General features: G+C 35.9%; 3 protein-coding genes across 4 annotated transcripts in view; 1 reads left to right on the forward strand and 2 right to left on the reverse strand.

Moving 5' to 3' along the window:
* LOC125658184 (demethylmenaquinone methyltransferase-like) overlaps positions 1-4,849 on the forward strand; it is a 7,337-nt gene extending 2,488 nt beyond the window's left edge. The window contains exons 2-4 of the mRNA XM_048889348.2: positions 3,221-3,355; positions 3,848-4,075; positions 4,178-4,849. Of these exons, the coding sequence (XP_048745305.2) occupies positions 3,239-3,355; positions 3,848-4,075; positions 4,178-4,672 (840 nt within the window). The 5' untranslated portion in view covers positions 3,221-3,238 and the 3' untranslated portion in view covers positions 4,673-4,849. The remainder of the gene's footprint in view (positions 1-3,220; positions 3,356-3,847; positions 4,076-4,177) is intronic.
* Positions 4,850-23,174: 18,325 nt separating this feature from the next.
* On the reverse strand, positions 23,175-27,431 carry LOC125658675 (demethylmenaquinone methyltransferase-like). Its single transcript, XM_048890010.2, has 4 exons — positions 27,346-27,431; positions 24,204-24,375; positions 23,783-24,010; positions 23,175-23,701 (listed from the first exon to the last, which is right to left on the reverse strand). The coding sequence occupies exons 2-4, from the start codon at positions 24,318-24,320 to the stop codon at positions 23,210-23,212; spliced, it is 837 nt and encodes a 278-aa protein (XP_048745967.2). The 5' UTR covers positions 24,321-24,375; positions 27,346-27,431; the 3' UTR covers positions 23,175-23,209.
* Positions 27,432-32,928: 5,497 nt separating this feature from the next.
* On the reverse strand, positions 32,929-59,562 carry LOC125658219 (protein FAM193A-like). Of its 2 annotated transcripts, XM_048889383.2 has the most exons (20): positions 59,234-59,562; positions 55,267-55,432; positions 55,110-55,147; positions 54,935-55,015; positions 54,640-54,755; positions 54,196-54,357; positions 51,736-51,946; positions 50,519-50,643; positions 48,662-48,809; positions 48,431-48,546; positions 48,138-48,233; positions 44,260-44,490; positions 43,547-43,994; positions 41,482-42,714; positions 41,192-41,263; positions 41,002-41,073; positions 38,807-40,288; positions 38,330-38,396; positions 38,162-38,246; positions 32,929-34,174 (listed from the first exon to the last, which is right to left on the reverse strand). In XM_048889383.2, exons 1-20 carry the CDS (start codon positions 59,393-59,395, stop codon positions 34,072-34,074), a joined length of 5,214 nt encoding a protein of 1,737 aa, XP_048745340.2. In that variant the 5' UTR covers positions 59,396-59,562; the 3' UTR covers positions 32,929-34,071. The 2 variants fall into 2 exon arrangements, with proteins under 2 accessions (XP_048745340.2, XP_048745341.2); XM_048889384.2 differs by lacking the exon at positions 41,002-41,073.
* Between the last annotated feature and the right edge of the window lie 1,386 nt (positions 59,563-60,948).

Raw genomic sequence — 60,948 nt, forward strand, 5'->3', positions numbered from 1 at the left:
GAATATTGAGATACTATATGACCAAGTTGATCAGGACATTACTATATGGAAAGGAAATCACACCGAATATTTATTCCAGTTGGAGTCACCCAGCCTATCTTGATAAAAGTTAAAGAGAACCCGTTGTCTGCGATTCTCAAAACAGACTTTCTTTCTAACTAGAAGTTATCTCATATACACTTAATGAAGGAACCCTCCAACAAGACCAAGAAACTCAAGAAAAAAATAAATTTCGGGGTATTGGAAATCTCAGCAGCTAGGATAGAATTAAATAGATGTATCAAATCAATGTATAATTTATTTTGTAGTCATTAACATTCATCTATTTTGAAAATCAGAAATTTGCGACATGATTTAAGAGTAAACTTTTCGAACTTAAAACCACTGCAGTTTATTGCTATGTCTACGAACAATTATCACATGTAAATCTGTTACAACTCACTTTACATGTACATCAACTCGCTTTAGATGTAACATAAAATTTGAACCGAATATATGAGTTATCTTATTTCAAAACCTTGAAAACGATTACATAAGGTGTATGACCTTAGTTGACAAAAGTGGGTCTCAACCTAGATAATATTTATAAAATGACATGATTCAGGTCACAAGTAATAGAAGATAAACGTTATTATTTTTCACAAGGTATGCAGCAGCATGTTACAACAGACAGTTACGTCTTACATAACTGCAGGTTTTTCACCATTTCCAGTGTTCAATTCTAATTAGCTATGTATCGCCTGTACTTATTTTGTGCTCAACTTTCTTCTTATTTACGAATCTCATATCCTTTTCCTTTGTATATATGAATATGTGTAATACTCTAATGATGTAATTTCTGTATTGTTCATGCAATCTCCCATGGGATGAAATAAAGAAAGAATGAATGACTGTCTAATTACATACAATTACATACACTGATCGAAACCCATAATCATATGACTATAGATTCAATTTCCGTTTATATTGTTATCAGATCTCTCTTTTTATTATAAATATTGTAAAACTATTCAATGATCTATGGTACATGTCGCGTTTAAAATTTAAAGCCACGCAGGATTAGTGCGGTACACGCATACACAGACCGGTGACAATAACCTAGTGGTAAGGGCGTTCGCCTCGCACCCGGGAGGATCGAGTTCTATTTTAGACACCGGCGCCACGCCAAACCTAAAACGGTTGATATAGTTATTGAATGTTCTTTCGCCCAGCAAAGACATCAGAAGTGAAATATACGGGTCCTTCAGATATGACCTTAAAACCTGTACCCACACTCACTAATGCGGCCCTGAGCACCATGTCCAAGGTCAAAATTTGTGGACTTCACCTCAAGCTGGTGACGTCTCATCATGAATGAAAACAAATCTCGATTAGGTCGTAAAAACAGCATACAAAAATAAAATAGAAGGTATATGTGAGTGTGACTCACATTGCAAGTGTAAACACAGTAAATTTTGTACTTGACAGTAATATTTGAATTTCATGACCGGTCGACAGGGGATGCTTACTCCTTCTATGCACCTGATGTGGGATCAGGTGCATAGAAGGAGTAAGCATCCAGGTATATCCAGGGCCTCTCTATTTTTATTCCTTATAGGAAGATTCATTCATTCGAAAAAGAATTAATTGTTAATGCTATTACTTTGAATCATTGATGGAAAAGTGAGGATAACGAAGTGTGAACAATCTCATAAATCCTATAAAGAAGAACAAGAAGGGAATACGGATCCATGGACACACCAGAGGTTAGATCAGGTGCCTAAGAGAGAGGGCTAAGCATGTCCCGGTGGCCTGTCTCACCCGCCGCGAATTTATAACTTGATCGGGTAAATGGACTTGTCCTTCATCAAAATCAGTTTGTAGAGAATGACCTAACCATTCGTATGAAAGCATTTGAACTAATGATAGGTTGTACATTATAACGACCATAGAATTTCCAAACAGTTTACTTTAAACGAGACTATTGAAATCCTTGTGTGTATCTCAATTCAAACAGTCCTCATGTGATCATGCTCTCGTTTATTGAATCAAATGCTAAAATTGTGGAAATTATTGTTAACATTGTGGAGTTGGTGATTGAAGAGCTGGTGTCATCTCATTGATCATACAATTGAGTTGTTGGTGTGCTGATACCATCTATGTTCCATGAAATATGCAAATATGAAGTTGATTATGAAAGACTCTGTGGTGTATTTCATTTATATTTCACTGCGATGGGATATATCGAATCGAGATATGAATGAAAAGTATTACTTTTAATAGATGAAACGTCGTCGACATATGTAAGTTGAAGATTATAGCAAGAACTTTTTCTTCTCGTTTAGAAGCTTTTAAATAAATTTTGCCTCATAGGAATATAAAAACAGACCTCCGAGTATAGGAGCACATTTTGTCCAATTGGAATTTCAACAGACTGTTGGAAGACCTAATCACCAAACACTACGTAGATATTTGCAATGAGGAACTCCAGCATCTTCTTAATATCAACTTCAGAGTGGAGTTTAACAAAGTAATTTTTTGATAATTGATCACAAGATATTCCCTTTGTTCCATTTCTATTGAAGAAGCAGCTGTTTGTGATGTTATAAAGCCTATTTTGTAAGTTATCGTAAGAATTAGTCTTGGAAACTTTTGAAACGTCATGCGTTTTGAAGCTGTTGATGAAGGAAAAGTTTTTAAAATCTACTAAAATGTCTGTGGAATTTTTCGTTTAGAGTCCCGTGGGGATTCGGGTTAGAATAGGTCCTCAGTACCCCTTGTGTGTTGTAAGAGGACACTAAATGGGGCGGTCCATCGGATGAGACCGCAAAAACCGAGGTCCTGTGTCACAGCAGGTATGGCACGATAAAGATCCCTCCCTGCTGAAAGGCCATAAGCACCGAGAATAGGCCTGAATTTTGCAGCCCTTCACCGACAATGGTGATGTCTCCAAATGAGTGAAAAATTCTCGAGTGGGACGTTAAACAATATACCATCAATAAATATATCACATTTGATTTACACGACTTCTTTGGCATATTACGTCTGAAATTTATCCGTCACAGCAATTCATATTTTTGTGAGGAGCAAAAACAACCCAACTTAGCGTTCGGATCATATTCTTTACCGTTGTTAAATGTAGGATAAAATCTTGTTACTTTGCCCGAAGACTTCAGATCTGGAAACATCACCATGGAAATGGATGTGTATGAAGAATTTGATGTAATTTTTCTCTTCATAGGTTTAAAAAACCGACATAATGAGCAAAATAACGAATTACAACGAAGTTTCAAAATCCTACGACACCACAAGAGGGGCAACGGATGCCTTTGTAGTAAAGAGTATGATGGAGAACTTTACAGGGAAGACTGTCAAGGTAATACATTGATAACTTCATCAAGCTAAATATTTGTTACAATGCAATCTATCACATTTTCCAATAATCTAATAGGAGTTTTAAGTTGTTATGATATGGTGCATATCTGTTTTCATCAATCGTAGTATCTTGGTGATGAAAGCGTTCGCTTTTTAACCGGAAGGTTGTGAGTTTAAGCTCCCCTCGTGACATGGCCACGTCAAACCGAAGACGTAAGAGGGTTAGTAATTTGTGCTTCCCCAAACGCTGACAATTCAGAATTCTTTCGGATATCCGTGTCACACGAGAGGCGTTGACATGTTAAAGAACCCTCACTGCTCCTTCTCTGAGCGCTAAACTTATGGTACCTCACCTACAATTGGTGAAGTTTCAAGAAGAGTAACAATATCTCGATGAGACGTAAAAACAAAGAAAAAGCCAAAACCCAAATCAATTTGATTTACATCAAATGATGTCAAATGAATTTCTTCATTTATAACTTTTTTAAATTAGGAAATGGATATAATCGACATCGGTTGTGGAACAGGGAACTACGCAGACTATTTTCTCCAGTTTGAACCACGAAGCCTGACCTTGATGGATGCCAGCGAGGGAATGCTCGCCAAGGCAAAAGCAAAACTGCCGTCTGACCATTCGAAAACTAGACTGTCATTCAAAAAAGTAGTTCTGCCTGATATGCCATATGAAGATAATCTTTTCGATGCTGCGATGATAAATATGGTATGTGTGTGGTTGTCGCTTCATGGTCTTTGATGTGTAAAAAATTCAAATACAGAAAACTTGAAATAAGTAAATGCACCAAATAATAAATATCCTTTGCAGGTCTTGCATCATTTGGAAGAAAATCCTGATGGGAAATCTTTTCCATGTCTCTCCAAGACTTTGAAGGAGGTCTATCGTATCCTTAAACCAGGAGGGGTTTTGACCATTACTTGCCTGACACCAGAGACATTGGAAGCCATCTGGTATTCGCATCTCGTGCCGGAAAACACACAGCGGTGGATGAAAAGATTGGCTAGTCACAGGCAAATAAAAACGTATTTAGAGGAGTCTGGTCTTTCACTGAAATCAGCTTTCACAACATTGATGCCCTCACATGTCCCAGAACTTCGCAATCCGGAGGACGTAATAAGTGAATCATATAGAAAAAATTTATCGTTTTGGGGAACCTGTACGAAGTCGGAAAATGAAGACATGATTCAAAACGTAACTAGAATGAAGAATGAAGGAACTCTTCAAGAATTCTATGAAACTCACAATAAAACCGATGCTTTTGGGATTTTGGAGATTTTAGCCGCTAGAAAAGAAATGAAATGAACATACAAAGACAATGAATATTCAATTCTCTCAGACATTTTTTTACTTTTAAGAAACAGAAACCCATGTCATGAATGAACATAACGCACTCCGAAATATAATCCCTGTATCTGTGGGAACGAAAAACACGTGTAAATTTATTACATCCAACTTTAAAATAATTCTGAGTGAAAAGTATCCAGTTTGATTTTGTTTTTTACACTCTGAAAAGAATATCACTCTAGTTCCGGGTCTGTTTTATCACTCCTATCCAGTGGTTGGAGATGTGAAGAAAAAGTCAGAAAATGGTTGATTGATTGTTTTGCTGTTTTCCGCCACACTCAACAATTTTTCAGTTATCTGGTGGCGCCCAGTTTTTAATTGGTGGAAGAGAGAACCCAGATACAATGTACCTGGGGAGAGACCACCGACCTTCCGAAAGTAAACTGGGAAACTGTCTCACTTACCGGCGCGAGCGGGATTCGAACCCGATTGATTCTGAATAATACGCAAGTACTCTCGAAGCCGTTTGATCAAGCTCTGTGAATGAAAGCATACGAAAGTTGACCTATCACACGATTGAAAATTACTTCCTGTATAGAATGGCAGGTAAATGAATTACAACATGGCTATAAAAGCAAAAATGCAGTATAACCAATTTCAAAACATATCTTTTAAAACTTTATTGAGAATTACTGGTAGTTTTCTTACAATAGGGATGGGTGCAGAAAAAGGGGGTATTGCGACTGAAGTTTGTATCTTTTCCGTCTAGAAAGAGGAAGAGGTTGGATACTGTTTTGTCTAATATGTTCAATCAATCAAGAGGGCGAACGGTGCAACCCCCTCTAACACCGCCACTGAGAGTCATTATGCTTCACAGATTTTGTCTGTGAAATAAAAAATGAACATAAATTGGGGTTAATTCAAACTTACAAATTTTGAATATGATATTTCAGAAGATTTCGTGGCATCATCGTAGCTTCCGAAACGGAATACATGTTGGAATGCTTGGGTCTACTCTTTCCAAAGATATTGCAAGTATTCAGTTTGATGGTGACAGATTTATCAATGAAAGGTGACGATAACGAACAGTGATCAATCTCAGAACTCCTATAAGTATATATAAGCAATATAAAATGGAGAGTAGGGCAAATACGGACCCCTGGATATACCAGAGATGGGATCAGGTGCCTAGGAGGAGTAAGCATCCCCTGTAGACTGGTCACACCCGCCGTGAGCCCTATATCTTGATGAAGTAAACGGAGTTATCTGCAGTCAAAATCAGTGTGCCAAGAACGGCTTAACAATCGGTATGAAACACGTCAGACAGCATTTGACCCAATGCGAGGTTGTATTGGCAAACCAGATCATTATAACGACCATAGAATTTGAGAAATCCTGATTTTAAACGAGACTGTTGAAACCCCTGCACCTACAATGTGATCTACACGTATTTATCTGCTTCGCTGTGAATACTGATTTCCCATGTACAGTACAACAAAACGTACACGCAGAAGTGGAAAAGGGTCATCTTGTGTATTTTGGAACGGAGATAATGGATTTCTCTTGCATGTTGAATACCCTTCAGTCATTTATAGCTAAGAACCTTAAAAACTAACCCGCATGAGATAAGAATAATAACTTTTTATAAAATCAGCTTTCCGACTTTGTATCAAATTAAAAAACAAAACAAAAACACCAAAGACACTATACCATTCGTATGCAATATTCAAGAATGAAAAAAAAATGCAGAATGTTACATGTACATGCCAAAATTCATATCATATGTCACATCAGCCAGATTAAGTCAAAGTAATTCATTATATATCCAGAGAGCAAAGACACAATATTTTAGAAGATCTTTTACAATTTACGGTTCAAAGTTATGGAATAATATGCCAGAATTTTAAAAATATTACCCAACATTGGAAACTTTTAAATCCGCTTATCTAGAATTTTTTTTTTCATTCGGGAAATTAAAACCATATAGATTTGTTTTTGATTATTTTCAGTTTTATTTTTATTTGTTTATGTATTTATTTTGTTTTATTTTCAGTTTTAAATATGTAAATAGCATACATGTATGTATACAACATACCTTCATATACTATTTTATATTGTATCTGTATAATACTGCTGTCTGTATATATGTTTTCAGGACCACAATGTAAACTAGTTTTAAACTAATTGTGCTATCCTGTTTAAATAAAGGACATTATTATTATTATTATTATTATTATAGCCCTCGGGCCCTACATCAACCCTTGGGCTGATATGGGCCCACTCAAGCTGATCAATATGGCATAAGATTTAAATTTTACCGTTTAATATTACCCATGTACATGTACATGCAAATGTTTAATGGAAAAAGGCGTATATAAATATCTAAATGTGAAAATTTATAATTATTGTTATCAAACGAAAATTAAACAAAAGAAATTAAACAAAAGAAAACCCGTGTAGTTCTACGAAGTTTTAAACTTCAGAACATTAACAATAATAATAATAGAATTTACATTCCTTACAAATCAACTGATTTATTGTAAATAACAGACAAATATTATAAATCAGAAGTGGTCTAGAGGGAGAGAGAGAGTTACGAGGAGGGGTTTGCAAAGCAATCCCATTCGGTTGAACATTTTAAACAGAAGTGGTCGTCTTTCTTTAATTCGTTTATTTTACAAACTTGGGTCGCACCCAATTTTCTGGATCCGCGCCTGTAAGTAAATGCGTACTATGTAATATTTTTTGACTGGACATCCTTTATCACATACCTTTTGGTTTGATGAAGCAACTGAATAAAATTATGCATATTCGTAACAAACAGCTCGTGATCAGAATAGATCGGACAGAATATGCAGTCTCCCTCTCTCTGAAACAGAACATTATTAACTGATTCTTAAAGCAAAACTGAAAATGACACTTTCTAAGAACTGAATGGTATTTAACAAAACTGGAAATGTGGGCAGGAATGTTTTTCAAAATTTGAGGATTCAGTCATTCTGAATCATGTGTTAAGAGATATGGAAACAAAAATTCATTTCAAAATTAAGGATTATCTGCCTCATGTATAGCTCTGATCCTTGGACGAATTTGGCTCCAGTTTTTTGGCACTCTGGTTTTCCTTTTAGCTCTTACAAGTTTATTGTTATTTCGAATTTCGACTTGAGCATCACTTAAGAGACATTATTTATCGAACTGCGCATCTGGTGCCTCAAAATTGGTACCGTATAAGTTTTACATGTGAAAGATTTGTACATCATGGGTTCTTTTAATACAGTCTCATCTACTGTAACTCGAAAAGGATCTAAAACACAAAACACCAATACAGTTTTAAAAATGTTGAAATTTGTAGATCGGCTTTCCAAAACTTCTTTTGTTGGGAAAATGTCTCTCTAAAATATTTTAAAGCATTATTCTGCAAATGCAGTGATGTCAAGACTTGGAAATCTCGGAAGAAAACCACATTTTAACGACATACAGCTAACACAGCCTTCCACTGCCCACGGAAACAGGGAAGACAAGCCTCCAATTTCCCCACCATGCCAATCTAGAACCTACCAAGAAAGCAATCCATGGCCAGTACAAGTCAGCATGCGGAACAGACAATGTTAGAAAAATCGAGTACTACACATTCACTAACATTCGAAACTCGTATTGTTCACATATCAAAATTGTGGTCCATGTTTAGATGTGTGTCATAGACGTAAACTAATGAGGAAGAGGTTACTAAAAGCAGAAGAAAAGAAATTAGAGGTTCGCAGCTTACTTTTGTTGTATTGTAAATTTTTGAGGGAAGTGTATTTTTAATTTCTACATGGAAGGATAATTAGGAAATTAAAAGAAATATTGGGGGTCAAAGTGCTTGTTATTGAGCTATAGTGCTTTAAACTTGACCTTTTTGCACTTGAAATTTACAATTATTAAGATTTATTCATTGCATAAAACAGATACATGCAAGGTGAAGATAACGAACAGTGATCAATCTCATAACTCCTATAAGCAATACAAAATAGATAGTTGGGCATACACGGACCCCTGGACACACCAGAGGTGGGATCAGGTGCCTAGGAGGAGTAAGCATCCCCTGTACAAAATCAATTTTCCTAACAATTCAGGTATAAAAAAAGTTTAATGCTAGTATATTGGAAATGAATAATGACCTTTTTGCACGTGATATACGGGACAATTCATGATATAGAATTTTAGAGTTTAAAAGAACATATGAAGAGTAATGTCAATTTCAAAATTTGCACATAACGTACAAAGTCTTTTCTTAAAATTTACGATGGAACTTGAAAACGTAGGTGTTATAGATCAAATTTATTGAATTATTGGCTAGAATTTCGGGTAAATTAATTTAGACTTTATTAAGAATTGGTAATCTGTTCGGAAAAATACATCATCCAAATTAATAAATTATTATTAACATTTGAATTAGTTCCAAGTCTCAACTACTTCTATCATACATTATCAATCTGAATTGTAGCGCTGAAGTTTGGACTTACAAGTTTTTATGTCAAAATAGAAACACAAAATTTCTAGCTCTATTCGCTATATTTTTTACTTCCAAAGGAAGAAAATTCCAGTTTAAAATGGCATGATAATAAAAATTTAAACTATTGTAGTCCCTAACCCTGGGAACATGATAATTGAAATTGGAGGCCCCCTAGTAGCATTGTCATTTTTGTCAAATTTCTCATGTAAATAATTTGGTGCAAGACCATGGTTGATGTTAAAGACATGATTGAGTCTTTGTTTAATACGTTCTGCTACACAGATTGTGTTTATTATCACAATTTATACTAGTTCTGGGGTTCAGATTTAAAATTAATCTTATTCTTTTGTTTTGAAGAACTTGTAGCTTTTTCTTCAAGGATTTAGATAAACTTTCATACCATGCAGAAGATCAATAGTCAAAGTAGCACTGAATAAGTGCAGAAGATAAAGTTAATCTTGACCTTTTATTCAACCATTTTCCATTTCTATAAAGAAACTTAAGTCTGGAGTTGACCTTGGACACAATCTCATCCACAATGATATGACATTTTAAAAATTTATCAATTGTTATTCCCAGACATTTGACGAACTCACTAGATTTAATAACATGACCGTGACATTTAACCTCAAATTGACCTTCATTTTTTAGTTTGCGACTAGAGCCAAAAAGAATAGACTGTTTTTCCAAGATGGAGAGATAACTTGTTATCTATAAGCCACTCGGAACATCTAACACTTTACGAAGTTTATCAGAGATCGCATTTGGGTCTCTGTGTGAGTACAAAATTGCACTGTTATCTGTATATAGGATAAACTTACAGTCTGCATCTATACTGATACACATATCGTTTACGTAACATAAAAACAATAAAGGACCCAATATGCTCCCTTGAGGTACACCACAAGTAATAACCTCTGTCTTTGAAAGAACACCTCCACATCCTACCACCTGAGACCTGCTGGTTAAATAAGGTTTAAACCATTGGTTGTCTATTCCCATAATTTCTAATTTATTACTTAAAATTTCATGGTCCACCGTGTCAAAGGCTTTTTGTAGGTCTAACATAACCATTCCTGTAAACAATCCCTTAGAGTTGTTGTCCCTTATATGATCTAATAGATGAATTAAACATGTATCAGTTGGAAATTTACTTCGAAACCCGGACTGAAGCTCATATAACATGTTATTACTATGTAAAAAATTCTTAAGTTGACAATAAACACTCTTCTCCAATATCTTTGACACCACACTTAAGATACTGACTGGTCTATAGTTTCCCACTTGTAATGGACTACCCTTTTTGAATAAGGGCTTGACCCTAGCCTGCTTCATACTCTCTGGTACTCTTCCAGAACTAATTGATTGATTGATGATTAAAGTTATAGGTGTTTTTAGTAAGATAAGAAAGTCAGAAAGAAAAAGAAACGACATGACCACAATAGCTTTGAAATTTAATGTGTAAAACCTACTTCCGGTTACGGACGTGCTGTTGACTGGCATGGAAAGGGAGTTTTTCTTTCTTTAAAACTATACAAACACATATTGATGACATGCACTCTGACAATATCATATGATGATATTTAAATTTGGTCTTCAACCCAGCTTTAGACTGGTACTCTTATAACAATATAGATATTTCTGCTATTAGACGTAATAGAGACGTATGGTTATACAGACTCATATAGAGAGCTACAAGGAAATCGGAATACATATTAGTGGAGGGAAATGCTCACTTAAACAAAGAATATACTTTTTACAATCTGGATCTTTGATGCCTAGCTTAGATACGTGTAAAATTGCGTCTAGCACACATCAGATCACTCTGCAATATCTCCGTCAATAACTGTCAATAAAAAAGGAAGATGCTATGCAAATTTAACAAATCCCTATTTTATGATAATAAATATTTATAAAGTATTAGAAACAAAATCGCACAGGTTAAAAAAATGCAGTTCCGGTTTACAACATGGCAAATTTTCACAAAATATCAGATAAAATCGTTTTCTTGAAAATCAATGACAAATTATTTCTAGAAACTTTGTTTAGAATAAAAGGTAAAAAGTATTTCGTATTCTTCATACATCAAATGCTAAAAAGGCAAAGAAGAGGAGTCATTGAGAGAAGAAAAAGTATTGAGCAAAATGTATCTGAAAGGTTTGTAGAAGAGTTATGTAATAAAAAAAATACAATAACTTAGAAAGACTCGCCTACAATGAAGTTATATTAGTTGTAGATCAAAATGGGAGGGGGGGGGGGACACCGGAAAAACCATCTAGCTATTTCTTCTTAACTTGAATCAATAAATTTTACAAGTAACTCCAGCAGACCTAGTCCCTGGGATTTAAGGCCTGAGTCCCAGATATTTTAGTTCAGACGACCAAAAACTGTGTCAAAAAGGGCGACTATCGTTGTAGACATCAGTTGCCAAAATCGTGGCTAATCCGACTTCAAAGGATAAGCAGAAGTATTCATTAGATTAAACCAGCCAATCTTTGCAATCAAAAATATTCTGTTCCAATTTCCATGACCTAAAAGTAAAGAAATGTTCGACACAAAAAAAATTACTAAAAAAATAATTCACACAAAGTTGATTTCAATTGTTTTTCATTCATTGTGAATACCGAGACCCAGAATATAGAGGCATCTGAAATGAAATATATAAAAAGTTTATCATCGCAGTGTCAAAAGGATTATTACCATGCAAGGTGAAGACAACGAACAGTGATCAATCTCATAACTCCTACAAGCAATACAAAATAGATAGCTGGGCAAACACGGACCCCTGGACACACCAGAGGTGGGATCAGATGCCTAGGAGGAGTAAGCATCCCCTGTTGACCGGTCACACCCGCCGTGAGCCCCATATCCTGATCAGGTAAACGGAGTTATCCGCAGTCAAAATCAGTGTGCCAAGAACGGTTTAACAATCGGTATGAAACACGTCAGATAGCATTTGACCCAATGCGAGGTTGTATTGACGAACTAGATCGTTATAACGACCATAGAATTTGTGAAATGCTGACTTCAATCGAGATTGTTGAAATCCCTGTACCATCAACTTGTTTGTCAGTAGCTTACCTCGATTTAAAAACTGACTATACCCAGAACAAGCTCTTGCATATCGAATCAGTTGAGATATATAAACACTATATGCAGGTGATAATGGAATATTGCTACATAAATGTGGGAAGTTGACGATGGAGAAGCTGAAATCATCCCGTTTGTCATACAGTTGAGTTGTTAGTTTGCCGTTAATGTCTACTTTCAATAAAATATCTAAGTATGAAGCAGAAGTGGACGACTCTGTGGTGTCCTTTATTTCGAGCTTATACATGTATAACGGGCTAAACTACTTGTTGCAATGACAGCCTGGTTTTGGGAAGGGTACACACTATTTTTCTTTCGCCTTGGTGAGTATGCCCTTACTAGAGTCTTTGAAGGACAGACTTCTTGGTTCAAACTGGACGAAATAATTTCCTCTTCCACAACCGCTGTCGATTATATCCAATTTCTAATTTCAAAAAATAATAAAAACCATTGATTCACAAATTTCTACTCCAGAAACAAAATAAATACATGACGTTCGCTGACTCATTTGAAAAATTACTGTTCCAGGTGATGAAAGAAATGTGTGTTTGATTGAAATATTTAAATTTGTCTGCACCCGATGCGTTGTCTCCTTGATATTTTCCCCTGCAAAGTTCTCCATCATACTTTGTATAATATGAACTTCAATCGCCTCTCTTGTGTCGAAGGATTTTGTTATAATTATTTATCTTGTTGATTATGACATGATTTATTTACATTTAATGTTTATCAATAGTAGCAGTTGGGAAATATACTTTACATTGTATGTGCAAAAGAAATCCTTTTTTTTTTAAATACAAACTTCAATCTGTATACGTTTTGTTTCACATCATCACATCATTCAAGTCGAAATTAAAGACTTTAGAAATGTGTTTCACAACCACCATTTGTCCTTTCACACAATGCAGAAGTGTAGATAAGAACAGTGATCAATCCCATCAATCTAAATAGAATAATAAAACTAAGAATAGGGCAAAGACAGATCCCCAAAGTTGGGATCAAGTGCTTAGGAGGAGTTAGTTTCCCCTCATCACCGTCACGCCCGCTATGAGCTCTGTATCTTTATCAGGTAAACGGAGTAATTCGTAGTCAAAATCAGCATTTAAAGAACGGCCAAACAATTTCTATGAAACACGTCAGACAGCATTTGACGTAAGAACAGATCGTAATTGTAAATTTAAAAATCATCATAATGAACATACAATTTGTGAAATGAGACTTTTGAACCCTCTTTAAAATAAATTTTTGTCAGGAACCTATCTTGCTTTAAAACTTGATCATATGTTGAACATGAATCGAATCAGTAAGACCGAAACATAAACACACAGGCAAGCTACTGACAAACAAGTTGATAATAATAATAATAATTGGTTTTATATAGCGCCTTATCCAGCGTATGCTGCTCAAAGCGCTTTACAATAATCAATGTACATTATTACCCCGGCAGACCTTATTTCAATCTAGAACTTTCTCAGCCACATAGGAAGCATACAGTGCAAGCTGCCATTACAAGCGCTAGAGCACTAACATTCTAATAATATCTTTCACTGTCTATAGCCAGGTACCCCTTTTTGCACTTGGATGGAGTGAGGAAATTCATGTAAAGTGCCTTTCCCAAGGACACAACGTCAGCCCTGCCACGGCCAGGACTCGAACCCACGACCTTTCGGTCGAGAGTCTGACGGCCTAACCACTAGGCCATCGACGCCACGTTGATGGTACAGGGTTTTCAACAGTCTCGATTGAAGTCAGCATTTCGCAAATTCTATGGTCGCTATAACGATCTAATTCGTCAATACAACCTATCATTGGGTCAAATGCTGTCTGACGTGTTTCAAACCGATTGTTAGGCCGTTCTAGGCACACTAATTTTGACTGCGGATAACTCCGTTTACCTGATCAGGATATAGGGCTCACGGCAGGTTTGACCGGTCGACAGGGGATACTTACTCCTCCTAGGCACCTGATCCCAACCCTTGTGTGTCCAGGGACCTTTCTTGAGAGATAGTTTAAATGGACTCTGCGTTTGAATCTCTCTCTCTCTCTCTCTCTCTCTCTCTCTCTCTCTCATCCCATACACTCGTACAGTGTTGTATACGCAAATTATCAATGCACAAGCAATTTATGTACCTAAATGATTTCCTGATTTATAAATCTGCAATACTCTGACCAGTAAATCATACGGTATAAGGATTCATGTACAATACAGGGTAAATATTCTACTCTGATACTTCCCCTGATTGAAGATAGCTAATTGGCACGGGCTAAGTGTGTCGCAGTCTGTACAATGGACAATGTGTAACTCACGATGCGTTGATAGAAATACAACAACAGCGTAAATCCTTGTTAAAAGTTCGTGTTTATATTTCATTCAAATAGAATAAATTGAAATGCCCAAAGTTATGGACTTTAGGCTTGATATTTATCAAATGTAAAGCTGTAAACTATATTTCAAAGCTTCTTTGGTGCAACACGATGACGAAATAACTCCAACTATAACTAAAACTCAAACGTCTGTACACTTCAAACCCACTGGACAATATGAAAAAATCCAACCCTGGTCTAAAGTCACATGACTATAAGAGGCGCCAAATGCTCACCAAACTTTTGGCGGGAAAATACTAATTACATCAAATTGGAAATTAAATAAAATCAAAGCTGCTTGCCATTGTTTTGGCATAAGTTTCTAGTAGAACTTTATTATACAATCTTATCAATTGCAAATTCAATTCTTTTTAATCATAAAACTTAAAAGTTATTTACAAAATTTTCACACGGCTACATTCTCCCCCTCTCCATGAAATGATGTCCCATCATTTAATGATACTATGTACAATGTTTTCAATCAATGAAGGAGATGTAGATTTTAAAATATTGGAGCAAAACAAATTTGCTAACAACTGTGCTCTCTCTTGTCTGTTCTCAACCTCCTGTGTTTGAGACATAACATAAGCGTCATGCCACTTTGGTTTCTTCCTTGTTCTTGACGAACGTCTAACCTCCTCTACAGAGTCATCTTCTACTAGCTCCTCCTCAGCTTGAACTTCAGCATGATCATGCGCTTCATGGATTTCCAATGGCTGTGGTGCCATAGTCGTATCCTTCTCTTTATCAGTGTGTCCTCTTTCAATTTGTATTGTGACAAATTGTTCTTCATCTTCACTATCTGATTCCTTTCTTTGTTCGTCCTGTTTCTCCTCTATCCGCGGATTTCTTTCTCCAAGGCCTTTTCTCTCTGCTGGTTTAGGCCTAAATGTCGTGCCAATAGGAATAATAAGATTCCTATGAATAGTTTTCTCATGTCCATCCTCATCTGTAATTACATACACAGGAATATCTGTATTCGGTTGAGATTTGATAGTGTAAATTGTTTCTTCAAATTTGTCTGCAATTTTGTGTTTTCCATCATATGCCAATATTTTCAATAAGACTTGATCCCCTATATTCAATTTCTTTGCTTTAGCTTTCTTGTCAAAATTCATTTTCTGTTTATGCCTGGAAGATTCTGCTGTATTCTTTACTAATTCAAAGGTTTCTTTTATTCTGTCCCTTAATTCCGTAATAAATTCGCTGTACGATTCCTTTGTGTTGTGCTCCTCAGGTAATCCAAATGTTAAATCTATCGATAATCTAGGTTTTCTGCCAAACATTAGTTCAAATGGAGAATAACCAGTACTTTCATGTTTTGTACAATTGTAAGCATGAACCAATGAAGAGATATATTTTTTCCAGTCTTGCTTTTCCTTATTCTCTAAAGTTCCTAGCATATTGATGAGGGTCCTATTAAATCTTTCTGTCATGCCATTACACATCGGATGGTATGGTGTTGTTCTTGATTTTTCCATTTTTGTTATCTGGCATAATTCTTTGATTAAATTGCTCTCAAACTGTGCACCTTGGTCACTGTGTAATCTAGCTGGAATACCATAATGTACAATGAAATTATTGTAAAGTGCTTCTGCTGTTGTTTTCGCAGTCTGATTCTTTGTCGGAATTGCCTGAGTATATCTTGTGTAATGGTCTGTAAGAACTAAAATGTTGGCGATTCCTCCTTTGCAAGGCTCTAATGTTAGATAGTCTAAACAAACTAATTCTAGTGGATAAGACGATGTGATATTCACCATTGGTGCCTTCTGACATGAGGATTTTCTTCTCAAACATCTCTCGCATTTCTTAATCCAATTTTCTACATCCGAGTTCATGCCTGTCCAAAAAAATCTATCCCTTAATAAAGAAAATGTTCTATCCTTCCCTGGGTGACCCATATTATTGTGTAGTCCTGTTAAAGCTATAGGTGTAAGTTGATTTGGCAATACAAGTTGACTGATGATGTTGTCTTGACTCTTAATTTCTCTGTATAATACCCCTCTTTTTAATTTCAAATTGTTGAAGTTCCTACACATGTTCATATGATCTTTGCCTTTTGGAATTTTGTGTTTCACTGGAAGAGCTTTTGCCTTCACTGCATTTATCCAAAATCTAATAAATGGATCATCTCGTTGAATTCTCCGAAGTTCTCTCAATTCTAGCTGAGCCAATGGTTGTCCTGGAAACTCTGTTGCTTCAATTATATCAAAAGGTTCTACTGTTTCTACCATATTAATGATGTGTTGTTGTACTTGCACAGAGTTGTATACTGTTTTGACTGTCTCCGAACTGATGTTCTTATTGGAATTAGGATACCTAGATAAAGCATCAGCGTCTGTGTTCTGTTTTCCTGGCTTATAAATAATATCGAAATCAAAAGCTGATAATGCAGAAACCCATCTTTGACCTGTGGCATCTAACTTTGCTGATGACAAAACGTATGTTAAAGGATTGTTATCTGTCTTGACGGTGAATTTATGCCCATAGAGATAATCATAAAATTTCTCTGTAACTGCCCACTTCAAACATAGAAATTCCAACTTCATGGCATGATAATTTTCCTCAGATTTTCCTAATGTTCTGCTAGCATAACTAATAACTCTAAATTGTCCATCCTGTTCCTGGCACAAAACTGCTCCTAACCCCTCTGAACTTGCATCTATATGAAGCTCGAATGGCTTGCCATAGTCTGCATAAGCCAAAATAGGTGCATTTGTCATATGATGTTTCAGCTCATTAAATGCTGCTTCATGCTGATGATCCCAAGTCCATCCTTTCACTTCTGATCTAACCCTTTTCTTTCTCTGATTCTGTGGGGGCATAATTTCCTGTAAAGGTCTTACAATTTTGCTGAAATCCTTGATGAAACGTCTATAAAATCCTGCAAATCCAACAAATTGTCTTACTTCATCAGGATGAATAGGAGTTGGCCATTCTAAAACCTTCTTAACCTTTTCTGGATCTGTAGATATGCCTTGTTCTGATACGATGAATCCGACATACTTTACCTCTTTATGGAATAAATTGCATTTCTTTGGATTCAATTTGAGATTGCACTCCTTTAATCTCCTAAATATGATTTCTAATCTTTCTAAATGTTGCTCATATGAATCCGAAAAAATTATCAAATCGTCCAAATATATGACGCATATTTTCATATTCAAATCTCCTAAGCATTCTTCCATTAAACGCTGATAAGTTGCTGGACTGTTTGAAAGGCCAAATGGTAAACGATTGAATTCAAAAAACCCAATAGGTCCAACAGTAAATGCTGTTCTGTGTTTATGATTTTCTTCGATTTCGATTTGATGATATCCGGATTTCATGTCCAGAACTGAAAAATACTTTGATCCTGATAATGTGTCAAGAATGTCTTCTATCCGGGGAAGGGCATATGAATCTCTGATGGTTTTCTTGTTGAGCATCCTATAATCTACGCACATCCTAATATTGCCATCTTTTTTCCTTACAAGAACAACATTCGATGCAAAGGGTGAACTTGACTTCCTAATTATTCCTGCAGATATTAAATGCTCAATATGTTTTCTAACTTCATCTATCATAGCTGGTGGTATACGTCTGTACCTTTGTTTAAAAGGCGTTTCATCCAGTAAGTTGATCCTGTGTTTAACATCTGTATAATGACCGATGTCAGTATCTCCCTTAGAAAATATACCCTTATAATGCCTGAGTAATCTCCATATATCCTCTATCTGCTTATCAGATAAATCAGTATTATCCAAAGTAAGATTCCTAATCTGTTCTGGTTGGTTATCTTGGTGTGCTTCATCAGGCAGGAGCTGACTCAACTGCACTAGTTGTACTTCACACAGCACCGACTTTGGCTGAACTGATACCATCCGTGTAGTTATATTAGATACATGAACATCAACTTGTCTTGTCTGGGCTGAAAAAGTCATGACTGTTGGAACTATATCCAAATCCTTTGGCAAAATTGACTTTTTTGTATGTTCCAAAATAGCATACGTATCAGGGTGCTGAATCCTGCTATTGGCATCAATGTATCCTCTTATACAGATGCTACTATTTGGCTTGATAATGATTTTAGAATTCTCAGCTGAATGAACCAAGGCTAATCTATTGTTTGTCCTTTTCAGTTCCCTTTCCTGCATCATCATAGACCTAACTGCCAAGTACCATGATGTAAACAAAGCAGCATTCTGTAAAAACCTGTCTCCAAATTGATCTCTACAACCCTCCATTAAATGACGTAAAATGTTAGTGCCAATCAACAAAGGTGTCTTTTCACTGTATGCCGTTGTTGGTACAACCAAAAAAATACATGTATGAGAATCAGATATAGGGATACCCTCTGATTCCAACTCAACCTCTATAAATCCTAAATAAGGGAGAGTATCGCCATTTGCACATTCTATTTGCAAAATGTCATTGAGAGACTGCAGTTCTCTATGACTCAGATTTTCTCTATAACACTTTTCGCTGATTGTACTAACAGCACTACCAGTATCAACCAAAGAATTAACTTCTATTCCATCTACTTTGACCACTGCTTCATTGCTACTACCTACAATCTCCTCAAAAGGGCGTGCTCTCTTTGCACCTAGTACCCGCCCCTCGTACAAGGTGGTCCGTAGTTTAAATTCTTTGAATGATCTAGTCTGACTGTGCATTGCCATTTAAAATGCCCATATTGCTTACATCTATAACATTGAGGTCCTAAATTCTGCTCAGAATTATGCCCTCTGTCCTGATTAGAATCTTTTGAGAAATCTGAATTGTAATTCTGCTTATTCCTAGATCGACCTCTTCCTGAAGACTTGTTTCTATTTGGTTGGTGGTGATATGTTTGTTGTTTAAGCTCTGAAATCTCCTTACCCATAGCTTTCATTGTCATCGACATATCCTGTACTAAATACTTGAGCTCGGATATTTCTGACTCTTTGCTAGTACTTGCACTGTCAGTCACATTCTGTTGAGCATTTAATGCTTTCCTAGACCCTTTTTCTGCTACTGGGACTTTATGTTCTCTCTCAATTTTTCTAAGTTCTACTCTCAACTTGTCAAAATCTGCAATCATTTCATATTTGAAACCAGATATATCTTTCAACTCTTGTCGAAGACCAGACCAAAATTTGGACTTCAACATCTCATCCGATCCGTAACTCCCTATCAACCCTTGTTCAACAAGTTTCCTTAAAATGTCTTCCAGTCTACATGACCATGAAGTAACATCTTCAGTCTGTTCTTGCTTAGCGCTGTAAAATTTTGCAAGTAATTCTTCTTTTGTATCAACTGTACCATATACACTCTCAAATTTCTCTAGAACAGCCTTAATTCTAACACCAGGTCCCAATCTCATCAAGATTCTGCTAGCTTCACCTCTGACTGACCTTCTAATTGCTTGCATAATAACTTCCTCTTTATAGATCTCATCATGCAATAAACTTTTTACTTCGTAGCACCACTGGTCATAATCTGCTTCACCTTTAGTGGCACTTTCCCCATAGAAAATGGATAGTCGAGGTTGACTAGGATGACCTGATTGCATTATAGTTATCGGTTTAGATTCAACTTTTTCCTCTGATTTTGCTTTTGCTGAAAAATCTTCAAGCCATTTTTTAAGATCCTCAGGTGTATCTGTTTTTGGCTTTAGACCTAATTCCTTAAAAGCACTTAAAAGCTTCTTTTCATCCTCAGATGCCATAATTTAAACCAACCGAGTTCTCGAAAACGACAGCGCAAATAAACCGTAATATGAAATGAACACGATTTAGTGCACTGAATTAACAACCATCAACCGAAACGCGCAAGTATAAACACACGGTACATACACCAAGTATGATAATGTCTAGCTATATCTCATGCAAACTACACACCAATGATAATATTGAAGTTTGACAATGAAATATTATGGTAGTTGTTTTGTAAAACTAGTAATTAATACCTTTGGTTTTATCAACTGGACACTTCCGGTTGAAAATACGCACTTCCGGTAGACGACAGACAAACTATCAACCAGAATACCTTAGCCAAGTCACTGTCAATATCTACTTGCTTATACCAATCTGACACTGAATGCAAACTGAAATATGTATCAATAACAAACTGACAGACTCAGATCTAATGATAAACTCCCAACTATCTAATCTTAATACCACCAATCTCTGACTGTATAATCACCAAGAAACAATGTCAAATAATTGCGCTCAACTTGTTTTCTTGGTAGCTATTAACTTAATTATCAACAAAACTTGCATGCAATGTTAGTAGTGCCATGCTATGCCCTAACTTAATCATTTATTCATAGAAAGAAATTTTGAAATTTTATTTAGATTTGTTTGCTTACCGATCTGCTGACTTTAGCCTTGACTGTGTCTATTGTCGAATGGATCACAAACACAATTTAAAAAAACAAACAAAAAAACACACACACAAAAAAAAAAATCACAGGGCCATGAACAATAGCACAAATAAACACAGTAATATAATCCAAAGAATTGTTGTTGTTTGTTTTGTTTTTGAAATAAATAAAAGTCCAAACGATCCAAGAAAACACAAGTTGTGTCACTGTCAAACAATGTTTACATCGAAACTGCAATATTTCCGGTGTGACACGCAGAGACAAGTAGTACGTAAAATAATTCGGAATCTCTCTGTCACTAAGTCCGTCAGATGTTGGTGCGCAAATCCGAATTCTGGAATTCCATTGGTTGATCAAAGTATTGGATCCGCCCTCCGAATTCACAAGTCCTTGGCGATTTTGAATCCGCTTTGACGTTACTTGGATCCGCCTCTACAGGTGCGCGCCTTCCTTGCGGAACGAAATCCAGCGAACCGGTCCAATCTGATGAGTAGATTTCACTCGTCAATAGGCTAAGAATAAATTGAATTCTGTGGAGACCAATTTTTTTTCCCTGTGGAAATAACTCACTGTGGGTGTTCACACGAAGCGGGGCTATTCAAACCAAGCTGGGGGCTCCATATGTAACTCACGATGCGTTGATAGAAATACAACAACAGCGTAAATCCTTGTTAAAAGTTCGTGTTTATATTTCATTCAAATAGAATAAATTGAAATGCCCAAAGTTATGGACTTTAGGCTTGATATTTATCAAATGTAAAGCTGTAAACTATATTTCAAAGCTTCTTTGGTGCAACACGATGGCGAAATAACTCCAACTATAACTAAAACTCAAACGTCTGTACACTTCAAACCCACTGGACAATATGAAAAAATCCAACCCTGGTCTAAAGTCACATGACTATAAGAGGCGCCAAATGCTCACCAAACTTTTGGCGGGAAAATACTAATTACATCAAATTGGAAATTAAATAAAATCAAAGCTGCTTGCCATTGTTTTGGCATAAGTTTCTAGTAGAACTTTATTATACAATCTTATCAATTGCAAATTCAATTCTTTTTAATCATAAAACTTAAAAGTTATTTACAAAATTTTCACACGGCTACATGTTGTTTACTGTTGGAATGGAGTGTATCGTTTTGTTTCATGGATTATGCTAATAAAGGGAGTTTTACTATTACTATGAGTATTTTCGACAAGTGTACACGTACATCTGCGGTCCTTTACAGATATTAAGAGTAGACCCAGGTAAATAGTCATCCGCATTCGATGCTTTTTCATGACGAGCATACATGACCATGTCTTCTTTATACGTACAGTAGCATTTATGTATTTGCATTTTGCTTGAAGTAAGTGTGAATGGTATAGATTTTATACCCTTTGCTTATTCCATTTCATCAATAGATCTAGATAATAGATGAAATATTTCTCTACGTTTTTTGTATAGTTTTGACATATTTATTGCAAATGTACGCACATTCACGTAAAGAAAAGGCATTCTATAATTATTTATCCAAAGCTTTTAGAATGATTTACTACTGTACGATATGTTTATTGTAATTTTGAGCACTGCATGGTGTTTCAAAACGTGATTTCATTTCTTCTTGATGTCCTATAAATTAGTATCGGAGATGTACGTGTTACCTGTCGAAGCTACCCGCACAGGTAAATCGAAGACACTGATGTGAAGTGAAGCGTAGCAAAACTCGTCCCCTTATATACCATGCGAACCCTGATAAATATAAAAATAGAATACCGAACTAATATGGCGGATTAGCAAAGAAATATGGCGGACATATAAAATTATTCTATATTTATTAATTCATGTCAGCTTCAAGTACAAGGTATTCCGTGTCGTGAATTCCTCTACGTCTCGGACCCGGACATTCGAAGAGCTCGATTTATTGAAGGCAAAGTTTGACTGGTTGAATATAATGAATACTTCTTATCATTAAAAGTCGGATTACCAACGATTTTACCAAGAGATAACTGCAATGATAGTCGGTGTTTTGACACAATTTTCTTTCTATATAACACCAATGCTGAGACCTACATACTCAGAAAAGGTCAAAAAACCTGTACCACTAATCTCCTTTCACAGACCTATCTCTGTCGGTCAAGGTTGTACGCCTCCTTTTTTCGTAACAGACGTTTATCTGTAAATCGGTCCAAAGAACTGCAGGGATTACAGTGTTTCTCAAATCAGACAAAAATGACCAAAAACGAGAGAATGATGTATTTATTAATTGGAAATGTTCATTATATTTCCTTCCTAGCTGCTAGAGTTTCTAACGCCCCAAAAATGTCAATTTTATTGTGAGTCTCATAATATTTTTGAAGGGTTCCTTCATTCTTCATCTGCGTTACGTCTTGTATCATCTCTTGAATTTCTTCGTCTGTACAGGTTCCCCAAAAGGATACACCTTTCCTCCATGACTCACTTAATGGACCTTCGATATTCCCGTGCTCTGTATGATACGAAGCCTGTAATGATTTGAAAGCCGATTTGAGAGATAATCCAGACTCTTCTAAATACATTTTCAGTTGTGCGTGACTTGGCAATCTTTTATGCCATCGCCGTCTGTTTTCTGGCACAAGATTCGAAAACCACTTTGCATCAAATTGCTCTGGTGTGATTGTAGTAATGGTCAGAATCCCTCCTGGTTTAAGGATACGATATGCCTCCTTCAAAGTTTTGGCGACAGCCGGAAATGATTTCCCATCGGGTTTTTCTTCTAAATGGTGCAAAACCTACAAAATACATTAAAAGTCGTGTTAACTTGTAACGTCCATCATTTTCAGAATATAAGGTATCTGAAACTAAATATATACCAAGTTTATCATCGCAGCATCAAAACAATTATCTTCATAAGGAATATCAGGTAGAACCACTTCTTTGAATGACAGAACGGTTTTGGGAGGACCACACGACAGTTTTGCTTTCGCTTTGGTAAGCATACCCTCACTGGCATCCATCAAGGTCAGGCTTCGTGGCTCAAACTGGAGAAAATAGTCTGCGTAGTTCCCTGTTCCACAACCGATGTCGATTATATCCATTTCCTAATTTAAAAAAAAATGTTAGTTAAGATTTTTTTCGTCAATAATGAACGATATATATGACACATTGTATAGAATAAAAATAAAATAAAATAATATTCTGTCGGGTAATGAAAGAGAGATATACTTGATTGAAATGATACACTTGATTGAAATACAGAATATCCAAATTTGTATGCGCCAGATGTGATATTACCTTGACAGTCTTCCCTGTAAAGTTCTCCATCATACTTTTTATGAGATGAGCTTCAGCAGCCTCTCTTGCAGAGTCGTACGATTTAGAGACGTCATTGTAATTCGCTATTTTGCTCATTATGTGTTGATTTTTAAGTACTTCTTAATTTCATCAATAGTTGGTGTACTTTCCACTGTAAATGTCAAATGAAATATTCTACAAAATAATTTGATCTGAATAATTGTTTTCCACATAATCATATCGTGTAAGTCAAAATTGAACTTTTTTAATTGGTCAATATTCAAATTTAAATTTCTCATCGAACGACACAAAAGGAAACACCCGTGGGGATATCTTTCACAATTCTCAGTACCCCTCCTGGCAAACAATGACGAAGTGAAGATAACGAAGAGTTGAAGATCACTGATCACATTCATAACCCTATACAGAATGCACAATTGAGAATAGGGTGCAAACACGAACCACCGGAAACACCAAAGGTTGGATCAGCTGCATCCCATGTTGACCGGTCACACCCGCCGTGAACCTTACATTTTGATCATGTAAATGGAACTATGTAAATAAGGGCAACAGTTATCATGAAATACGTCAGACAGCATTTGACTGATGACAGATTGTATTTACATATTACATTATTGAAACGATCAAACAATTTGCGAAATGGTCATTTTAAACGAGACTATATAAATCGCCATAACATCAGCTTATTTGTCAATAGCCTGCCTAGGTATGGAAATTAATCATACGCAGAAATTGCTCTCGCATATGTAATATACTAATTTACAATTCATTAATATTTATTGGATCGAGGCCTGGGGGTTATACAAATTTTTGGTGCATATTGTTGGATATTATCAACTTTTACAAAAATAACACAACTGTTATGGGTTCTGCATGTTATAATTTCTGTATGCGTGAATTTTCGCGGAAAAAACACACTGGATTTATAAAGAAGAAGGTCTAAGCTATTTCATACCATGATGAAATTTTGGAATGAATATACTTTATTTTACTCAAAATTACAGGGCCATATTTGGGTATTCGTGGCTCTTGTTCTTAGCTGATAGACATAACACCATATGCAGATGATAACTGATATTGTTACAATATGGCAAGTTGACGATGGAGAAGCTGACGTCATCTCGTTTGTCACGAAGTTGAGTTGTTAGTTTGCCGTTAACATCTTTGTTAGTGAAATGTCCAAATATGGTAGTTTTAATGATCTCATTTGCAATTATAACCTGTCATTATTTCAAATACTGTCTGACGTCTTCCATATCAATTGTTAGACAGTTCTTTAAATTCTGATTTTGATTAAGGATTACTCCTGATTTGGCTACAGGTTACTCTGAGAATGCGGGAAAGATTTTCTATATTTAGAATAAAGTTTGAAAGAATTCAACAGAAAGGTAACATGACAATCTGTTTTAACTTGTACACTTTTTAGAGATAGAATTCTCTAAAGGTTAACGTAACTAGATAGTAAATTTTGTGGTAAAAAGGACTCTGCAGAATTACATTGGATACAACAGTAATGAGGACTGGACTTCATGGCTGATCGTGACAGCACTACAAACAGGCTTATTCTCATTCCCCTTCCTACAACTCAACTACAGTTCAGCTGGACCAGGCATTACTGGTGATGTCAATAAAATTGAAAGTCACTTATTCTAAAAGGTCTGAAATTCAGAGAGCCCCGATAATTCACACGTTTATTATCGCAAATTATGCTAAACGGTAGGATAAAGATATAAAGGAATGACGACACTTTGTCAAAATGCATAAATAATATAATAGAGATAGAAAAATTTCCAATATATTTGATACAACAATTATGCATGTCATATATTCTTCTGTGTTCAGTAAATCAAAAGTGAAGAATTAGATATGTTACATGAGGAATATGTGCTGTTTTCAACTGAAAAAGCTTGTGACAACATTGTCTTTGTACGTAAACAGTTAGATGTCTCGATATGCAAAAAGGGAATATAACGAACAGGGATGAAAAGGTGAAGTTAACGAACAGTGATCATTTTCATAAATCTTATAAGGAATAAAAAATTAAGAGTTGGGCAAACACGGACTCCTGGATATACCACATGTGGGATAAGGTGCCTAGGAGGAGTAAGCATCCCCTGTTATTCGGTCACACCCGCTGTGAGCCCTGCATTTTGATCAAGTAGAAGGAGTAATCCTTAGTCAAAATCAGTGTAAAAACGGTCTAAGAATTTGTATGAAACACCCCAGACAGCTTTTGATATACCTCATAAATACTATAAAGAATAATCAAGAGTGGGGCAAACACTGACCCCTGGACACACCAGAGGTGGAATCATGTGTCGAGGAGGAGTAAGCATCTCCTCTTTACAGCTGTCACAACCACCCTGGACACATTAATGGTGGGATAAAGTGTATAGGAGGAAGAAACAGCCCGTGTCCACACGTTACACGCACCGTAAGCCCTACAGTGTATATACTGATCAGGTACACGGAGTAACCTCCCTGGGGAAGTTTGTAGAAGATAGTTGACATCTATAATGTTTGTAATTAAAAAGTGTGCATGCATTTCTAGAGAATGTAAGGGTCAACTTGAGCTTAAGATATGTTGGGATATAAGTCAGGAGTTTTCCAAGTTCAAGAATGTTGCTAACGTTACCGGTATCTATTCTCCTGTACGTAAATCTATGTTTAAGGAACTGGGGGCGTGATTCGAAATGAGTATCTTCCGTAACTCGGGGGTTTAAAGAACCTGTGGTGGTCAGTATCCACAATCACGCATAGCACTAACTTTGTGTCACGTGATCTACACCTCATTACGTCTCAATATGAATGAATAATTCTTGAAAGGTCATAAAACAAATAAAGAAACAAACAGAAAATTACTAAAAGTTTGATATTCAGATTAACAAGGGAAATTCGTGATCGTTATAGCGATATCGGTAGGTGTCCCACATTCGTGTCACATAGACCTCAAGGTCGAGAAAGGCAAATACGTCAATGCATACATGCAGTTTTATAATCTAAATTATTGAAAAATGTCTGCAATATAGGTAAGCCAAGCAAATTCGCCATACATTATATGCAAAATGCAGAATCATAAACGATGATGTGCCGATAGATCTTGCATAAACACGATACTTACGACACAGTTAAAACGGCACTCTTCATATAGTGTCTACCTTGATGCATATGATTACCTAACAAGAATGAGAGACAAAGTGATCTAATCGTCACAAAAAAGATTTACACGGGCACTGCTCATTTGTATGAAAGCCGAGTAGTATCAAGATTAGGGATAGGGCATTTATAATGGTCCCAAGAGGGGTAGGAAGTTTAAATATCATGCAATTTTGATGACTATAATATTGTAAACTACCCCAGGGGTGGCTAGTATTTCTGAATCCTCAGCATGTAAACAGGTCATTGCTTCACCATCAAAATAACTCATCTGTTTATTAGGATGTGCCCATATAATTTAATTGTTCTCACGTAAATAGACCAGGCTCCACTCATGTAGATACTTTGTTGAATAATACTCAAGATGATGATCAGCCATACTCAACATTTATTAAACGTACAACATCACTTTATAGCATAATAATAAAGGTAGTGCACATAGGTCATGATGTGATAGGATTTCTATATATAACAACATCAAGAGACATAGCTGATTCTTCAGAAACACAAGTTTAGATCGTCCAGTGTGGTAGGAGATTTCTAACTAGATGTAATTTACATTATGCAAGGTGAAGATAACGAACAGTGATCGATCTCATAACTCCTACAAGCAATACAAAATAGATAGTTGGGCAAACACCGACCCCTGGACACACCAGAGGTGGGATCAGGTGCCTAGGAGGAGTAAGCATCCCCTGTTGACCGGTCACACCCGCCGTGAGCCCCATATCCTGATCAGGTAAACGGAGTTATCCGCAGTCAAATCAGTGTGGCAAGAACGGCTTAACAATTATATGTACCTCAGTGTCTTTGTTTTTCTTCTTTAAGCTTAAACTGTTGCCGCCATACAACTAACTGAAATCAGTCGTAACGTAGATGTAGTACGCGCTTCCTTATATAACCTCATATCCTCTGTCACATGACTCAAATTATCCAATGAAAATATGCCGTACGAACTATCAACCAATCAATAGCTTGTACGGGAAGCTGAGTTCCCACACAGAACTACTTTTGCCACACAAGCTGCTGTAAAATATCGTAATAAATAGAACAAGGTAAAGTTAACAATTGGAACTAGAACACATGAAATAAACTTAAGTAAGCCAATTAAGTAATAACTTCAATGATTTTAAAACATCTCTATACTTTGCATTAAGCACAGAAATATGTAGCGTATGAATATCGTAACTACCGACGATAGCGTGAACAAATGTATAGTCCCGATTATGCTGACTGATTATAAGATCTATGTTAACAATAAACAACTACTAATAGCCTCAAAATACACAACAACTCAAACTAAAATGTAGAATCTGATCCAATATTCTAAACTTGAATTATAGAACACATAGTTTTAAAATATGTCATTAAACCGGAAGTGACGATCCGAGCAAAGTATTATGGCTACCAAAACATATGTAAAATCCACCCTCTTTTCCCTGATATTATTAATCCTACTATCTTACATGAAGCAACAACAGGTAAATTACGATGATATAAGGTAGTACAACAATCGTAACTAGATAAGCTGACATATTATCTCGACAGAATAGAGCAAACAAACAAGTGTGTTGACAGTTTTTGTCATGGCTTTACTTATTTTAAAATATAAATGACAGAACAAAATACAATAAATGTATAAATGATCAATGAAAATTCACAATGAGCATGAGGCATCAATGATTATATTCCTTATTGTCAATGACCAATAACCAGTATTCAGAATGAAGTCCATCATCAATAAGCGTTCAATATTCATAGGTCAATGAGGTTAAATGGTAAATGTTCGATATTTTCGTTATATGATACACATTCAATGATGATCAATGGATTTTTCACACAATGGTCTACATCGACTTTTCCAATAGTGTATGATGTAGAAACAATGAAAATGGCACAATGACGGAAGCACAAATTATTGGGCAGAGACTCTGGAAAATTAACAGAATCTGCGGCAGGGCTTCAAGCAAAATTCGGATAGCTGAGATTCAGCCCTTTCCGTGAATGGAGTACGAAGTCGGATACACAATGACCTGCTTGGTAGTTGAGTAAAGCCATGACGCATTATCGTAGGATGGCGAGAATCACAGAGAACACCAATACCTGGAATTAGAAAGAGAACACGACAGCAAGCAAACTCATAAAAAACCAAAATTATGGGGAAAGGGTGGGAGGGGTTGCTTCCTTGGTTATGGAATCCACATGGTCTTCCAGATGAGTTTGTCACTACTAGGTAGTTCCCTTTATTAACAAGTGCACGCTGCTGGATGGTGTTGGTAGTGCTACGCTTCCTTGTGAACCGGATCATCTTGCACTTTGATGGGCTAAATAATATATGCCAGTCTTATTCCCGCTGCTCAAGCCTCTGCAGATCTTGGAGTAGAGATGAGTGGAGTGACGTCTTGACCTTCCTGTAAAGTAGGATATCAACAGCAAATAATATGGTGTTTGAACCAACTCCCCTTCTCTCTCTCTCTCTCTCTCTCTCTCTCTCTCTCTCGATGTAACTGGTGTTGAAAATGAAATGTGGTCATCTATGACTCGCTGGCTGCGTTAGCTGAGGAAATTCTCAATCCAGTTCAGTACGCTCCTTCCTTGAGATTGTAAAGTAGGAGCTGGTGTGGGACTTTGTCAAAGGACTTACTGATGTCAAGGAGTATAGCGTCCACCTGTTCAGCTTTCTCGATCTCTCTGGTAATTCAATTGATGATCCTCACAAAATCTTCTTTTGCGGAACCCATGTTGTTGGTCAGATAGGATTTTGTTCCTATCTAGATGTTTCACCAGGTTATGGATGACATGTTCCAGGATTTTACAATATACAACCGTTGGTGATATAGGACAATAGTTAGATGGCGATGTCTTGTCCCCTTTCTTGAAGATCGGTGCCACTAAGGCCTGCTTCCATTCCAGGGATGTTGTCAGGTCCCTGAGCTTTGAATGGGTCCAGGTTCTACAGGAACTGTCAATACTATCTAAACTGAATTTATCCATAGGTACTGATGGTTCATTTATCGATGATAGATGAGACATGTTCTCATATGTAAAAACGCTGCAAAATTGGTCGTTCGTTATTTTGACCTTGAAGGGTGGGGTGGGTGGGGGGAGGGGACACTCCACTACTGTCACTTTTATAGTTTTTGATGTATGTAAAGAGCCTTTTCCGTATCCATCATTGGTGACGATATCCTTCATGTATTCGATATGGGAGTTCTTAAATCCTCTACGTGTTTCTTTTTGTATGGAGTTTTATTTATCCAGGTATTTTTGGATTGTCCGTCTTCGCTGATTTGATAAAATACACGTTTATTCGTTGTGACAGTCTCTTTATCTAACGTGAAATCCATGGTTGGCTGAATCGCACCCAGGCAGGTTTGCATTCTCTTCTCATCAATGATGGATATGCATGATGTCTTAAATGCTTCCCATTAGTGGTTAAGATCTTCCTCATAGGGTTCCGAGGAGATCCGGGTTAGAATAGGTCCTCAGTACCCCTTGCTTGTCGTAAGAGGCGACTAAATGGGGCGGTCCTTCGGATGAGACCGCAAAAACCGAGGCCCCGTGTCACAAGAGGTGTGTCACGATAAAGAACCCTCCCTGCTAAAAGGCTGTAAACGCCGAGCATAGGCCTAAACTGCAGTCCTTCACCGGTAATGGTGACGTCTCCATATGAGTGAAATATTCTCGGGAGGAACGTTAAACAATATACAATCAATCTATCTTCTCTCATAGGATTTGTTAGAGACGAAGTGTTCACCTTTCCCCAAGTTCAGCAATGTTGATATTTTTCCAGAGTTGAATTTTCCTTTACATGGGCTTCTTTTTTATTGCTTTAATAAGAACCTCAATGAAAATAGGGCCGTGGTCACGGAGTCCGGAATGGGGTTGCCGTTTGGTAACGAGGTCTGTTCGTAATAAAAGAGATCCAGAGTATTAGGAATTACCCGTAGTGGATAACTCTACAGCTTGCTAACATGTCGATGAAGTATTGGCTGATGTTTTGGTTGTATTGGCTGGAGATGAGAGTTGGAGCATCATTCTTTGTCAGGGAGGTTTGCATATCCAGGAATTCAGATGGTAGCCTTAAGATTTTGTTGACGCATGCCTTTATCATTTTCCCATTTTTGTTTTGTGGTCGGTAACGTTGTTGGTCATCTTGACATAAGATTGCTGCAGCTGTGGTGATGTTGTGACCGGTAATTCATTACCCGTTGTGCTGTCCTTTGCCGCAAATGGTGACACCTCCATGCGGGACACAGAAGCGGTCTATGAGGTTGATTACGTGACAGGCACATGGTAGGAGCTCTCGTTCATAAATACCCTTGCAAAGCCAGGCCTCACATTCTATAATATCTGGATCAATGTCGGTAAGTAAAAGTCAGAATTGTTCTCGTTTGGCTCAGATGCTTTGAAAGTTAATTGATATTACTCTCAGAAAGTTAATTGAGATTAGAAGCTTACCTTGGTCGGTTTATCAAGATTTGCAGATTTCCATGGGGATGAAGTATATTGTGGTGTGCCTATGGAGAAGTCTGAAGAAAATTAATTCTGGGAGGAGTTATTAGAGAATTATACGTCGTTTAGTGGAAGACTTTCGGTATCTTTTTCTTCTCATGTGTTATAAGGATTGGTAGTGACTAAGGACGAGATTCCGTCATTGTTGTCTCAAACAATGTTGATGAGTTTGGAACCCGCAGTAGCAACATATCCAGCAAATCTTATGTGTTATACCTTAGAATACGGAGCGTGGTATATCTATACATTGATGTGGAACCAGGTATTACTCATGCTACGCAATTCTGGTTTAACTTGCATGGTTTGGCACCTACTCCCTCCGATAAAAGAATGTCCCTTTTCGATTCCATTTCCGTGTTTTCTTTTTTCATTTCACGGCAGACGAAGTGTTCACGTCATCAATTTAGTACCTTAAATTAACACTACACAAGAAAAAATTAGAACGGAAAATCTTTGCTCCATTTACACCCAACTTTTCTCCATCATATGATTTTTCGTGACATTTCACGTACAATTAACTTGCATCCATCGTGTTTCTTCAATTAACCCCCCCCCCCCCCCCCCCCCCCCCCCCCCAACTAACCCTCCCTAACAGACCAAACACACAATAAAGAGTCCCACGCACGTTATTGGTCTCTAGAAATCACCTGAGCTTTTTTTTTAATACTTTGTACTAAATGATATAGTGTTAAAAGGTACAAGGGCTCAATGCTCATTATAATCATGCAAACATTTTGCCTCCTTGATGTTCAGGTAAAGAAGATTTCTAAGATTTTCCATACATGACATCCTGGAGCACATGCGTCTTTGAGCTCATTATAATCATGCAAACAGTTCAGAAATCATACAAGAACTCTTCATATCGATGAGATCAATTTTCTCTTTTAGAAAAACATGGTGCAGAAACATCGAATTTGTATAGTGAGATATTGGTATGAAGTCACCAATAATGTCTCTCATGACTGCACACCTTACTATTGCATAAGCTCATCTGTTCTTTGACCCATAAAACTGTAAACAATGAAGCCAATACTCAAGTGTCCATTTCATTTATTAAATGTACATGGCAACATAACTTCAAAATATTAGGCCAACATGCAACAAAGCCCAAGACATCCTCAGCCCCGGAGTGGATCTGCCAGTTCCAATCACTCTTCTAGATCCCAATAGCAGGAAGTATATATTATTAAATCTTTTTATCTACAGGTCATGTCAAACAGTACTTTCATGCACAAACACAAATCTTGCATGCACATCATCAATACAGCAGTATAATTAATTCAGACACCAGAAACATCTTTCCTTCAATGCATTGTATATTAATTCCATCACATATAACACAGTGGATAATAGAAATTCATTCAATTTACGATTAACACCGACACTGCACTTTGACATTGGTTGACAAAAACGTGATTGACATCCACAGAGCAACGTATGTGCTTTGCATAGTCTGATTAAAACATAAGCCGGTAAAAAGGGAAATAAATAAAAATAACGGCTTTAACAACTGGGAAAACGGTCAACAATCACTAAAAGCCATTAGGCTGTGACACAGAAGTACAGCATATTTCACAGGAAATATTAGGTATCATTTAACAAGTGCAATTAATATATTTTAAGGTCATCATTATTCAAAACAAGACAATTGTGGTATCCAAGTCTATTAATTAATCTCGGACATCACCACGATGATATTTAATTGCAATCAATTAGCCTTCATGTCTAAAAGGTTTCAAAATTCATTTCAAAACTTAATTTGTTGAAACTTTTGCATAAAATCCTTGTAGTAATGTGTACTGGGAAAATTTCAACTCCTATAATTTCACCCTATACAGATTGAATAACAACTTCATTCAAATTTGCCCCAAACCATTTATTACAAATTTAGGGTAATAAGTATATCCAAATTTGTCCTGTTTTGAATTTGTCTATCCAAGATAAGGGCAAAATAGATGGGGCCAAAAATTTCCCAGTACAATGCAGGCATTGATAACTTTAAACTGTTTTTATCAGTTCACTCTTTACCAATGCTAATCAGACAGGAAGAAAATTGGTGAAATACTTTGATCAAATTTCATTTTACAATAAGAGCTTTTTATAACACTGACGAAAAAAAATTCAATATTCAAAGCCGAACACTGAAAAAGTCTGATGCACCATGGGTATCTGTTGCTCAGCTGCACCCCAACCCAGACTTCTTCTTAGCGAAAATATCTTTCAAGTTCATGTTGACTTGTAATTTTTCTCTTTTTACTGGCGTATTGTTCAAACAAAATCTGTAACAAATGAATAAATCATAACGTATGTTAAAATCAAATCACTTTAGTGAAGATTGAAATTGAAAAGTGATATGGAACATATACAATATCACACTCTAATGTTGATCTCAGACCTGATCACTCGAGGGGCAATCCCAGGTCCGAGATCAACATTAGAGTGTGATATTGTTTATATCATATACCTAAAACACAACAAGTTGATAAACATTTTTTTTTAAATTGGGTGGGGGGGAGGGGGAGGGGGGGGGGTGGGGGGGTCATTGACCCAAACATAAATACATGGTATACTGTACAACGATATTTGACTATTTCATTCCTTCAGAGAGTTTACTTTAATGGTTACGTTTCCAGTACTATTGACATTGTGAAACATGCTAAAGTCTGGGTTTTGTAGCTTTATTCCATTGCTGATTTTTATTTATTTTTTCGGATTTACCAAACTCGCCCGTTTTCAATATTTCATATAATTTGTAAGAGTTGTAGAACTTTGTTTACGTGGCGTCATCGTATGAACGGGAATGTTTACAGATCTGATGCTGCTATTTCTTTGCTTAAGGAATGTTACCTTATACTGAAGTAATTTTTTTTTTTTTTACCGTTTCCCATCTGTTTAGCATCTATAAGTCGTTGAAATACGTCGGAAGATAATGGTTCTACTTTTCTCGTTTTATTGCCAAGTCCTCGGGATTTTAGATTTCAGAAATCGTTTTAAAACAGTTTTCTACATCAAAATTGCTGTAAATTAACATTTTATCTCCATTAGGACCAGGGATTTCTGAAAATGCTTCAGTATCACCCTCCATAATCCTCCTACTGTTTTCTGTCACCTAGAACGTTGATTGTTTTGAAATGAAGTTAAACGTGTTATTGTTCTAAATAAACAATTGTTACTTGGGTTACCCCCCTTTGCTTAGATACTCGCTACAATTTAGCGCTGTTTTCAAAAATGTTTTTATTTAATTTTTCTGCTTAAATTAAATTTTGTCGTGGAAGAAAGTATTATATATGAAAAAAATTGTGTCTAACATCATTTTTTCATGTAGTTATGTTAGATTTCAAAAGATTAAAGTAGAAATAGCCATTTGAAATTTGAGGGCGAGACAGCCCCTTGACATCGGGCCGAGACAGAGATATCTCGGCCCTTAGGGCGAGACAGCCCTACCTACTTGCAGCTGTCTCACCCTAGCCAAGATAGGTGTATCAGGGCTGATACACTACTAGGTATATGATATATATAGAATATCACACTCTAATGTTGATCTCGGACCTGGGATTGGCCCCGAGAGTTGATCTCGGCCCGAGCCCGTAGGGCGAGGGCCGAGATCACTTGAGGGGCAATCCCAGGTCCGAGATCAACATTAGAGTGTGATATTGTTTATATCATATACCTAAAACACAACAAGTTGATAAACATTTTTTTAAAAATTGGGGGGGGGGGGGGGGGGGGGGGGATTTGACCCAAACATAAATAGATCTACATGGTATACTGTACAACAATATTTGACTATTTCATTCCTTCAGTGAGTTTACTTTAATGGTTATGTTTCCAGTACTATTGGCATTATGAAACATGCTAAAGTCTGGGTTTTGTAGCTTTATTCCACTGCTGGTCACAATAATTGGATGATTAGGCCTAATCATGGACATCCCCTCATGTGGTCTAGAATCTGAACGTTTTTGAACTGCTTGGCTGAGAAACTCGTCATATCTATCGCTGTGCTGTTCATGTACATGTATATACTATTAAGCAGCTCCTAGGGGCTTGCTAATGAATATTAAAATTGGAAATAAGTGAATTATTTTTATTTCTTTTTTCGGATTTACCAAACTCGCCCGTTTTCATTATTTCATATAATTTGTAAGAGTTGTAGAACTTTGTTTACGTGGCGTCATCGTATGAACGGGAATGTTTACAGATCTGATGCTGCTATTTATTTGCTTAGTGAATGTTACCTTATACTGAAGTAAGTTTTTTTTACCGTTTCCCATCTGTTTAGCATCTATAAGTCGTTGAAAAACGTCGGAAGATATTGGTTCTGCTTTTCTCGTTTTATTGCCAAGTCCTCGGGATTTTAGATTTCAGAAATCGTTTTAATTTTCTACATCAAAATTACCGTAAATTAACATTTTGATCTCCATTAGGACCGGGAATTTCTAATAATGCTTTAGTATCACCCTCCATAATCCTCCTACTGTTTTCTGTCGCCTAGAACGTTGATTGTTTTTAAATGAAGTTAAACGTGTTATTGTTCTAAATAAACAATTGTTACTTGGGTTACCCCCCTTTGCTTAGATACTCGCTACAATTTAGCGCTGTTTTTGAAAACGGTTTTATTTAATTTTTCTGCTTAAATTAAATTTTGTCGTGGAAGAAAGTATTATATTTGAAAAAAAATTGTGTCTAACATCATTTTTTCATGTAGTTATGTTAGATTTCAAAAGATTAAAGAAGAAATAGCCATTTGAAATTTGAGGGCGAGACAGCCCCTTGACAACGGGCCGAGACAGAGATATCTCGGCCCTTAGGGCGAGACAGCCCTACCTACTTGCAGCTGTCTCACCCTAGCCAAGATAGGTGTATCAGGGCTGATACACAACTAGGTATATGATATAATGAAGGACGACTCCTCGGTAATAAGCTTGTTTTCTCAAGGCCATGATTGAAAATGAAGAACGGGGAGAGAATGGCAATACATTTCAAAAAACTTAGGATATGGTGACAAAAAATCAATTGTCTTGTTCTCGAGCCTGCCACTGTGCAATATAATATTTTCCTTTAGATGTGGTTGCACATTTTACTCCTGAAAAAATCTGATAAGACAGAGACTCTGGTTTTACATTTACTATATGCTGTCCGAGACAGGCGTATAATGGAGTATGTCTTGACCTTTAACCCTCTAATCAGCAATGAACGTGTCCATACAGTGCCTAGCATGCAATGCTTGTTTACAAATATAAGAGAAAAAACTCGTGTTAATTTTCTGTTCCCATCATTTTGTTAAACGACCTTATCTGTTTATATAGTACTCATAGCAATAAGCTCTCTTTCTTTCAAATTTTATCTTTTGAGTATAGGATTATATTGTACGAGGAACATTTTCTGGGACGTGTTATTTAAACCAAAACGAGGATGTGAAGACACACCAAAATTCTATGCAATATACTCATGCACACATTGCTTGATGGCCTGGGGAAGTTGTACAAACCTGACATGGTAATGGAGGCATATAAGTTTGTATGTTCACGGTAAGAGGTCACTAGTCACTTGACCTTGATATTAGTTGGTAGCTCCTATCATTCTCTATTCATTTTTGAAGATCCCATGTTGCTACCATTCCCAGTTCTATTCTATGTTCAGAGGTCAATGTCACTGGAGTCTCTTGACCCTTATATTAGTTTGAAGACCCTGTCATTCTCTTCTTACTTCCAAAGACCCCTGGACTCCATCACATTTTTAAAGTTATATCTCTTGAATTTTGGAATTAATCTTTCCCCCAAAGAGTTCTATGTTAGACCCATCCTCATTTGATCCCTCCAAAACGTACCCTAACCCTCTTCAATTTGAAAACAAAAACATTTCTGTACAACTCAACACAATGGCGTATCATATGATATCCCCAAGTAAAATACCTTCATCGACGGCTTACAAAGAAAGGCTGCGAATATTTCAAGGCGTGATAAAGCAGAAGAATAAGAATAGAATAAACACAATAGCTGTCCAAACTTTTGTTTGGGAGAATTAACAAAAGGCCTTGTCATGAGAAATCTAAATATGAAATATCAAAGTCCTATTCCCCTTGGTTCAAAACATAAAGTCACGGTTAAATTTTTTCCCCTCTAAGTTTGACATTGATGCAGCATTGCCACCGCTGTTACTGAGTCATGACAAGAATTCTCTGGACATTTGTTCGCATTTTGCTTATTTTCACACGTTTCTTAATTATTTCTCCTTTGACTAGGGCTTTACATGATGGTAAATCACACCTTTTAAACTCTTCAAGTTCTTTTTCCACCTCATCCATCTCTCCATTATCGATATCTCCATCGGACTTTGGCATGAAGATTTCATCTGAAAAATTGAGATTTATATGTGCAATATGAATTCAAATAAACACAAGAATAGTTTTCAGTGTGCTGTTGTACTTTTCTTACCAATGACACTTAAATCTTCACTGTTTCTGTTCTTCCTGTTCTTCTTCTTGTTCTTGCTTCCTTTACCCTATTTAACATTTAAGCAAAGCTTACATTACTGGAAAACGTAGAGGATGTCTACATGGAATGATTTTATTCATGTGCAGTATAGAACAAATAAAGTTTTGCAAAGCAAATATGTACAGTGTTCATTATTTCGATTAAGAAATTAAAGTTGCTGTATTATTCTTCCCATCTGCTAACTTCATGCAAGGTTTCATCATTACAAGCACGCAACAACTGGAATTGCCTTTATCCAAATGGGTGATATTCTACACAAGTACGACAAAATTACTACCTTACACCCATTTATATGTATTGTGTGCAAGATTATCAAGTTTTCCAAGAAATATATGTACATCCATCATTATTCATCATAACTTACTTTGTTACTATGAAATAAAACAATTTCAGACACATTATGAAGCATAAACTAACCTGGTCTGGCGGTGAATCATCTTGCTTGTGAGCATTGTTTTTCTTGTCCGGTGACTTGGATATCAGTGAAGTAGGAGGCTGTGAGGAAAATACTGGAGGGGGTGGAGGCTGTCTAAACATCACACCATTCATTCCATGAGAAATACTTGTCTTCCCATTCTGAACCACACAAGGCCTAACTACATGGTTTTGTTGCAAACTTGTTGGAATATGCTGTGAAAAGCTAGCAGGTACCCCATTCTGTCTTGGCACATGCTTTTGTGGCAGGGGTTGTTGCTGCTGTTGCCTGGCTATCAGTTGTGCAGCTAGAGTCTGCTGTTTACTAATCTCTTCTGGGGTCAGTTTAGAAAGCTTAGTAATATTTGAAAATGGAGGATGCAGAGTAGGAGGATGCTGCATACTTTTAACAACTTCAGAGGATTGTTGTTGGTGGGCAGGTGGTATCTGTTGTTTGGCCTGTTGCCGAGGAGACTGAGGAATATTTTGTCTCTGGGACTGAGGTGTCTGTTTTGAGGCAGGTGCAGATTTTGGAAGTTGCTCTTGACCTGTTTGTTTTTGTGACTTAGGGGCCTGTATGGGCTGTTGGACTTGCTGGGCCATTGACACTTTGGGAGATACTGTTGTCTTCATGGACTGAGTGGCAACAGGAACTGGTTGTAAGATAACATTACTCTGGTTGACAGCAGTCTTTTTCACTTTTTTCGCATTCTGTTCCAGAACCTCCTCTATCACAGTTTTGGTTTTATGATTAGCACTTCCGTCATTGCCATTTGTTACTGGAACCTTCTTATTTTCACCCAGCTTTTTTGTATTATCAGGCAGACTAGATTTGTTACTCTTCTCCTTGGCAGCTTTGGGAGTATTCACCATCGGGGCAGTAGCCTGAATTCCTGCTGTTGTCTCAGCAACTCTTGGAGATGTGGCATTATTTGAAGTGTCTTTGACTTTGCCTACTGGTTGCGAAGTATTGGAAGCTGATTTCTTGGCACTAGATTTGCTTTTCTCTTTCTGAGCTGTGTCATCCTCTCTACCTGCTGGAGGTTCTCTAACAAGATTCAGATCTAGGTCAATACCATTAGTTATTTCCACTCCTTTCTTTTTCTTCTTCTTCTTTTTCTTCTGTGCTGCTTTCTCTTTCTCTTCCAACTCCAACTTAGCTAGTCTCTGTCTTTCTTTTTCAGCTTCCTCTTCTTCCCTTCTTAATCTTTCTGCTTCAAGTCTGGCTTTCTCCTCGGCCTTACGTTGCTTCTGCCTAGCCCGCTTCAATGCTTTAGAGGATTTTTCTGGAACCTGGTCTTTATTCTCGGTACCATTAATGTAGTTGAGCAGTTCATCCAAGCCTTTGACATCCACCGGGTCATCCTTTGGACTCTCTGGTTTGTCTTCACACTTCACTGGTGGGGCTGGTGAGTTGTTATTGTGATTGGAATTTGCCATTATACAATTCTGATGGTGAGCATCCTGCTGTTTTTCACTTTGTTGCTGAAATAAATTGTACATGTATCTTAGTTCATAATTCATCATAATAAGCTGGTTTTAAAAGTTTAGCAAAGAGACGTGTTCATATTATAAATGATTTGTCAAAAACAACCCAGCTCACCAGGGGGTATGCATGCAAGCTTGCATAATTTCTAATTTGCAAAGGTGACACACTGGTTCAAGTCAAACCGATTTCAAACTTTACTACTTATAAACATAACATGCACAAAGGATCCATCTCCTATCATTCAAAGACATATACATTGTAGCTAAGCTTAAGTTCGAATTTACAATAAGCTAAACATCATTGTCAATGTCACAACATCAGAACATTAATATTGAATCAGAAAGAACACATTAAAAATGAAAGTGCTGTCTTTTCTGGATAAAAAGATACTGACAAGATTAAATTTTTCAAAAGTATATGCAGGTCAAATTTAATGTCGATGTCATGAGATTTGAAAGTTTGGTATCATAGCAAAGATAAAAATTTCAAATATATATCAAAATTCTGTCTATTATGGTTGACAAAAGTTTTACCATGGTAAAGTTTTAGAAAAGCACATCAAATTATGCTAATCATAAAGGCCTTATCCCTTATTCCTGGTAGTTTAAAAGTTAATTTGTTTGGAAAAAGCTCTTTGTACAAGACATACGTGTAAGTATGTGAAATATGAACTTATAATAGGAACTACACTCAATCATAAAACATTAACCTTGCTGTCTAAGGATGCTGCCGCCGGGGGTATGACAATAGCTCTCCCGACATTCGTCCCGCCCCCGGCGAGCTAAAAATCAACCCAAAATTCATAAGTACACTCCCATATCAATATCAATACAAACTACATAGCTATGTTAAAGCAAAGAATTTTATACTCATATACGAATTATAGATAATTTCCTTACCTTCCGCTTTAGCCTCAGTCGCAACCTGTTCCTCATTTCTTCGTAATTCTTACTTGTTGGTGCCACTGGAGGCTGTAAGGCAAATTAAGAAGTTACTAGCTCTGATGCATAGGTACAATGATGCTACACAATGCAGTTTCTGCTTCATCAAAATGCAAGATGTGTTCATCATTTTGTGCCAACATTTACAAAAAATTCATGCAAGTTGAGGGGGTGGGTGGAATGAATCTTTATTTTATGAAATAAATTTTCAAATTTTCTAAAGGATAATCAAATGTACATGTACTTACATTTCCATGACCAAAAAATTCACAGTAGCAGCAATCACAGTATTTGCCCTCCTTTTGGTTGGATGTGGACGTGGAGGAACTCTGTTCTGAGCAGCTGTCGTCTACACTATCACAGTTCTCATCCCCACAGTGATTGTTACAATTTGGTTCCATACAAACAGTTGATGTGCCCACACTAACGTTATTGACAGTCGTCGGCATGGACACACCATTTGGACAGTGGTTATGGTCTGAAGTGGGCTGATGCACATGGTTGGGAGCATTCCGATTATTGTGGTTACAAGAATGGCTGTTATTGTTGGTATTTAAACTGTTAGCAAACTGGCGAATCATCTGCATGCCCTCTTTGGCATTCTCCCGGATATTTCTAGCAGCAGAGAATAGCTCCTGAGTGACCTTAACTGTGCTAGTACTGTTATTATTATTGTGAGACTGGCAGTTGGCATTGGTCTTTCCTAGTAGGGTAGAGTTATGCCTTTTACAGTGTTGAGAATGCTGTTTTTGGTCTGCTACTGATGATACACTGGGGGCGGGACAGACTGCCTGATTCTGTGAGATATTGCCTCCCAATGTGACTGGCCTTGTGCATGGTGGGCTCATACTACTAACAGGCATATCACTATGGGTCACCATCACAGCACTATGGTCATGGCTCATGTTTGAGACATTTGCCATTGACTGGGGAGTAGACAGTGACACATGGTGACTGACAGAGGTTTTGAAAGCACTTGTTGGTATTGTAGTGGTTGATACGGTCTCAACCCCCATCTGAGTTGCCACTGAGAAAGGTTCATTCAAGAAGTTTGCAGTGGAGAAATTAGTCGTTAGGGGAGGAGGAGGAAGAAGATCAGTACTAATACCACTGTACTTAGGAAAAGGAATGCGAGCATCGTAAGTATTATCCCATTCTCCATAAGCATGGTACATATGTTCATGGATTCCTTCAGGATTATCAAAGTCCAGCTTTGGTAAAACTTTCCCTGTAGTGTGCAGTAAGGATTTAGGCTGGCGGATTGGCATATGGAGGTCGTACAACTGAGTAGGTAGAAGAGGAGGAACGTGGTGATTGGCCAGTGCATGCAGACTGGGAGATCCGTGAATGTGAGGATACAGATGAAGCTCAGCTGGTCGTGATGTTTCAGGAGCAACGGTCTGAGGTAAAGACGTCGACACTGTATTTCCTTGTTCTCGTAAGCAGGCATAGCACTTACAAGAGTTTTCTTCCTGCTTTGTCTGAAAAGATTAAAAGATTGGGTAGCTGTCTTATATATTCATATAAACAACCTGATGGAGAAACTAATGAAAATTAAGTCAATTCAAGCTGACACAAGTTGTTCATTTCAGTGGTATGAGTTGTTTGAGGTCACACATTTGTGCAATGATTAACTGCTGGTGGGCAGAGCTTGCAGCAATGAATTAGAATAGTCATTTATAATGCATACACTGCTCGTCCAAATCTAGTGTTACTTATGCTTATTCTCAGCATTTACAGCTTTCAATTATTTAAAGTATGACATGATACAGTGACTGCCAGCAAGTAAAAGTCAAGTCTCTAAAGACAAGTGATTAACAAGATGTGTTTGTGAAACACAAATGTCCCAGATAATGGCCAATTCCAAACATGGCCAAGGTCACAAGAACAAATATGAAGAAATGCTCATGTGCAATAGGAAAGCTCTAATATTTACCATTCAGAAGTTATGACCCATGTCAAATCTTCTAAAAGTAGGTCAAATGCCAAGGTGAAAAGGTTTAGTACCCATGGAAATGTCTTACTCATGTGAAATATCAAAGCTCTAGCACTTACTGTTCAAAAGTTTTTAGCAAGGTTAAAGTTTCAGACAGAATGACAGACAGGACAAAAACAATATGCCCCTGATCTTCGATCTCGGAGGGCATAAAAAACAAAGTTGAATAACTTGTTCAATATGCAGTAAAACTAAATCTGGACATGCAGCAACATTATAAAACTCATTTTATAATTCAAGACATTTTAGTTTGATCCTATGCATTATACATAAAGTATACATAGTATATAAATGTATTACATAAAGATTACAGTTACCTTAAGCTCATTCTGTGCTTGCTTTTTACAGTGAAAGCAATCACATTTCTCTGAGCTAATGAGATCATCAAGTGCTTCATCATCATCGTCGTCGTCGTCATCATCATCATCTCCTAAATACATGGAGGGAGATATCAGTTCCCTAATACCATGCGAGTTCTTCTCCAAAGACTCCTCTCTTACTCCTCGCCCATCATCTTCTTCATCATAGTCAATATCGTAGTTATCAAGTTCATCATCATCATCATCTTCTTCTTCTTCATCACATATGTCCATGTCAGCCATCTGACCTGCTTCCTTGTCCTCTTCTTCCTCCTCCTCCTCCTCTTCATCTTCCTCCTCATCATCATCGTATATATTCACATCGTCACCATTTTCCTCATCCATTCTTTCACGATCTTCATTTTCTCCATCGTTGGACTGAATTTCATGGTCTGCCATACCCTCCCTATTGAGGTGCATATATGAAATAAATCTCAAATCTCATCCAAGTATGGTGTCATTTTAAACATAAAACTAAATCCATAAGTTAACTTTTATTTGAAGGATTTTATCATCTAACTTTTTGACCAATGCACAAGACATGTAAAAAACTTACTTCACAAAACTTGTTTCATTTCTAGGGTGTATTGAAATGAGTGAAAAATTCTCTAAAGGGGTTAAACAACTAACAATTCAATAGAAGTTTTAAATAATCAGTAAACACCACACACCTTAGGACTGACTCATTGAATGGGTCAGCGAGTCTCTCAGGGATGAGCGGACTAGATGACCCACTGCTAGAGGTGGTACTTGACATGGAAGGTGGACTGACATCAATCCGGTAACGGTTGGGGTCATGGAGAAAGGTGGGGTGTCCCCCAGGATTACTAGCCTCCAATGCCTCAGGATTGATTATTCCACAGGTGATCATATGAGTTATTGTACACTCATCACAGGGGCATCTACACAGAGGACAAATCAATCATTACTCTTCCTATCACTAGATCTTACTGACCAGCAAGTGTTAACTGACCCATGTCCACTTCATAACTAATCCCTACTTCATACTCTCTAAACATTAGTACTTTAATCATTGTGTTGTGTACAGTGAAACTTCTCCAAACCGGCCCCTCAGAAAACCGGTTCTCCCTGAATATCAGCCGATTTCCAAAGTCCTGGCAGAAATCTTAACATTTCCGTACAAAGAAAGTCTTACAAAACCGGCCACCCCTGAAAACCGGACATTGGCCACTTTTCAAGGTACATTTGTTAACAAACATGTGTAATTTACCCTTCTTCACTTTTTGAAGACTAGAAAATTTTAGCCAGAGGGTGATCAAAATCGGCCAGGTGTGCAAATTGCCAGGTGGGAAATTATCTACTGGAGGTGTGAAAAACACAAGTGGCCTTCCTAATTTCTATTGTTTACCTGTGCTATCATGAGTATCAAGTGACACTTGGCTAATCTAAGCTACCCTTCTAAATTCTGTACAAAGTGTAAAAAACAGTTAGGAACATATTGAATGAATAAGGGCTGTTCCATTAAAACATATGAGGTACCCGGGGAAGGCACTTTAAAATTTGGGTAACCACCCATAAAAGCATAAAAATGTAAAGAGGGACCACTCACAGAAGCAATTTTAGAGAGTGCGGCACCACCCATAGAAGTGAAATAAATGTGAAATACACTTTTTCTTTAAATTCAATATGTATGAATGACTATTTATAACCCCTGTATAGAGGTCTATTTTCAGATGTTCCCAAGCATGATAGTAAAGAGAAGAAGAGTATCTTGGGTGTCATCACCATTCAAATAACTGGCCATCAATGAAGCTTGATCATAGAACCATCAATTTATTTTATCACGACTGTCTTTCTTAAACATGATGAACTAAATTAATTTTATAAGTCTACCTGTTCATAAAAAGTCTAGTATTGTAAATGTTCAAAAACAACTAGATCTATTAAAAGTTTTATAATTGACTAGTATTTTGAGTATTAAAAAACAAGAAAATGTGTCTCTTTACGTAAATAAAATGATATTCTATGTTTCTTAGTCAATATATAAATTTACAACCTGCAACTTAAGATTTGTGAGGCTCTATTCTACCGTTTTCAACAATTTCGATAAATTCCAATTTCTCGATTCATATTTGTGCGCCATGTTTGATGTACTGAAGTTTCAACTTCCGATTGTCAAGTCATTTGCATATGTCATATAAAGTAGTATTTACATCAATGGACAAGTATGGAGGCGAAAGCTATTTCGTTGGTATTGAAAAGGTTTGAATTTAATATCAAGTTAAAAACCGAACAGCAGAGTGTAAATTCTTTCTGCAACAATATGATTTTCCTTTCTTTGTCGAAGTGGCTCAAGTAACTACATTTTCGCGCCGATTGTCAATGTTTAGGTTTTTCATTAGATCTACCTACGAGATTTCGCGATAACAAGCATGGCGGAGCAGACGAAGAATTTTGCATGCTGTACATTATATTTATTGAAAAACACCTTTATTAGACATGCCCGAGCACAAAGTTGGTACTCCTTTTGGTGTAATTTGTAAACAACTTTTGGGACTAATACACAGTGAAGAGTTTATCGGTTATTCATAAAATTATTTTGCACCATTACGGAGATCCTATGGAATTGTAACCTCATCCCGAAAACGTCAGAATAAAAAAAAATTGGATAGGGCTACATTATTGCAGCTAGAAAAAATCAAAAACCGTTTCAATGGACCACGAGCTCGCTTTGTTTTCCATTTTGGACAAGGGAGATAATCCAAATTTCCGGTCGCTATAATTTTAGAGTCAAACTGGAAACAATAACCGGATCGCGGAACCTCATCGACCGAGATAAAATGAAGACAGAAAACGGCGTTCGTTTCACATTCTACTTTCAACCCTTCCCTTCTCGTTGCATTCCTCTCAGTTTCGGTAAAAAATAAAGATTTTATCAAAACAACCACCCACAGATGCAGTTTTCTGGCGGTAGGTACCCACCATATATGCAATTTTCTACCAATGACAAGCACCCATAGATTTTTTTTTAATTGCCGTCCCCGGGTACCTCATATGTTTTAATGGAACAGCCCTAAGTATCAAACGACATATTGTTGCACCATACTATCGCATGGATATAATGACTGTTAATGATAATCATTAAATAATAAATTAATTTTCTTGGTTTCCATAGACTTAAAATTCCTAAGAAATATTCAAATTACAATTTCATATTTACTACTGTACTTTTTAAAAACGTCAAAACAAATTTGTTAATGATGTAAGCGATGAATGTAAACAGAGTGTTTATAGGTAAGAGGAATTCCAATGATAGGCTTCTGTGTTTTCTTTAAGTATCCTGTTATAGATATTCAGTTTAAAATTAGATGATTTCAGCGAGAATTTATAATTACCTGCAGGTAGAAATGGACTAATTTGATCTCTACCGATAATTTATCATAGATCACCAGAAGAAAGTGAATAGTACCTACTTTGACAATATTGAGATAAAATGTCTCTAAATGCTAAATTTTCAGTAAACCGGCCATCCCTATAAACCGACCATTTTTATTGGTCCAAGAGCCGCCCGGTTTAGAGAAGTTTCACTATATAACCAAAAAATGCCCGTTAAGGTACATATCAACATTCATTCCTAAGGTGAAATACCATTTTATGGGTATTTTGTGAGGGTGGGAAATGTTTTGACTTATTTCTAAAAGGTAGAATTTAATTTTCTGCATTTTGAAATCTTGCAATTTAATCTAACTTTGATATGTGAATCAATCAAAATGATTTTATGTCATTCACAAGTTGTTTACAAAGACAGAACAAGGTCACAGAAAGTGAATGCTATTAATCTACATCTTTTTCAAAACCGAAATCACTAAAAAAAATAATCTACCCACTTTCAAAACTATAATGTCTTGTCAGCTTTGTTGTATCAGATCACCAGCAGTTTCATCACCATATCTTAATTGCTCATGTTTTTAAAAACACTGCCACTTAACTTATCATTGACTTTCCTACTGCTATGACATTTCAGACAGCCTGTTGGGAACTCAAGGGATTTATAATACTTCAGAAAACACATGCCCTGTGTAGGACCTACAAATCTTGTGCAATATAGCCACTATGAATGATCTCAACTTTAGATTTCCCCTCAGGAGACTTCTAATTATGATTAGAATTTATAAATGAGATTGCAACTTAACAAAATGAGCAAGATTACAACCTCTTGCAGGGAGACAATCAGTTTTAAACTGAACACACTATTGTTGCTACTTGTCCTGTATTTAGGTGCAGCAGTTATCTCTTCATCTCCACTTCCTGTAATCTACCAGTCATTTACCCATTATATGGTATCTTATTTGCTTCCCCACTAAATTCTACATTTGTTTTGTTTACAATATCTATTATCATACAGAGCAGTTTATAAATTGCAGATAAAATCATGTGGGTGCTAATTGAGACTTGCAAGATACTGCATCAGCAAAATGAATGTTTCACTTGACTAAAATGTCATTGGAATATTTTGTGATTTAATCAGCATACTGTTCATAAAAAATTAAACAACTGCACATAAACTTTCTTGGATATAAAAACCCACCTCTTCCGGTTACATCGCGGACAATGGCATTCCTCGGGACCTGGCTTAGTCCCCTGTAACATCATCCGCATCGTTTCTGTAAACTGTGCTTCAAAACTAAAAATATATGCAAATTAAAAAAGGACAGGTGTCAGATTTGATCAATTCTGACTTTATATCAGGGAGGCAGACATTTACACATATTAAGATAGACTTTTCTATACACATACCTATGAGACATTGGTGAGGTATTACTTTTTATATCAGGGAGGCAGACATTTACACATATTAGATAGACTTTTCTATACACATACCTATGAGACATTGGTGAGGTATTACTTTTCACCACCTGCTCTTCCAAAATCTTTCTTTGTGCCTTGAAGAACTCCCAATCCTCTTTGAGCATTTTTTGTTTCAATTTCAATGTGGCCTGCAAAGTGTAAAATACAATATTCACATCTGTTTGTATATTCTTCATGGGAAGTCAGATCAATCAAGTTTTACATGTCAATCAAAGTAACGTAGGTCTGCAATAGGGCACCCACCTGTTCCTCGTTATATTGTTCAATCAGTTGATGACTGTCCCGCCACACTACAGATATCACAGACATTTCATCGTCAAACTTTAAGTAACGATGTAAAAGATTCGGATATGTATCCTCATGATACGACTCCTTAGAGGCGGCACCAAGCCTGCAACAAATAAAATAACAATTATTATTATACCTCAGAATGTTTTTGCTATATAAATATTAGGTGAATAAATTTGCTATTTCTTCTGGATAATGCTAGCTGTGAAATAGTTTCTGAACTATCTGCCCTAGGTAAATAGTCTCGAAACTATTTACTGGATGCTATATTTTCCCCGCGTTTTCTTTTCTGTGACGTCAAAGTCCGATAACTCTAATTAGTTTACTTCATTTTGGTATGTCTGACACAAGTAAAGTCTACTTTGGTATAATAAAAAAACCTACTTACTGACTATTTGGACAAAGCAAGTTTATTGTCCCCCTCGACAGCAACTACAGTTGCTGTCTTGGGGGACAATAAACTTGCTATTGTCCTCATAGCCAGTAAATAGGTGTATACCATTAGGCCTTGTATTTGAAAAATAGGTTATCATTACTATCTATTGTCAAACTGAATTGTAACGTCATTTTAATACACAAGTGAAAATATTAAAATATGAAATACAGTACACACTGCATTTCAAATGTTAACACATGTTGTACATCTACGTAGGTGTTATACAAATGCTCAATCGCAGAACATCCCACTATTCAACGGAGTTTTTAAGAACTAGACCAAAACAATACCATGCATTCTCAAATCTTGTCATGTGTGAACAACAATAAAAGGAAAATAACTCATTGATAGATAAACCACTTTTTTCCCAAATTGATGAATTCTTTTTAATGCCACCCTCGACGTAACGCCAAAATAGTCTAGGATATACCGAAGTGACTCTGTACTTCATAATTTTATTATCATTTCACATGGTGGATAAAAATACTTGTTTGCTACAGTGTACAAGTACATCAGGTGCCAATAAACAGAACATGTTAGTTATATCGAATTGGTATCTCTAGTGCAATCTTTCTGTCAAAATCTGTTTATTCACATGCAATTGAATTTTTTGAAAGTAAAGATTTCTGTAACAACTTACATTGCATACCTCAACCTGCATTGCAATTACTCTATAAACAAAATTGTTTTAAGGCAGTAGTAGTGAATTGTATTGGAAATGTAAATTCAAACTGATAAATAGAACTTGTAGTTAACCCCCCCCCCCCCCTTCTGGATATAGAGGATGTTTTTTATCTAGTCAAGCATTTTCAGTTTGGTTTTAGGTCTTTTTTGGTTATTTTTTTTTTTTTCATTTTTGAAATTCTCAGTACTAATTGTACCATACAGAAATAAACATTACAGAAGTAACACCCAGCCATCCCAACCCTAAAAATTAACAAAATGTGTGTTTCAATCAAGCGTCCTCCATAAACCCAATGAAACTAAACCTCGTTTTTATCAAATATACATGTATAATACAACCTGCTGAAACTTAGCATAATAAAGAATACCACAAGCTTTACTACACACCGTTTCTTTTAAAAATACTGTTTATGCAAAGCTTTAAACTCCAATGACAAACATGCCCTATGCTTCCGGTGTAAAGAGAGTAACTTAACTTTGCTTGCATGATTGACCTTTCAGTGAGGATTTTGCAATGCCTGAATGACAATTGTTACATCACCACTCAATTCACTTCAGACCAATCTGATTAAAATCAGCTCCTTGATCCGTTACTCTTTTTTATAAATGTCGCTACACGTAGCTTAATCAGACTGATTTAAGACTTTGTAATTCTTGTTTCATGAAATATAACAAAAGCCAAGAATTCTCACCTGAGCTGTGAAATAATAAGGTGAAGACTGCTCTGAATGGAAGGTTCTGTATAGGCAATGGACTGAAACAGGTGCTTGTTGTGCAGTTCCCATGTCACATTAAACTTAGAGAGATGATCAGTTTTCTGAAATAAACAGTCACTAGTGACTTAGTACGAAAGACTGCTTTGGCGAACACTAAACATTAAAGATCCTCCTTTTGGTTATACAAGCAAAGAAATCCAAAGTTTTTGCATTTGATATGTTATCTATAAAAAAGAGACTTTCTTATCTATAATATACATATCTTACATAATTATCATATATAAATGATGTGCATATGAATCTTGATAAATATAGTACATCTATTTTAAAGACTGGAAATTCTGATTGTTATGAAAGTATAACGTAAATGTAAGAGTTCGCGCTGCATGAAGTATACCAGCGTTTTTCAAAAATGAAACTGATTTCTTAACCATTTCAGGTCTATGAATGAAGTAATCCAATTTTTTTATGCCATGACTTAAAACAGAAAAAAAACCACCCAAGCATTCTGAGAGTATTGCATGGCAATACATAGACCCCTACCGGTCGCAAAATTACTGGACCGCAACAATATTCGAAATTCATTATGTAGGTTATGGTAAAGGAGAAAATTGGGGAACCAGGATAGGAATGGTTGGAAATCAACTACTATTCAGGTACAAAGACTAGACCAAGAAAAAGACAAATTTATAATTAGGTTTAAGCTTTTAACCAAGTCAATGAACTGTGAAATGTTGGTGATCATGAATAATTTAGCTACATTGTTGTATTACTATGCTAGAAGTCCAAGGGCCACAACTTAGTGAAAAATCAATGGACCGAGACGAAATTCAAACTTGTACCTTGTTATGGCAAAGCAATGTACCAAATATCAAATGAATATCTGCAAGCAAAACAAAAAATAAAGTCTGGAAAACTGATAATTCATGCTATTTTTCTAAATCCAAGGGCCATAACTTGGTGAAAAATCAATCAACCGAGACAAAATTCAAACTAGATCTGCAACTTGTTATGGCAAAGCAATGTACCAAATATCAAATAAATATCTGCAAGCACAACAAATCAAAAAGTCCGGAAAACTGATAATTCATGCAATTTTTGCAAATTTTCAATCTAGGTGTGCTTCCTTTGTAAGTGTAAACAATACACAAACACATGTAGCATTCTGTGAGAAAATACAAAGTAATGCGTACTAATTTTTCTAAAATTTTGCCCATTTTCCGTGAGACCACACAAAGATGTTCATATTCGTCCAGAAGGAGCTGAATGAAAGACTTGGCCTCAGGAGGAGATTTGTAGCCAGAGTTGAGTTGCTTCAGCAGTTTCACTTTCATTTCTATCACAAATTCTCGGACCTGGGACTCCAATCTTAGGAAGAGTTGGTGAGGATCTCTAACACACAGTCTGCAAAAAAAAAAAAACAACATAGATTAATTATTAAACAAACCCTATCCTTGATTTATAATTTCTTTTTTAGAATTGAGGTAAATATCCATACTACACGTACATGTACGTCAATCAACACCTGACATGCTGATTACGCATCATGAATGTTATCACAATTTAACAAACCCAATGGAATTTCAGTGAACATTGGAGACCCAACTGATGTCCCCTCTTGACCGATTTGTTTCAAAGCAAACAACTACATGAGAAATGAACAAAATTAGATATTAGATATCCAGTTGCTTTAAAAAGAGGGAGAGAAAAAAATTCTTACATCAAACTTTTGAACAATAACAACGATCATAAAATTGTTTAGTCATTCCTATTCATTTTCAATCAGACGTCTATAAATACTGAAAATCTTATTAATTATGATGTGTGATGAAATCATGTTGCTCACCTATATGTAGGTCGTATCTATTCTTAGGCCACTTAATTTGTGAACTGCAGATCACGATACTAATTATAGTACATATATCAAATCATCTACTGCAACATGCATATTTCTGTATGATAAAATGTACCAACTGTTACACTTTTGTTATATATTCTTAGTACTAAAGGTATTCCATGTATACTGAAAGGATAATGAACAATTTTGAAAGATTTAGATCAACATAAATGTTTATTGTTAAGTAAGGATGAAAGTGAAGCAGATGAAATTCACATGACTGGTAAATGATTAGAGGCTGACCTTTTTGCACTTAAGACTTTTTGGAAGAGTTGTCTGCCCTTTGTAAAAATAAGAAAAATCAAATTTTCTAAAAATGTTGTCGTCAATGATTAATTTTATTTCATATTTTCACTAAGAGAAAGTGTTTGTAACTTTCTACCAAGATATTTGTATGAAAATATAATTTCTTTTAAAAATATTGTAATAAAACATGCTTTTCCCATATACTTCAATGTTAAATTCTAAGTGAAATAAATCAAGCAGTAAACAAAATTTAGAAAATTCTTATGGTGGATTATTTTTATTTGATGAACCCTTCAAAATGATACCATGATTACAAAAATTCCACCATCCATTTATTAGATATGAAATATGGTCATTATAGTTATTATACAATGTTGCCATGACCTTGAAATCTATGCAAAATCTTGCACCTAATACATGTGTGTACCCCCGAATGTGTATATCTCTAACAAATCTGTATACATATATCTATGTTCAAATTATTTTCAAGACAATGAACTAAAACATTACCAGCATGACAGGTGCAAAATAGCATTTATCTAAATTTCTTGTGTATTCTTGTACATATCATGGTCACAGCCTTCGCCGAGGGTCAAAGTTTATATAACACAATTTACAATACAGGCCTAAACAGCTTGGTACTACATGCAGTTAATATCCACATCATATGCCTGCATTGCAGTAATATGAAATATTCAAGTTTCCCCAAAACCTGTTGCAGGGGTTAACACTAACTGACTACACAAATGTAAAATGTTCTCTGATCTACATGCTGTGCATGTACCTTTAACCTCTGTTCATACTTTTAACATTGATCCAACTACCATAATAATCATCTGTTGTGATGTCATGACCATATTCAAGTGACATAAAATCTGAACAACAAAGCTACTGATAACCAGTTAACATCTTTCATTCAATCATTAGTCTATGATTTGATCATTACTCAATGTGAAACACACATTCATCATATCTCATCTGTACCCCATGTGCATTTTGTGTCTAATGGTGTGTGGAGTGTATAGGTAAAACAATGAAATGTTTGAAAAATTTCAAGGTTTCAGACGTCAAAATTTTCTTGATATCAAAGGCCATACAGTGAAAATTTGGACCACTATATATAAAAGTTCATCCCTTTGAAATTTGACAGTATGGTTCATTTAAAGAAAATAAATTTTGAAAACATTCAAATTTAATACATTTGAAATAATTTAAAGAGAAAAAACATATTTCCACCGATAAAAAAAATAATCAATTATTCAATTTTTTTTTTTTTTTTTTTAAATTATCATTTAAAAAACCCAACATGTTTTAATGTATATTTATAAAAGGTTGTATATTGGACAAACATTCTTTTTTTTTTTTAACATGATTTGATCAATATATAATATCCTTGACAAAATACAGACAACATTTGAGACAGAAATCTATTGGGGTTTCAATCTTGAAAGGTGGTATGGATATTTACCTTAAATCTTTGGAAGAAACATAATGAGAGAGTTAATCTAACCTATGAACCAGCTCTTGGGCCGAATCGTCATCGGGAACATTTGTATCCTCTTCATACAAATCCCCCTCCCGTCTCCCATACAACATGCGTACAAGTTTTCGTAAGTCGGTCCAACAGTTCTGAAGTTCCTGAGTCTCCCTGTCATGTTCTGTCTCTATTTGTCTAAAATAAAGAAAATAGAGATCTTCAATGGATTACAGGACATCAACTTTTTTTTCCATGACTATTTTATTTGCAAATTAGCAATGGTCATAGTATTTGCATCAAGTTATATCTGTGTGTGTACACATACACTTTATGCATTAACATAATAAATGGCTAGCTAATAAAAACATTCACGAACGTTCTGCTTGTGAACTTGTCTTGCACAAAAACAAAAGCTGGTTTACGGTACTGTAAGTATGAATAGTTTAAAGAGACTTGTAAAAAAAAAAAAAGTTGAACCTTCTCTCTGAGCATGCCTCACAGTTACAAACTGTGCCACTGGGTGCAGCTGGCTCAGAGTCCAAACCTGGGTCCAAAAACGGCAAAGGTGATGGCTCTGGTGGTAAATCTGCATCCTTAATATACAAAGTTCGCTTTTCAACAGACAGCTATTGAAATTGAGCACTCAATGATTTCACATCCAACTTACTGATACCAATTATTCAAAACTTTCAAAGTTTGACAATATCTTCAAAGTTTTATAGTGCATAATGATGGGACTAAATTGCATAACACAATACAATAACTGACATACCATAAATGATGTCATGTCAACTTTTCTATCAATCCCTTGTTCAGTGGCTTTCCTGCACTCCAAACATACCCACAAAGGTAACTAAATTAAAAAAGGCGAGTTATTATTCACTGCTTAGTATTACAAAATGAAAACACCAGGAAATTGACATTTTCTAAAATGCTGCATTATGTACCTGAGACAAAGCATTTTCCATGCCCTTGCACGAGCCATCTAAACAAAGAAACATAAACATGTAAATGTATCTAGTAAAGAAGATAAATTTCATATATTATGCTAAATATTTCCATAATAAGCAATGGTCATTCATGTTCTTAAATTCAAATTAATACCAGTATCTCCAAATGAAAGTGGGTCAGGAACCTCGTTTCTCTCACACCCACACAGAAGACACCGTTCCTTATCCAGGTATGGGTTAGGGCCTCTGGACAGAGACAATAGCTGAGGAAGTTCGCTATCATCCTTGGCATCCATTAATTTTTCTAATTTCTGCATAGTCTGCAAAATGAAAAATCATTTGTTTGGATTTTCTTTTACCCTAATCACAATTTATTTCCAAGTCATGCAGCACCCACAGCTCGTACAAGTAGATGAATCAATAAATGAAATAATTTTTTTTTACAGCTGTAGCAATTGTCACTGGAAACTATGATAAGTCTGTAACAGCTGAAAGAACGCAGTCCATTAGGCGAGCAAAAAATTGGTTTCAACAGTGAACTTGTACAGTCAATTCCTCAATTTATTCACATCCCAGAGTTTAAATTCCCTCCCCTTCCTAAATATTTGTTCTAGTTTGATGAAATTAAGAACACAGTAATTAAAGGGACTGGTTCACAATTTTTTATATGTAAACAAAGACTCAAGCCTTTTTATGTATACAAACAAACAATTGAAATATTGATTTTGTCATATAAAGCATTTTAATTTTGTATAGTCACAAATTCTAACTATTAGATGACACACTTACCCCAAAAATGCTTGAAATGTGAAAGATATAATATACTTAGATTTCTTTTGAAAATTTCGTAAACAATAACATACCGCAATCTTTGTATACAAAACAAATAATAAACTCTTTAAATTGAGCTTCTATGAAAATGTATAACCTTAATTTTTATGTGAACTCTTTTAAACACATTAGACAGTAGATTTTGATCATCAAAAGTGAAAAAAAAAAAATGCTGGGGAAAATCGTGAATCAGTCCCTTTAAAAAACCTCTATTGTATGCCTTACATATTGAGATCAGCATGTAACCTACACGAATGCATTTGTTCTACTGTACAATAATATGAATACAAATTTGGAATTGCAAATATAATTGAATCACCCAAATTACAGTGTTTCAAAGATTATCAAGTCAGTGATTTTTCTACCTCCAATTAAGGTTAAAAAACCAAACCCTTTCCCATTTTGAAAACTTCCAAAATTCGCATTGTTTTTGTAAAATAGAATTTTTCATGTACAACATATTCTAAAACCTAACATTGTTCAGAGTCTTCATTTAATAATGAAACAGGCGATGTGTTTGTACGTCTATAAGATGCAGACAACTGTATGGTTTTACATTGGAAATGTCACAGAATTCAAAATAGTACTTAGTTGTATCAGGATGATGTTCTGAGGGATTTTTTTTAACTCTGTGTTTCACATGATTACTCAATCTTCCACAGCTATAGTAGAAAGTGGATTTTCTAGTTTGTCCAATACTGTGACTAAGAAAAGAAACATGCTAACTGGGGAAAAAAAACCCACCTACTCTTTATAATGTGCATTTGACACAAAAATAAAGACCTAGCTATCATATATGAAAATTCGGAGAAAATAACTGACAACTTACGAGAAATGTATGAATGTAGAACTGAGACAAGTGTTATTTTCATAAATTAATGTAATATGTGCTAAAATTACTTATTTATTGTACGTTACACACAAATTAACATGATTAAAGTTAATAACAATGTTATTGATTTTTTCCAATATGATAAAAATGATTTTTTTCCCAATCAAAAACACCCAGACCCCTCATGAAAAATGTCGAAAAATCACTGCAAGTAATCTGTTAATGTAAAACTTGTACAGTACCAATTTTGATGCACCAGATGCGCATTTCGACAAATAATGTCTCTTCAGTGATGCTCAACCGAAATGTTTGAAATCCGAAATAACAATGAAGTTTTAGAGCTATTTTAGGGAAAAACAGTGTGCCAAAAAAGTGGAGTCAAATTCGTCTAAGGATAAGAGCTATGCATGAGGGAGATAATCCTTAATATATCTTCATTTACACATCCTTATCAAACAAAGCCTTCAGACCTTCAATTACAAACTTAATATCTGCATTTAAGATACATGCACTTCCAGGATTAAATCAGGACTCATTTTATAGTGTTACATCCTGCAAGCAAGTGGTCATTTTATAAGTATACAATAGTTTCTGATGGTCAAATATGTCAGGGCTTGAAACTAATTTTTTATGTCACCAGTCCAGCCAGACTGATAAAGGTACAATTTCAACCAGTCTGCAAAAAAATTTTACCAGTCCACCAGAGTTTTCCAAAAATAATCAATATATTTTGTTAATGTCATTAAAATTAGATAATGGAATTGAACTAAATGTGCCTCAGATGTTATTTTAACACTTATGTGAGATTTATATTTACTAATCTGGTTCGTGTGATATCTAAAGAGGAATGCCGAAAGCGTGTTTACAATTTTATGAATAGGTTTTCCAAAATGACGTTTTAGGAAATTGACTAGTCCCATCGGACTGACTAAAAGAAATGTCAATCAGTCTGACAGACTTTTTAGCAGTCACGGACTGACGGGCATATGTTAATTTCGAGCCCTGTATGCTCTACAAAAGTCAATTTCTTCCTGTAATGAAAGCTTCCCCCGACATATTCTTAAACATACCTTCCCAATATTTCTTGTACTACGGAAAGGTGATTCTTACACATATTTCAATAGACAGTTTGACAACAAAGAAAATTGAAATCTTTGAACTGTATCAATGGAACTACATGTTGCATCTCATTTGAAAACCATTAGTTTAGACAGAATTTACCTATAACAACTTATTTAACAAACCAGCAATGTTCAACACCATTGAACTGTTGCTCCTTTGGGATATATCATTATCAACTTTTAGAGAAAGCATTGTGCTGTCAGTCCTAATGTTTGATGAAAATATTGAAAATTCATACTACTTAGAAGTTTAGACAATTATAAAAACTGCCTAGATCTACTGTGTAATTTTACAACGGCCATATGATTTTACTTTTCAACAATGGTTGTAAAGTGAACCGAACCCACTTATTGTAGTGGTTCAGCACAGAGACACAAAATGAATATAAAATTGAAGATGACACTTGCATGTTCTGTTATATCTCTTTCTTCTTCTACTTTTAAGATAGTTCAACAAAAATCAAATAAGTACTACAAAGCCTATAGACTACATACCCCATGTCCAGCAGAATTCGAACCTTATAATCTTAACAACTCTGGATTAAAATAATTCTTGATTATAAATTAATAATTTGGATCTTTTGAAATTAAATTACTTCAGAACTGAGAAGACATGATGATGACTTTCTAGCCAAAAATAGCTTTCCTTTTGTTTGTCGTGAAATGAACAAATCAACAGACCATTAGCAGTTGTTTATATTTTCCTTGTATCAAAGATTTCTATAAATATCATTTGCAGACTGTAAGGTAATACTTATTTGGTACTAGATGTCAAGGACCTGGTTGTGGTAGAAACTTTCACTCCTCTGTTTAAGTTATTAGTACTGGCAATACTAACTCACCGAGGGATCACATGTACTAACACTTTCATTGCAATACACTAATAAAGAGTCTGGCTTCTTGCCAAATCTTGACAACTCTCTGTAGAGCATATTACACAAAGAAATAATTCTACTAGAAATGGTCAGGCTAGTCTTCTTCCAAAACAAATATAGTGATATTGTGTTTCTATCGTGATTATTAGAAACAGAGTGGTCAAACTTCGATTGCCATATATGGCAAGCACAAACATGCCTGCAGTGCAGCTAATTGAATAGCACTTGGTACACTGCATTATGTATTTTTGTGGAAAATAAACTTCAACAGTCATAAAGATACTTCCTAGACTTGAATTTTTAGCAATACTCACACATATCTGAAGACAGAAAACTTCTCAAGTTTAGCATTCACGCGATGGCGAAAACGATACATAGAATTTTTCATGAATAAAATAAAAATTTTAGCATAATTTTATATCAATTATATATACAACGACAACAACACTGTAAAATAACTACCTCGGAATCAAGACTTGGCGACAATATCTCCTTTGGAGCAGGGTTTGACATATCAAAACCTAGTGACCCAGGAAAACTTTGACATGTCTGGTTTGAGGTCTTGACGACAGAACTGCCCTTGTGCCGCCTTCGCTTGGCTTTTCGCTCTTCTGGACCGCTCATTTTAATTTTTCTACTTTCTTTCGTATCTTCAATTAATCTTACTCATATACTTTCAGCAGCGCGGAAGTTTTCTGTGTTTAAAGTCTCGAATCGTATCGGGGTGTTCATTTCTCCTAAACCAACATGGCGATGGGGTAACATTCCCAGCATTCTTTTCGTTGCTTCCGAAAGCAAGAAAAGGGGCATAACTCTAACATGTGTGCGTTACATTTTTCAGAGAAAGAGGGGGGGGGGGGTATTAAAATAAGAAAGAAAGAAAAGAAAAACACATTTACACTGTTCCTTCATGAATAAATGGTACCAGTCTTGGCATATTTAACTTAGATCTATATTAGGTAATGTAAATTATGGTGTTCTGATCAGAACATGAGAGTAAATGAACAATGTGAATGGTTTTCTTTTCTTTTCTTTCTATTTTGTCAAGGACTACCACAACCCATCCTAACACCGATAGGAATCCTCTGAAGCTATATTTATTTATTTATTTTATTTCATTAAGGTTATAAACTACTTATTTATCAACACACGCTATATCTTTAAGAACATTTTACATTTAGGCTCCCCGTGCACTTTCAACGACCTCAATTTTAGACAATCGAGAGCCTTTGATTTTTTAAAAATTAGATTTAAAATTAAATTTGTTAAAGAAGAAACTGTTAGGAATAAGAGAGAAAAAATCTATTGATTTCAACAATTTCAAGATTCTTTGATGCATGCACACGAAATATTTTTCTTCTGTATTATGGCTGCATGTAGGCCTCCTTGGTGAATAATAGCTTTCACTACAGTCCCCGCAATTTCATCTTGAAAATGAGAAGAAGAAATGCATGCATGCAATCGGGTTTAGAATAGAAAACGCATAGAACATTGGTTATACTCCCTGATAATAAAAGTAGACAAGTTACAAAATATACATACAAAGGATTATTTTACTGACACACAGGCGACATTGTCCTATATGTGATGCTCAAGTGCAGATCGAGGTTATCATATTTAAAATTACATAATGAAGCCAATTAGAGTTTTATTTGCACTAGTGATTTAATGTTGGGGACTTAGTGAATTCACAAGCTAAGTAGTCCTTTAATTAGTGAATAGTGAGATAATTTTATTTCGTGGAAACGAATTTTTAAAAAAAAAAACCCACTTGTCCTGAACCAGTCACCATATGAAAGAGAGCAAATGCATGAAAAATGAAAATGGGGGGAAAAAAAGTAACCTTGAAACTTGAACAAATCTCTGTCTGTCTGTCTATCTCTTCTTTTTTTTTCAGGATAAAAGTACAATGAATTTGTTTCTTCTGTTTTGTTCGTTTGTTTTATGTCCGTTCCTTCGAGAATTTTTTACTCACACCGTGAGTGTCCGATCAACAATCAGGGGTTGCCTACTCCTTCAAAGTACCTTATATCCCACCTCTAATGTGCCCAGACGGTCCGCACAATCAGAGGATGTTTACTCCTCCTAGGTATCCCATCCCACCTCAGTATTTCCAGGGGTCCGTGTTTGTCCTACTCCTGATTTTGTATTTCTTAGGCCTGTGGGATTTATGAGAT

This window comes from Ostrea edulis, chromosome 9 (genome assembly GCF_947568905.1).
Source record: "Ostrea edulis chromosome 9, xbOstEdul1.1, whole genome shotgun sequence".
Classification (NCBI taxonomy): Eukaryota; Metazoa; Mollusca; class Bivalvia; order Ostreida; family Ostreidae; genus Ostrea; species Ostrea edulis.

Excerpts from the sequence above, each read along its gene's own strand:
- LOC125658675 (XM_048890010.2), bottom strand. The coding sequence starts at position 24,320 with ATGAGCAAAATAGCGAATTACAATGACGTCTCTAAATCGTACGACTCT. Across the intron at positions 24,011-24,203 it reads TTACAGGGAAGACTGTCAAG|GAAATGGATATAATCGACAT; the intron begins GTAATATCACAT and ends TTTTTAAATTAG. Across the intron at positions 23,702-23,782 it reads ATGCTGCGATGATAAACTTG|GTTTTGCACCATTTAGAAGA; the intron begins GTATATATTTAG and ends TGTATTTTGTAG.
- LOC125658219 (XM_048889383.2), bottom strand. The coding sequence starts at position 59,395 with ATGAGCGGTCCAGAAGAGCGAAAAGCCAAGCGAAGGCGGCACAAGGGC. Across the intron at positions 51,947-54,195 it reads GCCCAAGAGCTGGTTCATAG|ACTGTGTGTTAGAGATCCTC; the intron begins GTTAGATTAACT and ends TTTTTTTTGCAG. Across the intron at positions 48,547-48,661 it reads AACAATATAACGAGGAACAG|GCCACATTGAAATTGAAACA; the intron begins GTGGGTGCCCTA and ends TACACTTTGCAG.